The sequence below is a fragment of the Oncorhynchus kisutch genome, linkage group LG20 (assembly GCF_002021735.2).
Source record: "Oncorhynchus kisutch isolate 150728-3 linkage group LG20, Okis_V2, whole genome shotgun sequence".
Lineage (NCBI taxonomy): Eukaryota > Metazoa > Chordata > Actinopteri > Salmoniformes > Salmonidae > Oncorhynchus > Oncorhynchus kisutch.
This window is the reverse complement of record NC_034193.2, coordinates 40,169,036-40,229,983: the sequence shown is the minus strand read 5'-3', so window position 1 is coordinate 40,229,983 and position 60,948 is coordinate 40,169,036. Positions and strand designations below refer to the sequence as shown.

At 43.6% G+C, this 60,948-nt stretch overlaps 2 protein-coding genes, 1 long non-coding RNA gene and 1 pseudogene across 5 annotated transcripts; 3 read left to right on the top strand and 1 right to left on the bottom strand.

Moving 5' to 3' along the window:
• Window positions 1-521: 521 nt before the first annotated feature.
• LOC109865266 (uncharacterized) lies at window positions 522-1,210 on the bottom strand (annotated as a pseudogene).
• Window positions 1,211-2,922: 1,712 nt separating this feature from the next.
• Window positions 2,923-19,212, top strand: LOC109865849 (COMM domain-containing protein 1). The gene is made up of 3 exons (XM_020454321.2): window positions 2,923-3,151; window positions 3,937-4,224; window positions 17,642-19,212. The coding sequence occupies exons 1-3, from the start codon at window positions 2,978-2,980 to the stop codon at window positions 17,747-17,749; spliced, it is 570 nt and encodes a 189-aa protein (XP_020309910.1). The 5' UTR covers window positions 2,923-2,977; the 3' UTR covers window positions 17,750-19,212.
• A 3,470-nt stretch (window positions 19,213-22,682) lies between these two features.
• LOC109865921 (N-acetyllactosaminide beta-1,3-N-acetylglucosaminyltransferase 2-like) lies at window positions 22,683-37,120 on the top strand. 3 transcript variants are annotated; one of them, XM_020454430.2, is made up of 3 exons: window positions 22,683-22,813; window positions 33,391-33,529; window positions 34,417-37,120. In XM_020454430.2, exon 3 carries the CDS (start codon window positions 34,441-34,443, stop codon window positions 35,644-35,646), a length of 1,206 nt encoding a protein of 401 aa, XP_020310019.1. In that variant the 5' UTR covers window positions 22,683-22,813; window positions 33,391-33,529; window positions 34,417-34,440; the 3' UTR covers window positions 35,647-37,120. The 3 variants fall into 3 exon arrangements, with proteins under 3 accessions (XP_020310019.1, XP_020310020.1, XP_031655551.1); XM_020454431.2 differs by lacking the exon at window positions 22,683-22,813 and adding an exon at window positions 22,832-23,096; XM_031799691.1 differs by lacking the exon at window positions 22,683-22,813 and having other exon boundaries at window positions 32,658-33,529.
• Window positions 37,121-37,756: 636 nt separating this feature from the next.
• On the top strand, window positions 37,757-39,323 carry LOC116355506 (uncharacterized). Its single transcript, XR_004204533.1, has 2 exons — window positions 37,757-37,838; window positions 38,009-39,323. It is a non-coding gene; the product is annotated as an uncharacterized LOC116355506 (long non-coding RNA).
• The last annotated feature ends 21,625 nt before the right edge of the window (window positions 39,324-60,948 follow it).

The following is a 60,948-nucleotide window of genomic DNA, read 5'->3' as shown; positions in this document are numbered from 1 at the left end:
CCCTGTTCCAAACCAGGTATAAGTTCTGTATTCTGTTCCAAACCAGGAACAGGTTCTGTATTCTGTTCCAAACCTGTTCCAAACCAGGAACAGGTTCTGTATTCTGTTCCAAACCAGGTAACTGGGCTGTGTTGTAGTTTTCTTTAGACTAGAAGTATAGAGGTTGATTATAATCTATAAGAAATCTACACATATTAAAAAGTCATTGTATGTTGAAATAAATCCTTTTAAATAAAACAATTACTTTATTCTAAATAATTGTTTAAAAAGTTACTTAGGGTTAAGGGTCACTGCTGTAGCTACAGTGTAACAATAATGAGTAATTACAATAGTATTGCACAGTAAACTTACTTACAGGAGCACCGCAATAAATGATGTCCATGGTTATTTTCCCAATTCATCCTGTAAGAGGAAGTAGCACAACTCTTTTGACTCTTTGGCCCAGTCTACAGAATGACACAGCATCGCCTCTCCGGCTGAGGCTTATGGGAGTCTCTGTTCTCAGGGATACTGACAGAAACATGACTCTGTGTCCACATGTTTCCTTTGCTCTTACGAGGCATTGAGTCATGTGGCATGTCAATCACAGACTCCCTTGATGGTGTTGGCCTGGGACTCTTGATGTTGATGGCCCCTTGATGTTGACCCGGTCAGGTTGGCTGATAGCTGGTTGATAAACGGTGGTGTGGCTTCGAGCTGGAGTTTCTTGCCGCTTGACTGCTTTGACAAACATAATCGGTCTGGGCACCAGGTACCCAGCTTGCCTTAGCAGCTCCCCCAGCTCCAGATTACGGATGAGCCTGACCAAATCCCTAATGATTCGATAGGTCTTCTGGCGATCAAAGGTCCTCACATCCTCATGTTGGGTCGGGGTGAAGGCTGATGATGATACGGTCCATACTGCTGTCATCATGGTGTCCTTCGTAGTTCTGCGTAACGTATGATAGCAAGTCATCTGCCCCTGGGGTATTCAGGTTGCCCATCTCATAGTACGGAAAGTTCTGGTTGGGAAGCAGTTGCCAACAGTAACCGTCACACTCGAGGCGGTTATCGGAGTGATGGAAGCCGAACTTCTTCCTTTTGGGGTTGTACGGCGCCAGCAGGTCACCATTGTTGTCGAATTTGACGTAGTTATGGAGAACCAGTGGAGCAGGTAAAGCCCATGCCTGGGCCAAGGCCTACCAGAGCCAGACGAGTTGAGGTGTCCCATTACATTTAATGTTTTAACGTTAGCCATCCATACACCTGAAAATATTGGAAGGATGAGAGAGAGGAAGGATGCGAGAGAGGAAGGAGGAGAGAGAGGAAAGAGGAGAGGAAAACAAAATGTTAACCCTACTACTACATGACATGCCTGTATAACACAATATAGCTACACTACATGACCAAAAGGTATGCGGATACCTGCTCGTTGAACATCTCATAACAAAATCATGGGTATTAAATATGGAGTAGGTCCCCCTTTGCTGCTATAAGAGCCTCCACACTCTAGGTTTGTGTGCGGCTGATTGGCCATGGGAACCCATTTCATGAAGCTCCTAACGAACAGTTATTGTGCTGATGTTACTTCCAGAGGCAGTTTGGAACTCGTAGTGAGTGTTGCAACTGAGGACAGGCAATTTTTTCGCTCTTCAGCACTCGGCGGTCCCATTCTGTGAGCTTCACTTCTCAGCTGAGCCGTTGTTGGTCCAAGGCATTTCCACTTCACAATAACAGCACTTACAGTTGACAGGGGCAGCTCTAGCAGGGCAGAAAATGAACGTACTGACTTGTTGGAAAGGTGACATCGTTGATAGTCAGTGAGCTCTTCAATATGGCCATTCTACTGGCAATGTTTGTCTATGGAGAATGCATGCTGTGTTTATACACCTGTCAGCAACGGGTTTGGCTGAAATAGCCGAATCAACTCATTTGAAGGGGTGTCCTATACTTTTGTATGCATTTCTATGTGAAAGTTCCACAACGTTGTCCACTACCTGATTGAGTGGACTGAAGCCAGATACCTGTTTCCTGATCCTGTCACAACCTATAACAACCCAATACAAACTAACCACTCTACCATCCTAATTTTCTGAGCCACAAACTCAACCTATTCTAACCTCATTCTGCATGTAATGCTGCTCTCAAACTTCATAGTAGTTTATGATCGGAGTTGAAGAAATTGAGGTCAGTAGCTTGTGAACCTTTGTTTATTCAAACACTCAAAAGTATTTTTTCAATTATTATTAGCTGATACATTAATTCACAAACTATAAAATAGGTGTTTGACGTTACAGATGCGATGTCAAATTGTAAAAACAGCCTGCGGTAACTGTTACTATGTTGCCATGAACACACACGCGCACGCACGTGCGCTCTCTCTTCCGCTCTCTCTCTCTCTCTCACACACACACTCATACATACTAGATAGGGTTCTTGTTGTACCTATTCTGTGTCCTTCTAGTGAGTGTTTTACGGGTATCATTCTATAATTAAGTACAGTAATTAGGACTAACCTAATGCAATTGTCTTAAACCTCATTTATACCGTAAGTACACAATGCAAGACTGTACTTAGCTACATAAAATGTAGCAAACACGTGCAGTGACGCCATTTGTAACTTGACGCTACTATGTTTTTCATTATCTCATTTCAAGACTCACCACTGTATTATTGATGTTAATAAATAAACATTAAAGACTGATTTTGAGACTGTTCAACAATTAACATACTTGTCATGTTCTATTTAGTTTGTCAAAGGTTCCTAAAGTCCAAAAAGAAATACTGTTTTCAACTATGCTATATTTTGGGTATTAATTATATAAGACTACTTTTTTGAATCAACCTCACGTCGCTTTCAACGATGATTGGTGTGTGTGTATGGGTTTTCGAGGATATGTAGGCCAATCAGCGATTTATGTGCGTGAGTATGGTGAGAAAAACAACCAATGAGCGGGTATACATATGACAGGAGTCACGTGACCCGTGGGGCTGAAACATGGCGGATGTCGAAACAACCAAATCTTTGAACGGTTTGCTGAATGGAATAGCACAAATAGTGTATTATAATAATGCTGAAATAACAGAGGAACTTTTGAAAAATGAACTTTATCCAGACTTAACGCAGGAGGAGTTTTGCGCGATGCATGAAAAGATGAAAGGTCTTTTAAAGGTACTGTCAACTTTGCATTTGGACATCATTCCCACCTGATTCATCTTGTGTTGATTGAGAAACGTAACCAGCTACATTATTATGGGGTTAGGCAATAGGTAACAAATAGTTACATGTTTCAAATGCTCAACCTCGTCCTGCAGCCCATATGTTCGAACCCTGTTTCTCTATTGTCTTTAATTGTCTGTGTCTATAAAATCTTACCAAAACAAAGCTTTCAGCTCAATCAGTTAATTTAATTTGTACACGTGGCATTGTAAATAAATTGCTAGCATATGGTGTGTGGATTCATTCATGTTGACAACTTCATTCATGTTGAGAACGGTGGTTTTCAATGATAGATCAGTTTGTCTTCCCTACAGGCTGAGATTTACATGTCACTAGATGGCAGCACTAGAACACCTGTGTAAACACATGTCAACTTCCCTTTGTCCTTTTTATTTTATTATTATTATTATTTTTATAACCTATGTAACTAGGCAAGTCAGTTAAGAACATTCTTATTTACAATGACGGCCTACCAAAAATGTAGAAGGCCTCCTGCCGGGACAGGGGCTGGGATAATAAATTAAACAGGACAAAACGGCAAGAGACAACACTACATAAAGAGACCTAAGACGACAACATCACGGCAAGGCAGCAACACCGCATGGTAGCAACTTGATGTGGAGATGACATTGTGTCTAAATTTCTGTCTTGACCAGGCCAAGATAATACAACAAGAAAAACTTCAACCTCTTTGTTAGACTAACAAATCTCTGCTTGTTTTCTTCTCCCCTTCTCAGTCCATTGCCGCTGCAAACATGGACCAGGCCCAGCTGGAAGCCTTCCTGACTGCCCAGACCAGGAAGCAGGGCACGGGGAGTGTGAGCGCCGAGCAGGCGGCCGCCCTCTCCCGGTTCTGGAAGAGCCATCGGGCCCGGGTGAGGGAGAGCCTGCTGGGCCAGAGCCGCTGGGAGCCCGGCCTGAAGGGCCTCACCTGGAGGGTGGACCTCCAGACCTCAGCCAGCAGAGGGGGTGCCGCCAACATTCCCGTGGCCCTGGTGGAGCTGGAACTGGGCAGGGCTGGAGAGGTGAGAGGGGAGTTGGGGTGATGGGAGAGGAAAAGGCCCATTCTCTAAAATACCAGTCACACTGACTGTACAAGCACATTACATGGCTGCCTGCAATTAGACTAATATTATATGTTTTTATTCCCAAATTGTGCTTTCAGACATAGTAAATTATGCAAATCAACAGGCTTTCTGCTCTGGACTTGTTCCATAATGTGCCCCAGGTGGGTGGAATTTGCACATTTTGATTTTAAACCATCTAATTAGTCCTAAAGTTAAATCTCCACCCACCCGGGCCACCGGGTTGAACCTCTAAGAAATCTAATGTGAATATAATGCAAGACTATGCAAGCTATGAGGAAGCTGAAGAGCACATGTCATTCAGAACACATCAGTGGCTTTGTTCTCACCTTCCTCTTTCCTGCTTTAGCAGTATATTTATTGCATTGTCACAGTTCCACATTTTTGTGTCTGATGTAGCAGCACTACATACACTAGTCTGCCTTTAACCTGTTAGTCCTCAGACCTAATACATACAGTTGAAGTTGGAAGTTCAGCACATTTAAACTCAGTTTTCACATTTCCTGACCTTTAATCCTAGTAAACATTCCCTGTCTTAGGTCAATTAGGATCACCACTTTATTTTAAGAATGTGAAATGTCAGAATAATAGTAGAGAATGATTTATTTCAGCTTTAATTTCTTTCATCACATTCCCAGTGGGTCAGAAGTTTACATACACTCAATTAGTATTTGGTAGCATTGCCTTGGGTGAATTTTGGCCCATTCCTCCTGACAGAGCTGGTGTAACTGAGTCAGGTTTCTAGGCCTCCTTGCTCGCATATGCTTTTTCAGTTCTGCCCACAAATTTCCTATGGGATTGAGGTCAGGGCTTTGTGGTGGCCACTCCAATACATTGACTTTGTTGTCCTTAAGCCATTTTGCCACAACTTTGGAAGTATGCTTGGGGTCATTGTCCATTTGGAAGATCCATTTGTGACCAAGCTTTAACGTCCTGACTGATGTCTTGATGTTGCTTCAATATATCCACATTTTCCTCCCTCGTGATGCCATCTATTTTGTGAAGTACACCAGTCCCTCCTGCAGCAAAGCACCCCCTCAACATGATGCTGCCACCCCCGTGCTTCACATTTGGGACGGTGTTCTTCAGCTTGCAAGCCTCCCCCTTTTTCCTCCAAACATAACGATGGTCATTATGGCCAAACGGTTGTATTTTTGTTTCATTAGAACTGAGGACATTTCTCCAAAATGTATGATCTTTGTCACAATGTTCAGTTGCAAACCGTAGTCTGGCTTTTTTTATGGAGTTTTGGAGCAGTGGCTTCTTCCTTGCTCAGCGGCCTTTCAGGTTATGTCGATATAGGACTTGTTTTACTGTGGATATAGATACTTTTGTACCTGCTTCCTCCAGCATCTTCACAAGGTCCTTTGCTGTTGTTCTGGGATTGATTTCCATAGACCGAACGCGTCTCCTTCCTGAACGGTATGACGGCTGCGTGTTCCCATGGTGTTTATACTCGTGTACTATTGTTTGTACAGATGAACGTGGTACCTTCAGGCATTCGGAAATTGTGGAGATCAACAACAAAAATTCTGAGGTCTTGGCTAAATTATTTTGATTTTCTCATGAGTTCAAGCAGAGGCAGTAGGCCTTGAAATACATCCACAGGTACACCTCCAATTGACTCAAATTATGTCAATTAGCCTATCAGAAGCTTCTAAAGCCATGATATAATTTTCTGGAATTTTTTCCAAGCTGTTTAAGACACAGTCAACTTAGTGTATGTAAACTTCTGACCCACTGGAATTTTAATACAGTGAAATAATCTGTCTGCAAACAATTGTTGGAAAAGTTAATTGTGTCATGCACAAGGTAGATGTCCTAACCGACTTGCCAAAACTATAGTTTGTTAACAAGAAATTTGAGGAGTGGTTGAAAAACAAGTTTTAATGGCTCCAACCTAAGTGTATGTAAACTTCTGACTTCAACTGTATCTATAAGCTATATGCCAAATGTTGATTGGCTTTGGTCATAGATCAGAAGGAAAAATATTTTCCCTTGTTTGGTTTGTCAAACTGCTATGGACGCCACCGCCCAGATGTACACATGGATATTCCTTGCATGTCTGAGAGGGGGAAAAATATTTTGAAGGGTATGGCACCCTATTCCCTATAGGGCATTACTTTTGGCCAGAGGGAATAGGGTGCCATTTGGGATGCACTACTAGTCAACTGACAGACCCCAGCTGAAGCCACCACCACGGAGGTTACAGGTCTGGGATCAGCTTGCCCCACTCCTGTCCTCATCTTAATCACCAACTGCCAAAACACCAACCTGACTCTATTCCAGCTATTGGACGACGTCTTATCTGCATGACTGAGCTACATCCATCCTATGGTTGGTTAGTTTGTCCCGCTAATGCTTCTTTTGCCTTGACTCTCTAGAGCAGGGCTGCCCAACCCTCTTCCTGGAGATCTGGAGGTTTTCAGTCCAACCCCAATTAAGCATATCTGATTCAGCTAGTTAAGGTCTTGTTGAGCAGCTAATTAGTATAATCAGGTGTGTTAAATTAGGGTTGGACTCCAGGAAGAGGGTTGGGCAACCCTGGTCTAGAGTCAACTGCTTAAAAAGGCTATATAGAACTTTTGCTTCGGAGGGTGCTCTAGAACCAAAAGGGGTCCGGCAGAAATATTGCCCAGAAATAACCTAATTTAACAGGAAAATGTATATGAACCATACAGAATACAATCCCGACAACATTTCAAATGGCTTCCTGTTCCTTTTGCATGTCTCATCTTCTAATAGACGGGAGTGGCCCACTTTCATTCAACACTGAATCGGTAGCTCCCTGTAGACTTGAGCTAAAATGGAGCACAGCTTCCACTCCCGCTTATTTAAATAAACTTGGTATAGCCTAATAATGGGCTGGGTGGTGTCTGCTTCAGCTTTTATCTGGGGTCAAAAAATATCTAATCTGACCCAATCACTTTCTTGCTGTATCCACAGCCATTGTTCCTTTTCATTGGGTACTAAAGCAGATTCACTGCTGATTTATGAAGACATCATTTGTACTAGGATGAATAGAAGTGGTCTATTGACATTTTGATTTGGCAGTGGGAGAGACTATTTTCCGCTTGCGAGAACTTTAACTAAGAATTCCCATGTGTGTACTTCTTACAATAACGTGATAAATCAATAACCTCACTTTGTAATCTAGTAGCACAGTTGTAACATTTACAACATGCAAACTAGAGGCCAACAGACAATTGGTAGTCTGTGTGGAGTAAGATTAGCAAGGTCACATGCAATGTTTCTACAGGTTAGTCGCCCCTCATCTATAAATCAAACAGTTGCGCAAGTCTGAATTATGCAGAACAGGTTTTCTGATGAGGCCAATTGGGTTCTGTAACAGTTTGTAATTGAGTCAGTAATCGAAAGATTGCTGGATCGAATCCTCGAGCTGACTGTCGTTCTGCCCCAGAGCAAAGCAGTTTAACCCACTGTTCCCCGGGCACCTCTCCGATTCAGAGGGGTTGGGTTAATGCGGAAGACCCATTCAGTTGTACAACTGACTAGGTATCCCCCTTCTTATAATTTGCCCAGTGATTGTGGTTAAAACCTCCTCTATCCTACCCACACATACTATTCTAAGTAACTGACTGTTTATCAGGTGCTGTGGAATAGTAAACCAATTCTGTTGATTTTAGGGAAGTCCCCTGATGTCGTTGTTCAATGGATCTATTTACTTAGCTGAGAGAAGTTACGTAAATTGCACCACTGATGGCTGTGCTCTACCCTTTTGAGCATGACCACAGTACATGCTGTACATTCTATTGAATTCTCAGAGCTCCAGAACTAAACCGGCTGTATGTGGGTAATGTATGAGGTTGTGGTTTCCACATCTGTACATTTCATATAGCACATGTTCCTGTTCTGTAGGCACGAAACGTTATGAAATATTTCAAAATGGAGGTGCTACAGGATCTTGTCCAATAAGAACACTTTTGTTTTTCCCGTTGTAAAACATTTTGTCCTACTGAACACCATTAACTAAGCCCATCCAGGCGTTGGTCTTTTTTCATCTGGATGACAGCCTAAGCCTTAGTGCATTACATTTGGCAGACAGTGTTTTGCACCAGTGATCTGTGGAGTTGAGGAGCTCTCAGTTGACGTTTGATTTACAAGACAAGCTTGGATCGTTTGTCTCTGTCGTTAGGCTTTGCCTTTACCCACAGCGACCCAACCCAATCTCCATTATCTTGTGAAGTCAAAGACATAATGCACTAACAATATCAGGCAGAAAGAATGTTGATTGAATCCCTATGACCAAATTGTTTTTGAACTAAGTGTCAAAAGGGAAGGTTTGTTCTGTGTGTGTGATGATTTCAAGAGTTAGGAAAGTGAAGAAATATGATAGGTATGAGGCATTCCAATTCCTGCCTATAGATGAGAGCTGGCATGTAACATTAGGCATCTTTAATTGGAGGGTGGAGAGTCAAAAGACATGGAAAGAAGAGGATGATAGTGTAATAAGCAATCTCCCTGTCTTTACCTACATGTCAATCATTGGAAAACATAGAAGGCATGACCAATTCTTCTCTCCACACAGGTGATTTCTCAGAGGATTGCACAGTGAAATCTTAAGTAAACCCAGGCCCTGCATGTCCCCAGGCACCCTCATTTGTTGACTTCTGTGATCGAAAAAGCCTTGGTTTCATGCATGTCAACATCAGAAGCCTCCTCCCTAAGTTTGTCTTACTCACTGCTTTAGCACACTCTGCTAACCCTGATGTCCTTGCTGTGTCTGAATCCTGGCTCAGGAAGGCCACCAAAAATTCTGAGATTTCCATACCCAACTATAACATCTTCCGTCAAGATAGAACTGCCAAAGGGGGAGGAGTTAGCCTGCAAAGTAATGTCATACTTTCCAGGTCCATACCCAAACAGTTCGAACTACTAATTTTGAAAATTACTCTCTCCAGAAATAAGTCTCTCACGGTTGCCGCCTGCTACCGACCCCCCTCAGCTCCCAGCTGTGCCCTGGACACCATTTGTGAATTGATCGCCCCCCATCTAGCTTCAGAGTTTGTTCTGTTAGGTGACCTAAACTGGGATATGCTTAACACCCCGCCAGTCCTACAATCTAAGCTAGATGCCCTCAATCTCACACAAATCATCAAGGAACCCACCAGGTACAACCCTAACTCTGTAAACAAGGGCACCCTCATAGACGTCATCCTGACCAACTGGCCCTCCAAATACACCTCCGCTGTCTTCAACCAGGATCTCAGCGATCACTGCCTCATTGCCTGTATCCGCTACGGAGCCGCAGTCAAACGACCACCCCTCATCACTGTCAAACGCTCCCTAAAACACTTCTGTGAGCAGGCCTTTCTAATCGACCTGGCCCGGGTATCCTGGAAGGACATTGACCTCATCCCGTCAGTTGAGGATGCCTGGTCATTCTTTAAAAGTAACTTCCTCACCATTTTAGATAAGCATGCTCCGTTCAAAAAATGCAGAACTAAGAACAGATACAGCCCTTGGTTCACCCCAGACCTGACTGCCCTCGACCAGCACAAAAACATCCTGTGGCGGACTGCAATAGCATCGAATAGTCCCCGTGATATGCAACTGTTCAGGGAAGTCCGGAACCAATACACGCAGTCAGTCAGGAAAGCTAAGGCCAGCTTCTTCAGGCAGAAGTTTGCATCCTGTAGCTCCAACTCCAAAAAGTTCTGGGACACTGAAGTCCATGGAGAACAAGAGCACCTCCTCCCAGCTGCCCACTGCACTGAGGCTAGGTAACACGGTCACCACTGATAAATCCATGATTATCGAAAACTTCAATAAGCATTTCTCAACGGCTGGCCATGCCTTCCGCCTGGCTACTTCAACCTCGGCCAACAGCTCCGCCCCCCCCGCAGCTCCTCGCCCAAGCCTCTCCAGGTTCTCCTTTACCCAAATCCAGATAGTAGATGTTCTGAAAGAGCTGCAAAACCTGGACCCGTACAAATCAGCTGGGCTTGACAATCTGGACCCTCTATTTCTGAAACTATCTGCCACCATTGTCGCAACCCCTATTACCAGCCTGTTCAACCTCTCTTTCATCTCGTCTGAGATCCCCAAGGATTGGAAAGCTGCCGCAGTCATCCCCCTCTTCAAAGGGGGAGACACCCTGGACCCAAACTGTTACAGACCTATATCCATCCTGCCCTGCCTATCTAAGGTCTTCGAAAGCCAAGTCAACAAACAGGTCACTGACCATCTCGAATCCCACCGTACCTTCTCCGCTGTGCAATCTGGTTTCCGAGCCGGTCATGGGTGCACCTCAGCCACACTCAAGGTACTAAACGATATCATAACCGCCATCGATAAAAGACAGTACTGTGCAGCCGTCTTCATCGACCTCGCCAAGGCTTTCGACTCTGTCAATCACCATATTCTTATCGGCAGACTCAGTAGCCTCGGTTTTTCGGATGACTGCCTTGCCTGGTTCACCAATTACTTTGCAGACAGAGTTCAGTGTGTCAAATCGGAGGGCATGCTGTCCGGTCCTCTGGCAGTCTCTATGGGGGTGCCACAGGGTTCAATTCTCGGGCCGACTCTTTTCTCTGTGTATATCAATGATGTTGCTCTTGCTGCGGGCGATTCCCTGATCCACCTCTACGCAGACGACACCATTCTATATACTTTCGGCCCGTCTTTGGACACTGTGCTATCTAACCTCCAAACAAGCTTCAATGCCATACAACACTCCTTCCGTGGCCTCCAACTGCTCTTAAACGCTAGTAAAACCAAATGCATGCTTTTCAACCGGTCGCTGCCTGCACCTGCATGCCCGACTAGCATCACCACCCTGGATGGTTCCGACCTAGAATATGTGGACGTCTATAAGTACCTAGGTGTCTGGCTAGACTGCAAACTCTCCTTCCAGACTCATATCAAACATCTCCAATCGAAAATCAAATCAAGAGTCTGCTTTCTATTCCGCAACAAAGCCTCCTTCACTCACGCCGCCAAGCTTACCCTAGTAAAACTGACTATCCTACCGATCCTCGACTTCGGCGATGTCATCTACAAAATGGCTTCCAACACTACTCAGCAAACTGGATGCAGTCTATCACAGTGCCATCCGTTTTGTCACTAAAGCACCTTATACCACCCACCACTGCGACTTGTATGCTCTAGTCGGCTGGCCCTCGCTACATATTCGTCGCCAGACCCACTGGCTCCAGGTCATCTACAAGTCTATGCTAGGTAAAGCTCCGCCTTATCTCAGCTCACTGGTCACGATGGCAACACCCATCCGTAGCACGCGCTCCAGCAGGTGTATCTCACTGATCATCCCTAAAGCCAACACCTCATTTGGCCGCCTTTCGTTCCAGTACTCTGCTGCCTGTGACTGGAACGAATTGCAAAAATCGCTCAAGTTGGAGACTTATCTCCCTCACCAACTTTAAACATCTGCTATCTGAGCAGCTAACCGATCACTGCAGCTGTACATCGTCTATTGGTAAATAGCCCACCCTTTTCACCTACCTCATCCCCATACTGTTTTTATTTATTTACTTTTCTGCTCTTCTGCACACCAATATCTCTACCTGTACATGACCATCTGATCATTTATCACTCCAGTGTTAATCTGCAAAATTGTAATTATTTGCCTACCTCATGCCTTTTGCACACATTGTATATAGACCCCCCCTTTGTTTTCTACTGTGTTATTGACTTGTTAATTGTTTACTCCATGTGTAACTCTTTGTTGTATGCTCACACTGCTATGCTTTATCTTGGCCAGGTCGCAGTTGCAAATGAGAACTTGTTCTCAACTAGCCTACCTGGTTAAATAAAGGTGAAATAAAAAAATAAAAAAAATAACATTTTTTTTCTGCTCGTCTTCTCTCACAACAAACAGAAGAATGATGGATCTCGATAACAGTAATGGGAGCACACTTGTATTCCCAGGGTATCCAGCCTGGTCTCATAGACTAGCCGTAGCATATTAAATGTAAATCCGTCCCACTCAAATTAGTATGATATTTTACGTTTGGTATGGTTACATAAGACCGATGGTTCCATAAGAATCTCATCATGACCAATTTGAGCTAATTAGCAACTTTAACTACTTGCTACTTTGCAACTACTTAGCATGTTAGCTAACACTTCCCCTAACCCTACCCTTAAGTTTAACAGTTAGGTTAAAGGGTTAACCCTAACCACTAGCCTAGTTAACGTGAGCAAATGTTAGCCACCTTGCTAGAATTCGTAACATATCATACGTTTTGCAAAGTCTTAACATATTGTACGTTTACAAATTTGTAACATTGTACTTTTTGCAAATTCGTAACATAATACGAATTGTAATTTGTAACATATCATACGAAATGGGTGTTGGACACACACAAATGAATATGTACCATACAAAACATATCATACCAATTGGGAGTGTATCGGATTTACATACAGAATAATAAGAAATGCTCTGAGACCAGGTTTGGGTATCATATCTCACGATAAGCCTCGGCTCCGTTTTGGCCAGCGCTCTCGTTATCTCATGTCTTGTTATTGTTTTTCCAGTAAACAAATACATTAGCGTGCCGCGCGATCCTGGGCGTGACCCTTTGAGTGCATTAAATTAGTTCTCTAATATATGATGACAGATCCGGTAGACTCATAGGTGCCTCCAATACGGAAGAAACGAATGGGTGTAGCAACAGTGAGGCAGCATTCTAACGCTGTGTGCATCCCAAATGGCCCTGTATTCCCTACATAGTGCACTACTTTTGATCAGCGCATATAGCCCTCAAAAATAGTTAACTTTTTTAAGGAATAGATTGCCTAACTTGAGACACAGCCAAACTTGAGAAACTACTGTATTCAGACGTAAGGAGTGGTTGGTGGTTATTGGCTATGCACACACTGGTTGACCTGTAGTTGACCTGTAGTGTTTCTAAAATGCAGTTTGTATTCAGTGTCTTCTGAATCCTTTTGTATTACAAATGTTAGTCGCCTGTCAGTGTTTAGCAAACCATTGTCTCGGTTAATTGTGCCAGGTATGCTGTGTAGGCCTATATAGCATATTCTGTTTATTGTGCTGTTAAGTTTGTAGGCGCAACATAAACGCATGCATACTATTAATGCTCTCTCAGAACTTCAACACTTTTTTAGAGTGCATCGATGGTTTGCAATGTAGTTCATTCTCAATGCTTTTTCCCTCCACACATGGCTAGCATAAGAGCACATACTTAACCAAACAGGATAAACACTTGTATCATTCAACATACAGTATCAGGAATGTCTTCACTAGTAACCAAACAGGACCTACCTGAACTATTCCAATTAGAAATGCTTGTTCTGAACACGATGGCGCTAGAGGGGAGGCCTGCCGTCTTATCGGCTAGTTTTTTTTGTAGTTTTTTTTGCCTTGTTCGTAACTTGTTTTGTACATAATGTTGCTACTACTGTCTCTTGTGACCGAAAGAGCTTCTGGACATCAGAACTGCGATTGTTCACCTCAAACTGAACAAAGAGTTCTTCAACGAGTCGGACGGATGGATATACTACTACAGACACCCAACCAGACCCAGATCCCCGTGATTTGCTGGAGAAGGAAACAGAGATTTAGTGGAAAAAGACCCGGTTGCCTTGTGAGGATCAGGTGATGAGAGGCTAATCTGACCTTGCCTTCCGTCCTGCTAGCTAATGTTCAATCACTGGAAAATAAATGGGACAAGCTGAAAGCACATATATCCTACCAACGGGACATTAACTGTAATATCTTAAGTTTCACAGAGTCGTGGCTGAACGACGATATTAAGAACATACAGCTGGCGGGTTATACACTCCATCGGCAGGACAGAACAGCATCCTCTGGTAAGACATGGGGCGCGGACCTATGCATATATGTGAACAACAGCTGGTGCACAATATCTAAGGAAGTCTCGAGGTTTTGCTCGCCTGAGGTAGAATATCTCATGATAAGCTGTAGACCACACTATCTACCTAGAGTTTCTGTATTTTTTTGTATCTGTCGACATTGGATACATTTTGTATCTATACCGTCATTAGCAAACAGGAAAACGCTCATCCAGAGGCGGCGCTCCTAGTGGCCAGGGACTTTAATGCAGGTTAACTTAAATCTGTTTTGTCTCATTTCTACTAGCATGGTAAATGTACAACCAGAGGGGAAACAATTCTAGACCACCTTTACTCCACACATGGAAGCATAGAAAGCTCTCTCTCGCCCTCCATTTGGCAAATCTGAACATAATTATTATAATTACTGTCTATAAAAAAGTGGTCTGATGAAGCATCATGTTGTGGGGGTGCTTTGCTGCAGGAGGGACTGGTGCACTTCACAAAATAGATGGCATCATGAGGTAGGAAAATTATGTGGATATATTGAAGCAACTTCTCAAGACATCAGTTAAAGTTTGAAGTTAAAGCTTGGTCGCAAATGGGTCTTCCAAATGGACAATGACCCCAAGCATGCTTCCAAAGTTGTGGCAAAATGGCTGAAGGACAACAAAGTCAATGTATTGGAGTGCCCATCACACAGCCCTGACCTCATTTGTGGGCAGAACTGAAAGTGTGTGCGAGCAAGGAGGCCTAGAAACTAGACTCAGTTACACCAGCTCTATCAGGAGGAATGGGCCAAAATTCACCCAACTTATTGTGGGAAGCGGAAGGCTACCTGAACCGTTTGACCCAAGTTAAACAATTTTAAAGGCAATGTTACCAAATACTAATTGAGTGTATGTAAACTTCTGACCCACTGGGAATGTGATGAAATAAATAAATGCTGAAATAAATCACTCTACTATTATTTCACATTCTTCAAATAAAGTAGTGATCCTAACTGACCTAAGACATGGAATTTTTACTAGGATTAAATGTCAGGAATTGTGAAACTGAGTTTAAATGTATTTGGCTAAGGTGTATGTAAACTTCCGACTTCAACTGTACATATTACCTCGACTCATGTGCCCCCGCACACAGACATTGACTCTGTACCGGTACTCCCTGTATATATCCCCTCTGTTATTTACTGCTGCTCTTTAATTATTTGTTATTCTTTTAGTTTTTTAAATTTATTTTCTTAAATCTGCATTGTTGGTTAAGGGCTTGTAAGTAAGCATTTCATTAAGATCTACACCTGTTGTATTTGGCGCATGTGACGAATACAATTTGATTTGAAAACATTTGCTACGTTGTACACTAATGAATATACACCCCTAGTTACCTGTGTTTTGCCATGTCCAGCCGAACGGGCATGTGGCACTGTGTGGATGTGGGTCACTGTGGGGTCAAGCCCATTGAACGTCATAGGTGATCAGTTGCCGGTGCAACTGGTGTCAGCAGTCGCTCCAGTGCCATGTCCCTCAGATCTGTGACAGTCTGCCGCTCCCTTGGTACTGAGAATGAGGCCAGCAGAGCATCACGCCCTTGAAGACAAGATACCACTTAGTTGAAGTCTACTATGCTGTTGTATTAGGAGTTATACATAAATTCAGTTGCTGTCGCTATGGTGAATCTACTTTTCCACGTGAGAGTAGAGGAAGATTAGGATTGAGGTGTGCCTCATATGGTACTTAGTTGACAATTTAGTAGGCTAAACACTAAATGTAATGGTATTGAGGCTAACGAGTTGGATGGACAGCTTCAAGAGGGTCCTCTCTCTCGCCAACCGAAATGAACACTGAATCGTCCCGGGCAACAGACACGCTTCAAACCCTGTACTTCAATCAAACAAATGACGGTGGAAAGAAATAGGGCAGCGGTAGCCTGTAACCAGGCAACTGTTCTTTAAGAGCAGTGATGGGGCCCTTGTGTAGTGATGTCCACTCTCGGGAACAATCAGACTAACAAAGACATGGTCAGATGGAGGGTCTTGTGTCCTATTGTGGCCACCCAGGGACGTTCATAAATTTTTCAGTGGCATGTAATAAAGATGCTACACATCATAGAAATGGATGAGTAGATGGGCCAATCACACGATCTGCACACGGTCTGTGTACACTGCTACTCATTTGAAAATATACTCTGACTCAAATATCCCAAAATGTTTTGCATGTCAGCAACCAACTTTTCAAGATGTAGAACTTTCAAAATACTGAAATACAGCTGGTGTGACGCAAGTTATATATTTTGAAAACTTGATTACTGACATATAAACTATTTTGGGACTATATCAATAGTGGATTAATGAAAAATACCAAAATCTAGTTTGGGGTGGAGTTTTCCTTTTAAGGGCAGGTGCTATAGTTGCTCTCCTGGCTTAACTTCACTGTTCTGGGACCAGCTTCCATTATCTAGTCCTAACTGTGACCATTATGAGTTAACCTGATGTTATGTGGCGTCATGTTTAAGACTCAAAGGTAGCTCTTCAAGGGGTATGGATGTCCTTGGACAGTCAACTGTTTATTTTTTTAAGATGTCTCTTTTTCCCTCATTTGTCCTTTGTGCCTGTCGTCATCTCTCTTTGATGGCACTCTGGTTAAAGGTCACATTCTCACTAGTGATATTGGAGGCTATTTTTTTTTTAAATGCCTCCGAGGGTAAGAGGGAATGAAAGTGTTAGTTAAGGGACCCTGTTATAAGTGGGGGAAACTCATGGCTGTGCTACAGGCACAGTGTCGCTATATTTAGGCCAACTGTTGCCTTTTTATTTGTCAGAAAGTGACGCTTCCTGTACATCTAGGTCATCGCGCTCACCGCTTAACAGTCTTCTGAAATCTTCTTCCACTGTATTAGTTTCTTGGAAACGCGCTAAAAATACATTTCTTGAATAAGCATAATTTTATAAACCTTTTTATAAAAAAATATTTTAAATGTAGAAGCATTTATAATGTTTATTTCGATTAGTCCTTTTTAGTTTGTTGTCCATTTGAAAGAGAAAGAACAAGTGTTTGGTCCTAACTGAATGTGTCTGGACCACATCCTGGTCCTAGGCTCCTCAACTTTCTGACCCCGTTTTCACACACACACCTCTTCCTGTAGCACAAAGTGTTGAATAAGCTTTCAAAAGGTTCAATGGAAGTCACAAACTGACTTAGATCTCAGGTCCCATCTTTAGCACCACTGCATAACAGTCTAGTTCTTACAGCTCTTTGATGTCATTCAGTGGATGTTTATATAGGAGTTTCCTAATCTGACCTTTGCTCCCACTTTGTCTGAGAGCCCGGACCTTAAAATAGGACTTGATGTGAACTTCTCCCTCTGCTGTAAAGTTGAAAGGTTCCTATTATCACAATGTTTCTGATGTCCCGTCATTTGAGCTACATCCCTCAACCAATCATCCATGAAGTATGCTCTACTGCCTGTTGTCTTGTTCTTAGTATACTGTCCCTATTTTGCCTTTCCCTTCTCCTTCCCCCATCCCTTTCACACTTCTCCGTTCTTGTTTTCCTTCCAGGACTCAGACTTTGTGTGTCTGGAGTTTGACGAGGCGAAGGTGAACCAGGTGTTGAAGAAGATGGCTGAGATCCAGGAGAGCATCAACACCATTGTACACCGCAGCTAGGGTCTAAATGTGTGTGTGAGTGATAGAAAGAGAGGAACGTCCCCATTCTGTTAAAAAACGTTTTTTTCTTTTTTTTTTTTCTTGTCATTTCCCTTCATTCTATGACTTGGACAGAAAACATTAGCCTGCCACATCAGACAGGACAAATATGCCTTATAGATGTATCTTTAAACTTTTATTTACTGTACACACTAGCTAGTTAATTTCTTAGGATTTACTATCTGTTTAATCTGACATTGGCTTTATTTACTCCAAAGGGGATATTGTTCTATCACTGCTAGAGGAGAAAACATGCTTTTTTTTGTGGCCCGGGAAGGAAGACTTCTTTTCACATACAGAACCTACACTACTGTTATGCTTGATTTTACGATTAGTGCAATGTCCATTTTGTACGTACCCTTTGCCATTCCAGACAATGACACGTTGATATTTTCAGTTTAAGCCTAGTAAACTTAACATCCCCTTGCTTAATGTTGGGCAGACAACTTGTACAATATTGTTGTTCCCAAATGAGCTGCTTCTTTCCACACTATTACTGTCAACATCATGAATTTCCTTCTGGGGGAAATGTGCTTCACAGCTCCTTGAAACATTCTGACTGCCTGACCTGGTCTAGACTTTCAACACTGGGCACAGGCCAGGGGTGTAGGATATTGGGTGAGGTGAGACATTCACAACATTGCAAATAGAACTGACACAGTCTTGCCTGTCATGTGGAAGAGAAAATTATCTGTTCTACGTACAACATATTCTGAGTTATTTTGCATGGTTGCACCATCCTGGACAGGCCCACGTGCTGGCCCAATGGCTTTACATATTCTTCTTTTTTTGTCTCATTTATTTTGGGTTGATTTGAAAGACTTGATTTGTTGAAAAGTAAAAAATTATGGAAATGTATCTGGTCCTTCGAACTGTCAGTGATCATGAAAGAGAAAAAAACATTTATTCATCCATAGTAATGTCAAATTAATTTGTACCGTGAAGGTTAGAGCTGGGAATATAAAACGATCAATACCGAACCAACCATTTTTATCTAGGACATTTGACTGATATTGACGATAAGTAGCCTTTACTAGAGGAATGTGTAGTTTGAAAAAATTAATTAAGTCTGCTAAAATGCGTTATTTCTAACTGGATAATTGATAGCTGCAACATTCAAGGTAGTTTTAAGGGTAATACAAAAGAAGTAACTGGTGCACATTCATGTTATCAATTTATCGTTCAGTTGGTCGTTACTGTGATAATTCAGTCAATTTATGGATTTTTGTCCATATCGCCCAGCTCTAATGAAGGTTCATGTCATCTTGTTACCCCCATCTGCAGAATGGGATATCAACCCACCGTAACAGGCTACCAAGCTAAACACTTTGGACCAGGTATAATTGAAAAAAAACGAACAAAATGTATCAACGCCTGCTTTCCGTTTTGTCTTTGTAATGTAATAAAACAGAGTTTAAAGGACCTCATCACCTCTTTCTGCGTCGTCCGCATTCCAAGAACCATAGGTCCTCGAATCTTCCTGCTCAAAGTCTGGACGGAAGCCATAGTGTTACTGTTTGACAACCAAGCCGACTTGCACCGACTGGCATTGTTGCCTCTGAAATGAGGAGTGGAGGAGGGGTGGCTGGCTTCCTGACGACAGGGGGGGAAGAGAATGACACTCGGGGCTTTGATAAGGTGGGGGAAGTTGATTCATACACACCCTTTGCGTACCACCACCATTGGTGGGTCTGAGAGGACTGATACACCCTCGTATACAAGGACACATTCTTGTGTGTCCGCATCACACCCTCCTTGTAAAGTGATAGGAGGAAGATTTCAGGCCTTATCTAGGTATCGTTAATGTGGTTGTGTGACATGATTGTGGTCACACGGGGCAGTGATGAGACCAACAGGTCGGGAAGATTTGGTGGGTTACTCATCTGCCGTGAGCTGAGCTGACCTGTAGGCCCTGTAACCCACTAGTCTTCTAGTGTACACCCTCTCACCGTCCACTAAGTGACCAAAGTCAGCTCTGCAATCCAGTCGTCGTCAACTACGTCATCCAGGCACTGCCAACTACGTGACCCGAAGAGAGACCCAGCACTCTAGCCAAACATCTCCGCCTGGAGGTGTCAGCCTTACATGGAACCTGGAGGTCCCATTTTACAATTGCAGTAAACTGGATGTGGATTAGACAACAGACAGCTACAGCTGTCATACTATAACATCTAGATCTCAAAGGCATTATTGTAATGTAACACCAGCATGTGTACCGTTGAGTCACATGGACACACAAGTCACCAGAGTTCAAGATGGAATTTTTAGTAACAATTTAATCAGGAGTGGGCTTTGGTTAAGGACTAGCACAGGGGCGTGGGATGGTTTAGGCTTGAAAGTGCTCACTGACGAAAGCAGCTGTAGACTCCCTGCTTACATCCCTGGTTGCCTCCCAAATTACATCATATTTCCTATATAGTGCACTACATTTGGGCCCATAGGGCTCTGGTCAAAAGTTGTGCACTGTGTAGGGAATAGGGTGCTAATTGGGACTCAGAGCCAGAGACATTCAATTAGCAGTTATAAATAAATCAGACTGAGTTCTAGTTGTAATTATGGCATCGGCCCATGTTTACGACAGGCGATAAAGAAATTGACTTTCCAGCTAACCCAATTATACCAGCCTGTAGTCATTCTTTTGTGTTTGAGTCTGCCTTGTATTTAGAGAAAAGCAGCAAGGGTTCTGCCTCCCATGCACGTTCCTCGTCTTTCATCGTGTTAGTGCATGTTAGATGGGGTCCACTGCATTAGCAGATAAAGTGGAGGAGACCATGGTAACAGTGGTTCTGTTGTGGTTACTCAGAGCTCACCAATCTCATATGGCTTTCACTCTGTCCAACTCCTATTAGTAAACTAAATGTTACAGCGTGAAATCTTATGCGTTTGGGTCTTTTTGGCACCTGAACAACATGGATAACACACACTTCTCAATCCAGCAGGAACCTAAGCACTAATGATTTCCTTGGACAGGCCCAGGAGTGGACAAGATGATGCATTTTCAATTTGACATGATCTCCTGAGAGATAATTTGGCACGAATACTTAAGGCCCCGTACTATTGCTAAATACGGTCATTTGAGTGCTAAATAGCACACACTACCAGTTATGAACGAGCATGACAACTGTGCTACAGAGTCCTGCCAAATACAGGTGGGGTGGTGACACAAAGTTGAATCTAGTTAATATGTAAATAAGCAAGTGTGTGTGTTGCAACCAGAGTTGACTATTGGACTGGGAAATTAGGAACTTTGAGAGGCTTGAAATGGATTTAATTGCATTGTCACTTCCTTTTTAGAGAGTCTTAATGGTGTTGGGTTGACTGGAGAACACGGGGCTTTTGCCATTCTCAAGTAAAGGAAAAGCTCACAACACTACTTCCCCGAAGGAGGAAACGGCCAGAGTGACACTGCTGAGAAAGTAATGTCAAAGAGGACGTACTATAAGATTACTGTAAAGAGGAAGTTGAAGCATGTGAGGCAGAGATGGTGTACCAGAAACAGCTGTAGTCTTGAATCACCGGCCGAAACCTCTGCATAAGAGGATTTACTTTCTACAACATTTCATCCAACATTACATCCTACTATATTTCACTGAAATCTTCAGCCAATTTTGTTTAGTCATTCATTTGAAAACTGTCTTGCTGTATAGAGCCTTGCATTTTGTACATGAAAGCCTATCACGTACAGTATACAAAACATTAGGAACACCTGCTCTATACATGATAGACTGACCAGTTGAATACAGGTGAAAGCTATGATCCCTTATTGATGTCACTTGTTAAATCCACTTCAATCAGTGTAGATGAAGGGAGGGAGACAGATTAAAGAAGGATGTGTAAGCCTTGAGACATAGATTTTGCATGTGTGTCATTCAGAAGGTGACTGGTCAAGACGAAAGATTGAAGTGCCTTTGAACAGGTTATGGTAGTAGGTTCCAGGCGCACCAGTTTGTGTCAAGAACTGCAATGCTGCTGGGTTTTTACATGCTCAACAGTTTCCTGTCTGTATGGTCCATCCCCCAAAGGGCTTCCAGCCAACATGACACAACAGTGGGAAGCATTGGAGTCATTATGGGCCAGCATCCCTGTGGAACACTTTCAATACCTTTGTAGAGTCCATGCCCCAGCAAATTGATGCTGTTCTGAGGGCAAAGGGTGGTGCAACTCCAGATTAGGAAGGTGTTCTTAATGTTTTGTATACAGTGTATATACTCTCTATCTACCCATAAAGATACAAACAACACATTTAATTATGGAGTCCACATATGAACTTGGAACCGCAAGCTCATAAAATAGATGGTAATCACAGTGGAGCTTTTGGTTCTGTAAAGGCAAGACAGAAACGCAGGTTGACATTTATTGTCATGAATCTTGCCCTGGAGGCAGAACTGAGCGATTTACGCTAACTGCGCCAGCTGCAAAGTAACACATTGGCCTAGTGGGGTCGCCAATTATTATTTTTAGTGTTATAGGTGTGGTTAAGCTTAGAGTTAGTTTTAAAATCCAATTATATTACTTTGTGGCTGTGCGAGCTATAGCGATCACTCTGTAGAGCTGCCTCCATGGCAAGATTCATGACAATAATATACAACCTGCGACAGAAACACTGTAATAACTGAGTTGACTTGGGGGAGGGTGACATGAGGATGTGAGTTAGTCATTGTCGGTGATCCTCATTAACAAACAACATTAACTGAAACAATATTTGAAGCCATGTATACTATGCATTCAACTGAATTCACGCATTTCATTCTGTCTCTGTCTACTTGTATAGCGAGGGAAATGAAAGTGCTCTACTTTGGTTTTACAATATGAGAAATCTAAATGACATGCTCTCCCAACATATTCAGTAAAGTACACAAAAAAAGGAAACACGCTGCCCCTAGTTACTATCAAAGGGTACGTCACATAATTCAAGGAGGAGTCGTGCCCCTCAAACGTTACGCTAAGAATAAAATACGAATATTATTATTTCTCCCACTGATCTGAACGCAGGCTGGAATTGTCCTCTTCCTGAAAATGCGGAGGGTGAGTAGAAGTCGAGATCAGAGAGGAACAGACCCCGAACGTTACTAAGGCGTGTTCTTTCTCTCTCATTTTGGCAAGTCCTGGACTTTCACTTTACACAGGACTTCTACTGTGATCTATGAAATATTAAACTAACATGGATTGCTTATAGTGAGCATAGGCGCCTCACTCTAAAGTTATGTTTCTTGTAACTTTTTGCGGAAAAGGAGTATATTCATATAGACTCGTTTTGTAGGCTGTTGGCCAAAATGTGGCTCCTTGGATTGGAAACTTTGCTATTCAGGTAAAGTACAGCAACCAGGTTTAGAGAATACATGCTGTTTAACCGTATTGGTTAGCATATTATAACTTAGAAGACCATTAATTGCGTTTGAGTCCTGCTACTATAGCAAACATTATATTAGATTCTAATATTGCAACGCCACCATAGCTACGTATGCCAGATAGAAGCAAAATTAATAACGTTGATATGTTTTTCTATCAGTTTTGCTCCTATAAATACGAGTATTTGATCAATGTTAGATTATATAATGAATCATCATTGTTTCTAGGGGAAAGATGACTTAGTTAATCACCTGTAATGAACATAGGAACTGTTGATAATTACTTCATAATGGGTCGTTCAATGTCATTTCATCAAGCCATGACATCCGCCATCTCATATTGTTCAGAAATTGTTTCTGTAGTTAGAAACCGATAGGATTAGCATTCTTGCAACATTATTTTGTTGAAATATAGTTTGATCTCTGAGAAACCAAGCTAATTAATTGCGACCAAATGGGCCCTTTTCATATAATGTTCTATAAATATAGTGACTTACATACGAAAATAATTTAGTATTTGAAACAGTGGCCAACAACACAAGTATTCCCTTTGCTATGTCCACCTGTCGTAAATTCAATTGATTGGACATGATTCAGAAAGGCAGACACCTGTGTAGATAACGTCCAATAGTGCATGTCAGAGGAAAAACCAAGTCATGAGGTTGAAGGAATTGTCGGTAGAGCTCTGAGTCAGAATTGTGTCGAGGCACAGATCTGGGGAAGGGTACCGAAAAATGTCGGCAGCATTGAAGGTCCCAAAGAACACAGTGGCCTCCATCATTCTTAAATGGAAGAAGTTTGGAACCACCAAGACTCTTCTTAGAGCTGGCTGCCCGGACAAACTGAGCAATTGGGGGACAAGGTCCTTGGTCAGGGAGGTGACCAAGAACCCGATGGTCACTCCGACAAAGCTCCAAAGTTCCTCTGTAGAGATGGAAGAACCTTCCAGAAAGACAACCATATCTGCAGCACTCCACCAATCGGGCCTTTATGGTAGAGTGGGTAGATTTTTATTTGATTTATTTCACCTTTATTTAACCAGGTAGACTAGTTGAGAACAAGTTCTCATTTACAACTGCAACCTGACCAAGATAAAGCAAAGCAGTGCGAAACAAACAACAACACAGAGTTACACATGGAATAAACAAACATACAGTCAATAACACAATAGAAAAAAGTCTATATACAGTGTGTGCAAATGAGGTAAGATAAGGGAGGTAAGGCAATAAATAGGCCATAGTGGTGAAATAATTACAATTTAGCAATTAAACAGCGGAGTGATAGATGTGCAGAAGATTAATGTGCAAGTAGAGGTACTGGAGCAAAAATAAAAAATAAAAAACAGTGTGGGGATGAGGTAGTTGGAAGGGCTATTTACAGATGGGCTATGTGCACTGATCTGTGAGCTGCTCTGACAGCTGGTGCTTAAAGTTAGTGAGGGAGATATGAGTCTCCAGCTTCAGTGATGTTTGCAATTAGTTCCAGTCATTGGAAGCAGAGAACTGGAAGGAAAGATGGCCAAAGTAGGAATTGGCTTTGGGGGTGACCAGTGAAATATACCTGCTGGAGTGTGTGCTACGTGTGGGTACTGCTATGGTGACCAGTGACCTGAGATAAGGTGGGGCTTTACCTAGCCAAGACTTATAGATGACCTGGAGCCAGTGGGTTTGATGACAAATATGAAGCGAGGGCCAGGTAACGAGAGCATACAGGTCACAGTGGTGGGCAGTATATGGGGCTTTGGTGACAAAACGGATGGCACTGTGATAGACTGCATCCAATTTGCTGAGTAGAGTGTTGGAGGCTATTTTGTAAATGACATCGCTGAAGTCAAGGATCGGCAGGATAGTCCGTTTTACGAGGGTATGTTTGGCAGCATGAGTGATGGATGCTTTGTTGCGAAATAGGAAGCTGATTCTAGATTTAATTTTGGATTGGAGATGCTTAATGTGAGTCTGGAAGACGAGTTTACAGTCTAACCAGACAACTAGGTATTTGTAGTTGTCCACATTTTCTAAGTCAGAACCGTCCAGAGTAGTGATGCTGGATGGGCGGGCAGGTGTGGGCAGCGAACGGTTGAAGAGCATGCATTTAGTTTTACTTGCATTTAAGAGCAGTTGGAGGCTACGGAAGGAGAGTTGAATGGCATTGAAGCTCGTCTGGAGGTTAGTTAACACAGTGTCAAAAGAAGGGCCAGAAGTATACAGAATGGTGCTCGCCTGCATAGAGGTGGATCAGAGAATCACCAGCAGCAAGAGCGACATCATTGATGTATACAGAAGAAAGAGTCGGCCCGAGAATTTAACCCTGTAGCACCCCCATAGAGACTGCCAGAGTTTCGGACAACAGGCCCTCCGATTTGACACACTGAACTCTGTCTGAGAAGTTGTTGGTGAACCAGGCCAGGCAGTCATTTGAGAAACCAAGGCTATTGAGTCTGCCGATTGTGGTGATTGACAGAGTCGAAAGCCTTGGCCAGGTCAATGAATACAGCTGCATGGTATTGTCTGTTATCGATGGCGGTTATGATATCGTTTAGGACCTTGAGCGTGGCTGAGGTGCACCCATGACCAGCTCGGAAACCAGATTGCATAGTGGAGAAGGTACGGTGGGATTCGAAATGGTCGGTGATCTGTTTGTTAACTTGGCTTTCGAAGACCTTAGAAAGGCAGGGTAGGATAGATATAGGTCTGTATCAGTTTGGGTCTAGAGTGTCTCCCTCTTTGAAGAGTGGGATGACCGCGGCAGCTTTCCAATCTTTGGGGATCTCAGATGATACGAAAGAGAGGTTGAACAGACTAGTAATATGGGTTGCAACAATTTCGGCAGATCATTTTAGTAAGAGAGGGTCCAGATTGTCTAGCCCGGCTGATTTGTAGGGGTCCAGATTTTGCAGCTCTTTCAAAACATCAGCTATCTTGGTTTGGGTGAAGGAGAAATGGGGAAGGCTTGGGCAAGTAGCAGTGGGGTTGCAGCGCTGTTGACTGGGGTAGGGGTTGAAATTCTCAATTATCGTGGATTTATCGGTGGTGACAGTGTTTCCTAGCCTCAGTGCAGTGAGCAGCTGGGAGGAGGTGCTCTTATTCTCCATGGACTTTACAGTGTCCCAGAACATTTGGGAGTTTGTGCTACAGGATGCAAATTTCTGTTTGAAAAAGCTAGCCTATGCTTTCCTAACTTCCCTGAAAAGTTGCATATCACGGGGGCTATTCTATACTAAGGAAGTACGCCACAGGTGAACCAAGGGCTATATCTGTTCCTGGTTCTACATTCTTTTGAACGGGGCATGCTTATTTAAGATGGTGAGGAAAGCACTTCTAAAGAATAACCAGGCATCCTCTACTGACGGGATAAGGTCAATATCCTTCCAGGATACCCCGGCCAGGTCGATTAGAAAGGCCTGCTCGCTAAAGTGTTTTAGGGAGTGTTTGACAGTGATGAGGGGTGGTCGTTTGACCGCAGACCCATTACGGACGCAGGCAATGAGGCAGTGATCGCTGAGATCCTGGTTGTAGACAGCAGAGGTGTATTTGGAGGGTAGGTTGGTTAGTATGATATCTATGAGGGTGCCTGTGTTTACGGATTTGGGGTTTACCTGGTAGGCTCATTGATAATTTGTGTGAGATTGAGGGCATCAAGCCTAGATTGTAGGATGGCCAGGGTGTTAAGCATGTCCCAGTTTAGGTCACCTAACAGCACGAGCTCTGAAGATAAATGGGGGGCAATCAATTCACATATGGTGTCCAGGACTCAGCTAGGGGCAGAAGGTGATCTATAGCAAGTGGCAATAGTGAGAGACTTGTTTCTGGAAAGGAAGATTTTTAAAAGTAGAATCTCAAATTGTTTGGGCACAGACCTGTATACCAAGACGGATGTCTGCAGGCTATCTCTGCAGTAGATTGCAACTCCGCCCCCTTTGGCAGTTCTATCTTGTCGGAAAATGTTATAGTTAGGGATAAAAACTTCAGGGTTTTTGGTGGCCTTCCTAAGCCAGGATTCAGACACAGCTAGGACATCCGGGTTGGCAGAGTATGCTAAAGCAGTGAATAAAACAAACTGTGGGAGGAGGCGTCTAATGTTAACATGCATGAAACCAAGGCTTTTACGGTTACAAAAGTCAACAAATGAGAGTGCCTAGGGAATGGTAGTGGAGCGAGGCACTGCAGGGCCTGGATTAACCTCTACATCACCAGAGGAACAGAGGAGGAGTAGGATAAGGGTACGGCTAGAGGCTATAAGAACTGGTCGTCTAGTACGTTCGGAACAGAGAGTAAAAGGAGCAGGTTTCTGGGCACGTTAGAATAGATTCAAGGCATAATGTACAGACAAAGGTATGGTAGGATGTGAATACAGTGGAGGTAAACTTAGGCATTGAGTGACGATGAGAGAGGTATTGTCTCTCATTTAAACCAGGTGAGGTCACTGCATGTGTGGGAGGTGGAACAAAAGGGTTAGCTAAGGCTTATTGAGCAGGGCTGGAGGCTCTATAGTGAAATAAGACAATCACTAACCAAAACAGCAATGGACAAGGCATATTGACATTAGGGAGAGGCATGCGTAGCCGAGTGATCATATGGTCCAGTTAGTCGCTAGGCGGGCTGGAGACACGGCGATTCAGACAGCTAGCGGGCCTGGGCAAGCAGGCTAGCAGAAGGGCCTTAGAGGGACGTCGCGACGGAAGAAGTCTGTTGTAGCCCCCTCGTGCGGTTACGTTGGTAGACCAGTCGTGATGGATCAGCAGTGCTCCGTGTAGAAAAGGGTCCAGGCCAATTGGCTAAATAGGTATAGTAGCCCAAGAAATTGGCTGATGGACCCCTTCAGCTAACAGTCCGATATGCTCTAGACAGCTAGCCGGGCCGCGGCTAGCAGATGGGCATTCAGGGGACGTCACGACGGAGGAGCCTGTTGAAAAACACCCTCGGGCGGATTACGTCGGTAGTCCAGTCGTGATGAATCGGCGGGGCTCCGTATTGGCAGTAAAAGGGGTCCAGGCCAATTGGCAAAATAGGTGTTGTAGTCCAAGGAGTGGCTGATGGACCTCTTCAGCTAGCCGGGAGATGGGCCTAGCATAGGCTAGCTCCAGGCTAATTGGTGCTTACTACGGGACAGAGACGTTAGCCAGGAGTAGCCACTCAGATAGCAGCTAGCTAGCTGCGATGATCCAGGTGAAAAGGTTCAGAGCTTGCGGTAGGAATCCGGAGATATGGGGAAGAAGAAGTCCAATATGCTCTGGGTTGAATCGCGCTATGCAGACTGGCAGGAGTTGTCCGGGCTAAAGGTTAGCTGATGACCGCTAGCAGTGGCTAGCTGACTACTAGCTAGTACTTTCTGTTGGGGGTTCCGGTTCTAAAGTAAAGAAAATAGCAGATCCATACCACATTGGGTGAGGCGGGTTGCAGGAGAGTATGTTGAAGTTGAGGTTAAGAAAAATGTTTAAAAATATATGCGAAGAAAAAATATATATACACGGGACACGACAAGACGAAGACAAAGATGCCTGACTGCTATGCCATCTTGGATTTTTTGAGAGATGGGAGCCACTCAGTAAAAGGCACATGACAGCCCGCTTAGAGTTTTCCAAAAGGCACCTAAAAGCATGGTGGTGGCAGGATCATGCTGTGGGGATGGTTTTCAGCGGCAAGGACTGGGAGACTAGTCAGGATTAAGGGAAAGATAAATGGAGCAAAGTACAGAGAGCTCCTTGATGAAAACCTACTCCAGAGTGCTCAGGACCTCAGACTGGCGCGAAGGTTCACCTTCCAACAGGACAACGACCCTAAGCACACAGCCAAGACAACGCAGGAGTGGCTTTGGGATAAGTTTCTGAATGTCCTTGAGTGGCACAGCCAGAGCCCAGACTTGAACCCGATGATCGAACATCTCTGGAGAGACTTGAAAATCTCTATGCAGCAACGCTCCAAATTCAACTTGACAGAGCTTGAGAGGATGTGCAGAGAAGAATGGGAGAAACTCCCCAAATACAAGTGTGCCAAGCTTGTAGCATCATACCTAAGAAGACTCGAGGCTGTAATCACTGCAAAAATGTGCTTCAACAAAGTACTGAGTAAAGGGTCTGAATACTTATGTAAATGTGTATTTTTTCAGTTTTACCATTTTTATGAATTTGCAGAAAATATATAATTATGGGGTATTGTGTGTAGATTGATGAGAGAAAAAAAATGATTTAATCAATTTTAGAATAAGGCTGTAATGTAACAAAATTTGGAAAAAGTCAAGGGGTCTGAATACTTTCCAAATGCATTGTAGATGAAGGGGAAGAGACAGGTTAAAGAAGGATTTTTAAGCCTTGAGACAATTGAGATGTGGATTGTGTATGTGTGCCATTCAGAGGGTGAATGGGTCAGACAAAATATTTAAATGGCATTTGCTAGTAAGTGCCAGGTGCACAGGTTTGTGTCAAGAACTGCAACCTTGCTGGATTTTTCACGTTCAACAGTTTCCTGTGTGTATCAAAAATGGTCCAACTTGCTAAGGACATCTAGCCAACTTGAATCAACTGTGGGAAGCATTGGAGTCAATATGGGCAAGCGTCCCTGTGGAATGCTTTCAACACCTTGTAGAGCTTTATTGAGGGCAAAAGGGGATGCAACTCATTATTAGGAAGGTGTTCTTAATGTTTTATACACTCAGTGTGACAAGTATAGTCTACAAGGGGCTCAGTCTGTGTTTTCATTGAGTACCTGATTGCTAGCAGTTGCTCATCTAATAGCATAGCATGCATTATGAGGAAGGGGAGAGAGAGGCAGTCATTTCTGGATATATGGAACACTAGGTAGAACCATTGATTGAAACAGTTATTTGGGACCTAATGGGATTCCAAAGGGAAATTCACCATAGAAACCAAATGGTTACGAAGTGATACTGTCAAAATCCTTTTGTCTGTTGCATAGTCTTCACTGACAGGGTAAGTAATGGTTCAGAGGGAGACGCTTGGACATGTGCTGGGGAGGCCAAAAACACACACTGTACACTCCAACTGTACACTACATCCCTCTCAAACGTGCTGCTCCATATGTAGGCCTATGACTAGTCTCTTTTCACAGATGCTGTGAAAAGAGACTAGCCTATTAGTAATGCAATGTTTTCCTTGGTATTTGATGAGGGAGCATTGAGAGGCACTCTATTCTCCATTATCTCCATTTATGACACTCCAGAGCCAACCAAAGAGGCTCCTTGTAGGCGTCTTCAACCAGACTAGAGCGCCGTAGTAACCATGAAAATCTACATCATTCACATGTCTATATTTCTCCCGTCATAGTTAACAGTTAGCGTGCTCATTCAATTGTCACTTTTACATCAGTGGCTTACATCACTAGAGGTCCATAGTAACCTTTGAAATCTATTCACATGTCCCCTACATATTTATTTGGACAGTGAAGCTAAACTTAAAATGTGGCTCTATAATTCCAGCATTTTTGGATTTGAAATCAAATGTTCTACATGAGGCGAGAGTAGAGAACATCACCTTTTATTTGAGGTTATTTTCATATCGGTTTTACAGTTTTAGAAATTAAAGCACTTTATGTATCTAGTCCCCCCATTTGAATGTATCATTAGTATTTGGACAAATTCACTTCTAGTGTATTTCATTTAGTCAAAAGTTTAGTATTTGGTCCCCTATTCATAATATGTAATGACTACATGAAGCTTGTGACTCTACAAACTTGCTAATGGTAAGAGTTAGCATGTTTTGGGGGCATGACCTTTGTGCATCTGTAACTTTCTCATTATTATTCATTATGATCCGTAATCATGGTAGCATCCACATTAATGCAGAAGTGTTCAGAAATTCATTCATTTCTACCGGTCACAACATCATCTGAAACACAACAACAACAACCAAAAAAACGGAAAATACATCCAACAAGTTTGTAGAGTCACAAGCTTGATGTAGTCATTGTGTGCTAGGATTTTGATTTGATTTATTAGGATCCCAACTAGCCGATGCCAATGGCGACAGCTAGTCTTACAGGGGTCCGACAAATAACGAAGAAGACATTACAGACAAAAGACATTACAATTTGCATACATTCAAAAACATTAACATGTCGTGTGTGTGTGTGTGTGTGTGTGTGTGTGTGTGTGTGTGTGTATCTATCAGTTCCACATACTGTACATGGCAGTACATGCACACAACAAGTAGGTCACATTGGGGAGAGACGTTGTGCTGTGAGGTGTTGCTTTATTTGTTTTTTTGAAACCAGGTTTGCTGTTCACTTGCACTATATGAGATGGAAGGAAGTTCCTTGCACTCATGGTTCTGTATAATACTACATGTTTCCTTGTATTTGTTCTGGACCTGAGGACTGTGAAAAGACCCCTGGTGGCATGTGTGGTGGGGTAAGTGTGTTTGTCAGTGCTGTGTGTAAGTTGACTATGGAAACAATTTGGAATTTCCAACACGTTAATTTTATATTGGTCCAAAATACTAACCTTTTGACTAAATGTAATACATTATAAGTGAATTTGTCGAAATACTTGACACCTTAAAATGTGCGGACTAGATACATAAAGGTCATTTATTTCTAAACAATATAAGAGATATGTATGAAAATATCCCCACAAATAAAAGGTGACATTCTGTACTCTTGCCTCATATAAAACATTCAATCTCAAATCCAAAGTGCTAGAGTATAGAGCCACATCAAAATGTTTTGCTTCACTGTCCAAATAAATACTTGGATGAGTGTATGTATTTCAAACCTAATGTCCTTCAAGTTAACACTTCTCACTTTCTTATCAGTGGCTGGCCTGTTAAGTCCTGTTGATATCACACTGTTGAGTCACCTGTGCTTCAGTAAACACGCTTTTCTGATGTTTAATTATGGGGGCCTCCTCTCAAATAGTAAAAATAAAGGTTACATTTAAAAAAATAAATACAAATAAAGATGTTTACGTCTCTGTCTGTGTGGCCTCTCCAGCATGTTCCCAAGTGCCTCCCTCAACCATTACTTCAAGTTTAATGACTGACCATATGAAGTAAACTAATGATAGACTATGTAACTATTTAGTGGACTATGATGTGGTTGTTTATTTTATGTTACATAGTATTTACTTCATCAGTTTACTTCATTGAGTCCAATATTACTACTTAATGACATATATATATACAGTGGGGCAAAAAAGTATTTAGTCAGCCACCAATTGTGCAAGTTCTCCAACTTAAAAAGATGAGAGAGGCCTGTAATTTTCATCATAGGTACACTTCACCTATGACAGACAAAATGAGAAAAAAAATCCAGAAAATCACATTGTAGGATTTTTTATGAATTTATTTGCAAATTATGGTAGAAAATAAATATTTTGTCACCTACAAACAAGCAAGATTTCTGGCTCTCACAGACCTGTAACTTCTTCTTTAAGAGGCTCCTCTGTCCTCCACTCATTACCTGTATTAATGGCACCTGTTTGAACTTGTTATCAGTATAAAAGACACCTGTCCACAACCTCAAACAGTCACACTCCAAACTCCACTATGGCCAAGTCCAAAGAGCTGACAAAGGACACCAGAAACAAAATTGTAGACCTGCACCAGGCAAGAAGACTGAATCTGCAATAGGTAAGCAGCTTGGAATAGGGTACCATTTGGGACGCACTCTATTCTGCCACTGCAAGTGAGTGGGGGGGTAATTTTCGTGACTCGGCATTCAAAGCTCAACTTGTCTGGTTAGATTTGACAGCTTGTGAGTATCATGCTGCTGCTGAACACACACACACAGCAGAGCAATATTTTGAATTACTGTAGCCTAGCTCTCTGTCTAGTTTTGTAAATAAGAGGTGCAATGCCAATCAGCAACCGTCATTTGCTAAAAGGCTAAGATTCTTCCGTCTACTTTCACAAGTAAGAAACTCTGAGGTCAAAGGTACAGGATTCCATTGCTTTCAGTAGATGATCTACAGTGACGGTTCGAGTAGACAATCTACAGCAAACAGAAATAGTGACATCCAGATAGTCGTTGACTACAACAATACCTCTAGTAACTACAACAACACCTCTGTTGTAACCGGGTTCTTTGGAGGGATTTGTAGTTCTTTGTCTGTGTGTTTATTTTCTTGGAGGGATAGGGTAGGGCTTAGCTACAGTAGGGAGCGTATAAGCATGTCTAATTGCACTTTGGTTTGCGCAAGCCCTTTTTATAACCCCTTGAGAAAAAGCCTGCCCTTCCGGGAGAAAAACCGCAGTGTTGTTGACATGCTGTGTGCTTGTGTCTTTTTGTTGTTGTTTGTTTCCAGGTGGCTGCTGCAGGAACACCAGTCCTGTTTCAGTTCCCCTTTCTAGAACCTTCTCCCATGCAGGAGACCCACATGGGCTAAGAAGGTCTGGGCCGGGACCACAGCAACAGCCTGACCAGTCATTTCCTGCTAGTCACAGGTAATATGCTAGATATCATTTGATAATAGCGTTAGGAACTAAAAGTGATTACAATGGGGTTGGCTCAGCGGGTTGGATCATGGTGATTGAAACACAGAGCTGTATTTTTTTGGTTTTAATTGTATTTATTTAACCTTTTATTTAACTCGGCAAGTTAGTTAAGAGCAAATTCTTATTTACAATGAAGGCCTGTATGTTCACCCTCACTTCCAAATTGGAAATATATGAGGATACCGTACATGTGTTGAATTAAAGCCATTACCATTGTTATCATTTCTATGATTAAATCACGACATGTTCTGCTTCTATCCAAAGCTCTGTTTGTCTAATTTTACACTCTGTTACCATTGACACAATCATAGAGATCCCTTTACATGCCAGTGCCCTGAGGCTCACGAAAGCTCTCAGTGACATGAATAATGCACGTGGAAATGTGTGGCTCTTTTTGTGTGGCGAGGCCAGTTTAGCCTGAGATGACACTGACACACTGACACCTGTAATTGGTGTCATGGGGAGAGCTCCTCGAATTGGGACCGCATGATGATGCTCGTCTGGGCATTGCAGAAAGAGAGGGAGGAAGCAAAAGAAATAAAGGGTTAAAGAAAAATGTGCACAAGCTCATTCCTCAGGGATTAGGGGATGAAAAGCGGGCTGGTATGCGGCTGCTGCTGGGTCCGGCTTGGACACGAACAACGCACTGGCCAAGAAGGCCCGCTAACCTGCTTTACCTTCAAACATTTCTCCTTGAGTCTGCTGCCTCAAAACTTTAGGCCGTTAGCCGTGACCCACGACTACCTTTCACTATGTTTCTGAATGGTTCGTTGTAAGTCTGTAACTTCTGGTTTTGGTCTCTTATTTCCTGTTTGTCTCTACCACTTCCTGTCCAGGTCCAGAGACTGCAGAGAGCCAAGATGCACGGCGGTCGGAAGAAAACCAGGGTGCTGTGTGTGATGATGATACTCAATGTCTTCGTCTTCATCCTTGTGGGTGTGTCTCGGAACCTGGGCCAGGATAAGGGGGACCAGCGGAAGCCACGCATTCCCTCCAAGAGGTTCTGGAAGAAGCAGATGACCAGCGAGATCTTCTGGAATAAGGAGCAGCAGAGGCTGGACTATATCTACAACCCCATCCTCATGTTGGGTTTGACCAATGACTCTCTCCTGGAGCTACCTGATTGGCTCAACGACACCAAGTCCCCGGACCCCTGCCAACCGGACTACAGCGTCACCACCCAGGTGAAGGACTACAACTCCCTGCCACCCCGCTTCCAGGACTTCCTGCAGCACATGCGCTGCCGCTCGTATCCGATGATCATGGACCAGCCACACGTATGCAAGAGCAAACCCTACCTCCTATTGGCCGTCAAGTCCCTGGCGCCCCACTTCGACCGGCGGCAGGCCATCCGGGAGTCGTGGGGGCGGGTGGGCGTTCTGGCCAATCGGACTGTAGCCACGGTCTTCCTCCTTGGAAATGCCGTGGCAGTCGACCACTTCCCCAACTTGTCTGGGATGCTCAGCCACGAGGCCAGACTTTACGGGGACCTCCTCCAGTGGGACTACAGAGACTCCTTCTTCAACCTCACCCTCAAAGAGGTGCTCTTCCTGGACTGGTTCAGCCAGCGTTGCCCCGACGCCCGCTTTGTCTTCAAGGGGGATGATGATGTCTTCGTCAACACCTGGAGGATCTTAGACTTCCTCCACAATCTCCCAGAGATCAGGGCCAGGGATCTGTTCATAGGGGATGTAATCACCAACGCCGGCCCGCACCGGGACCGGAAGCTCAAGTACTTCATCCCAGAGAGTGTGTTCGTGGGGCCATACCCGCCCTATGCCGGCGGAGGAGGGTTCCTGTACTCTGGGGAACTGGCACTGCAGTTGCACAACATCTCCCAGCAGGTGGCGCTGTATCCTATTGATGATGTCTACACAGGGATGTGTCTCCAGAAGCTGGGCTTGGTCCCGGAGAAGCACAAGGGCTTCAGGACGTTTGACATTGAGGAGAAATACAGGGGCAACCCGTGCACGTATAAGAGCTTAATGCTCGTGCACAGCAGGACGCCGCAGGAGATGATCAAAATCTGGGCCTGGCTCAGCGATCCAGAATTGGACTGTCAGTGAGACATCTACATGCATCCCACATTACACCCTATTCCCTACATAGTGCACTATTTCTGACCAGAGACCTATGGGCCCTGGTCAAAAGTAGTGTACTATATAGGGAATAGGGTGCCGTTTGGGATGCATCCAATGGGTCTTTGAGCATTTTTTTGATGTGTTCTAAGTGCTTTCTTTTGGTTTTTGTGGAATTCGCAAAATCCTCGAGGTTCGGTAGCAATGCTGGGTTCACGTGCTAGTTGGAACTTGCTAATTAGTTGTAGTTCTACACGTGCCGTGTTCAACCAGTTAGCAAGTTGAACATTTTTGAGTTTCCTAGTTCCGACTAGCACGTCACAAGTCAATGTGTTCCAGCTTCAATAGAATCAGCTGATATATCTCTAGCATTCCAAAGTGTTTTTTTACATGAGCAACCATTCATGTACACTCTTCAAGACTGTGTTTGGCAAATGTAGTATCATTAATATAAATGTACTAGTACTGTATGTACTTTTCAAGCACTATTGCACGAGAGGTCCTTCATTTGCAAGAAATGTAATTTGCCACAATAACAGTCATATGTGAAAATCACCTACGATTGGGAGGGGGATCCATATCTCTTTTAATAGTAACAAGACAGTTCTTGACACAAACGGGTGCACCTGGCACTTACTACCAAACCCTGTTCAAAGGCACTTCAATATTTTGTCTTGCCCTTTCACCCCCTGAATGGGACACAAACAATCCATGTCTCAATTATCTCAAGGCTTAAAAATCTACACTGATTGATGTGGATTTAACAAGTGACAATCAATAAGGCATCATAGCTTTCTCCTGGTCATTCTTTGTCATGGAACGAGCAGGCATCCTTAATGTTTTGTACACTCAGTGTGTGTAAAATATATATATATGTTTTACCACACTTATCGAGCTCCTCTTCTCCGTTTCATAAACAAAACAAAAACAATAACAAATGTGCCTGGGGCGACCAGTGGCTCTATTTCACCTTATGCGGATCTCAGCTTTAAAGTATTTGTTTGTATTAATAAAACAAAATTGCACATTTGGTGAATAAATATTTGTTGAATAATCCAGAATTTTAAGGTGTTAGTAGTCCTGTGACCCAGTGTTTTTTTGTAGTGAGATGTTATGTGCAGATCTCTTCCTGTATACTCACAACAGTGGAGGCTGCTGAGGGGAGGACAGCTTAACAATAATGACTGGAATGGAGTGAATGGGATGGCATCAAACCATGTGTTTGTATTTGATACCATTCCACTGGTTCAACTCCGGCCATTACCAGGAGCCCGTCCTCCCCAATTAAGGTGTCACCAACCTCCTGTGACTCACAAGCTATAATGGAATCAACTGGGTCTGTACTTCCAACTCTATTTTATGCCCTATGTCTGTTTTCTTTTTATGTTTTCAGAAATGTGATGGATACCTGGAGTATTTCAATTTTTTATGACCGTGAATAAAAAAATATTCAAACATCAAACCTTGGAATCACTCTCGTTCTTCAAAGTTGGTCTGAATCATGAAGGTACTAAAGGTATCTATATCTGTTCACTACTGTATACAAAACATAACATCTTTAGAATAAACATCTTTACCATTGGATAATTAATACATTGATGGAAGTGTCTTTCTTGTCAAATATATTTGTATTTATAAAGTACTTGGTAAGATAAAGGTATAACATATAATATATGTGTTGAACCTGAGAAGTTGAGCTGCAGAAGACAAGTGAACTTACCAACAGTGTAGCAGTGACACCTAGTGGATACAACCCATATAGACCAGAAGCACACGAATATCAAGGCGTGCTAATTAGCAATATATTTCACCTGTTTACGTCCACTTTTGGCAGAAACGGAAAGAAACACCGCATGAAAAAATGGACAATAGCTGGGACAGTGTGGGAAGTGGACCTGCTTGCCAAATACTGGAAAAAGTAAACACAGCGTGACACTAAAATGCCACGAAATCATTCAAAGTTACTAGTTGTACGTGCACTACTAGCCTATGGTTTATTTACTGCGAACTGCCCTGAGTAAATTGATGACTGTCTTCCTTCTATAAGCATTTCCCCTACATTTAGCTCGAGATTGTAGGTACATTTTTATCATGTTGACTATAACATTATTGGTTTAATGCTACCTCAACGTTTTTATTGCGTCCTTAGGTAAATAGGAATGACGTTAAAAACCCTCCGGGTAAGACAAATATTTATTATGTAGCCTTTCGGCCCTGTACTATACTCTTTGTTGAATTCTTTCAAAATGGTGTGTATGTGTGTGAGGATCTGCATGCGTGTGTCTTGTTTAGGCCTATAACGCTGACAACATTGGATTGTCCTCCACACTCTCTGTCCACCTCTTCTCAGATGACCACCGTGGTAATGAGGGCAATGCCTTGCTGCGGAGCTGCCACCAGGTGATGCGCGGCGAGTTCTTCTCCCCAGACTACCTGTGCTCCAACCCACCGCTCTGGTGTAACTGGACCATCCAGGTAGACCCTGGTAAACGTGTGCACCTCCATCTAGAGGACTTCACCCAGTCAGACGCATGCAGCGGAAAGCTGGACCAGATCCACCTGGACGAGCCCCTGGGGGTCACAGGATCCTGGAGAAGTGTTGGCGTGAGGCCAAGTACAGGTCCCTCTCCAACATCCTCCATGTGGTTCAGCTGATCAGAGGCAAACCCAGTCCGCCCCACAGTGGCTTCTATGGGTGTTACGAGGCGTTCGTACCGCCAGTCACGTACAATGCTTATGGTGATACCACCAAAGAAGACAGGAAGTTGATGACTGAACCAAAAGCGACAGAACTGGAACCCTTTCCCTCTCTGAGAAGTTTCACCAAGTTTCTCCCCATGAAGGGGGGTGACCCTACAGAGGCCATTTTACTGGAGCGCCCCCACCCCGCCAGCTCAGACCAACTGATGGTGTTTGACTATTTCGACCAACTCACTTCCTCCTCTGCATCCAATGAGCTTCCATCATGGGAAGCAGAGGAGCCAATGGTCCTTCAAGTTTTATCCTTTTCAGAGAGAGGAAGAAGATTGGAAGAGAGGAATCTCCGAGGGGACTGAATTAGATGAGTCGCTTGACAAAGGAAGACTGGGAGGTGGGTAACTTGAGTGGCGATGTGGTGGACAATGAATCCCATCTGCCTTTGACTCCCACTCCCCCCTTGGTCTTCACTCATCAGGGTACATCATGGTCAGGGAGGGGTGCCACACAGACCCACACAGCACACCCTGGAAGTGACCCCTCACACCAGCCCCCTGTCTTGAATCCCAAACCCTCGCCACGCACTTCATCTGCTATGCGAAGGAACGTGGATGCCCAAACTACAAATGCCATCCCTCCTACCGAGTCTAACATTGTGTCACACACAACAGATGTGGATGACCACAGTGAGGAGTCTGGCAATAAAGAATTTCTAAAAATGGCCATGGGTGAGTCTACAGCATCCAGTGCCACTCATACACCCACTGAGACCAAGGATCCCTTTGACCATCTCCCAGACATGGTTGAACCGTTCTTCGACAGCAGACAATATAGTAGGTAGTCAGCAATTTCATTTGCATCCTTTGTCTGTTTTATGAAAACTGTCTTGCAATGTTGACTTTGCAGAGAAAGTCAGAAATCATACCGAAGTACCACACTTACCAGAAGGTGAGTTATTTTTTTAATTTTTTTTATTTTTTTAAAAATATAGTTCAAAGGTTATAACAAAGTTGCAAGTCACTGGCCTTAGTACAATAGTTATAGAGCTGTGAATGAGTAGGAGTAAATAGGAATACTTTCTGTATTTCTCAGACCACCTATTTGAGGTGGCTGTTGAAGTCAACTTCCTCGTGGCACCAGAGGAGAATTGGGACCATTTTGTGAGATCACTGTTGATCTCAGTGAAGTCTCTGGTGAGTTATCTCATGAACATTAGAGCCCCACAGTGGAGGTGTCATAATACCCATAAAACCTAGCAGTCTAACAAGGAAATGGTTCCAATTAGTTTTTCCACCGTTTATTTTTCCCATAGGGGATTTTAGAAACACTTCAAATAAGGGCTGCGTTTCGTGTTCCTACCCTGGCGTGACGTGTTGTTTTTTGGGGGGGATAATACATGCGTATACAGTGCCTTCGGAAAGTATTCAGACCCCTTGACTTTTTCCACATTTTGATAAATTACAGCCTTATTCTAAAATGTTATGTTTTTATCTCATCAATCTACAGACGATACCGCATAATGACTTTCCAAATCATGTCCAATCAATTGAATGTACCACAAGTGGACTCCAATCTATTTGTAGAAACACCTCAAGGATGATCAATGGAAACATGATGCACCTGAGCTTAATTTCAAGTCTCATAGCAAAGGGTCTGAATATTATATAAATAAGGCATTTCTGTTGAATTAAAAAACTAGAGAATGTCTAAACTTGTTTTCATTTTGTCATTCTGGGGTATTGTGTGTAGACTGCTGAGGATTTTTATTTATTCAATTTTAGAGTTTGGTTGTAGTATAACAAAATGTGGAAAAAGTCAGGGGATCTGGATATTTTCCGAAGGTATATTGATAAAAGCCACCTTTGTCCTAGAGATTTACACGGTTATCAAAACCGTGACGCCAGGGTTAGCCTAATGTCCACTATGGGGAGAATGAATGGTGGGATAACGAATGGAAACCTTCCCCTGTTTGACAACTAGGCTTTATGGGATTTAGATGGGTATTCTAATAACTTTCTTCATAAATGGATGTCGTCTTACAGTGCCATTAAAGTATTCATACTCCTGGGCTTATTCCACATTTTGTTGTTACAGCCTAAATTGAAAATGGATTTAAATTGAAATTTTTCCTCACCCATCTACACCCAATACCCCATAATGACAAAGTGAAGACATGTTTTTAGAAATGTTTGCTAATTTATTGAAAATGAAATACAAAAATCTCATTGACATAAGTATTCCCACGCCTGAGTCAATACTTTGTAGAATCACCTTCGGCAGCAATTACAGCTATGAGTCTTTCTGGGTAAGTCGAAGAGCTTTCCACACCTGGACTGTGCAACATTTGCCAATTTAAAAAATATATATATTTTCAAAATTCTTCATGCTGTCAAATTGGTTGTTGATCAATACTAGACTACCATTTTCAGGTCTTGCCATAGATTTTCAAGTAGATTTAAAATCAACTGTAACTTTGCCACTCAGGAACATTCCCTGTCTTTTTAGTAAACAATTCCAGTGTAGATTTGGCCTTGTGTTTTAGGTTATTGTCCTGCTGAAAGGTGATTTCCTCTCCCAGTGTCTGGAAAAGACTGACCTGGGTTCTCCTCTTGGATTTAGCTTTTTTTTATCCTGGAAAAACTTCCCTTAATGAATACAAGTGTTCTTTTAACATTATGCAGCCACCACTATGCTTAAATCTGGAGAGTGGTACTGTGTTGTTGAATTTGCTCCAAAAACACAGTGTATTAAGGACAAAAAGTGCTTCTTCAAAATTGCAGTATTACTTTAGTGCCTTGTTGCAAATAGGATGTATGTTTTGGAATCTTTTTTATTCTGTACAGGCTTCCTTTTCACTCTGTCAGTTAGTATTGCAGAGTAACGATACTGAACAAAAATATAAATGCAACATGTAAGGTGTTGGTCCCATGTTTCACAAGCTGAAATAAAAGATCCCAGAAATGTTCCATACAAAAATATTTAATCTCAAATGTTGTGCACAAATTTGTTTACATCCCTGTTAGTGAGCATTTCTCCTTTGCCAAGATAATCCAGCCAACTGACATCTGTGGCGTCTCAAGAAGCCGATTAAAAAGCATGCTCGTTACATAGGTGCACCTTGTGCTGGGGGACAATAAAAGGACACTGATATGTGCAGTTGTCATACAGCACAATGTCACAGGTCTCATGTTTTAAGCCAGAGTGCAATTGGTATGCTGACTGCAGGAATGTCCACCAGAGCTGTTGCCAGGGAATTTAATGTTAATTTCTCTACCATAAGCTTCCTCCAAGTTGTTTTAGAGAATTTGGCAGTACGCCCAACAGGCCTCACAACTGCAGACCATGTCTAACCACGCCAGCTCAGCACCTCCACATCCAGCTTCTTCACCTGCGGGATTGTCTGAGACCAGCCATCTGGACAGCGGATGAAACTGTGGGTTTGTACAACCAAAGTTTCTGACCGTTTATGCAGTTATTTATCTCAGGGAAGCTCAGTTGCGTGCTTGTTTCCTCACCAGGGTATGACCTGACTGACGTTTGGTGTCATAACCGGATTCGGTAGGTAAATGCTAACCTTCAATGGCCACTGACACGCTGAAGAAGTGTGCTCTTCACAGATTAATCTTAGTTTCAACTGTACTGGGCAGATGTCTGACAGCGCATATGGCGTTGTGTGGGTGAGCGGTTTGCTGATGTCAATGTGAACAGAGTGCCCCATTGTGGGGTTATGGTATTGTCAGGCTTAAGCTATGGACAACAAACACAATTGCTTTTTATCAATGGCAATTTGAATGCACCGAGATACCGTGATGAGATTTTGATGCCCATTGTTGTGCCATTCATCCGCCGCCATCGCCTCATGTTTCAGCATGATAATGCACTGCCCCATGTTACAAGTATCTGTACACAATTCCTGGAAGCTGAAAATGCCCCAGGTCTTCCATGACCTGCATACTCACCAGACATGTCACCATTTGAGCATGTTTGGGATGCTCTGGATCGACGTATGATGGCATGTTCCAGTTCCCCTAGCGACTTCGCACAGCCATTTGAAGAGGAGTGGGACACATTCTACAGGCCACAATCAACAGCCTGGTCAACTCTATGTGAAGGAGATGGTGCGCTGCATGAGGCAAATGGTGGTCACCAGATACTGACTGGTTTTCTGATCCACTCCCATACCTTTTCTTTTTAAGATATCTGTGACCAACAGATGCATATCTGTGTTCCCGGGTCATGTTAAATCCATATAGTAGGGCCTAATACATTTATTTAAATTGACTGATTTCCATATGAACTGTAACACAGTAAAATCCTTTGAACTTGTTGCATGTTGCGTTTTATATTTTTGGTCGATGTACAGTGATTCCTCCTCAGTATCCTCCTTTCACAGCCATTAAACTGTTTTAAAGTCACCATTGGCCTCATGGTGAAATCCCCGAGGGGTTTCCTTCCTCTCCAGCAATTGAGTTAGGAAGGACGCCTGTGTCTTTTTAGTGACTGGGTGTATTGATACACCATCCAAAGTGTAATTAGTAACTTCACCATGCTCAAAGCGCAGTGGCAGATGTAGGTTTCAGCGACATGTAAAGCTGCCCGTGTTGGCACCAAAAAAAACAATCGGAATGGTGAAATTTGCGCAATCTGTTTTCGATCTCATTTGCACGTCACGTCAAATGATATGTCACCGTGTGGGACTGTGTCAATTAACCTGGTCAGAGTGGGCGCCCTGATTCTAGTTTGTGAGCTAGGCAGGTTACTTCCTGGGAAGGTCTCCCACTCAGATGGGTGGGGGTAGGTTGACCTCATGTCTTCCCACTGGAAGCCCGAGGGAGCGGGGGAATCTATCAAATAGAGGTGCACTAACTTAGTGCAATAGTGTGATCATCAGGTTCTCTTCTTTATAAGTGTTATTCTATCTGTGTGATAGGATTTGTGCAACTTTAGTTGTGTTAACAATAGGGTAATAGTGTAATTCGATTTTCTTTAATTGTATTTATATATTTTGTTTTTGTCTTTATCTACTTTTGATATTTGAGTCTTATTTTGTATATTTTAATATAGTTTTAAATGTTATGATTATTTGTGATGTTCCAAATGTCAGAATAAAAATTAGTTGGTGCAGAATGTTTTTGGGGGGGGGTTGCCCAGGGTGCCATATACTAGCTAGAACCACCCCTGCAAAGGGATGTATGATTTTTTTATACACTGCTCAAAAAAATAAAGGGAACACTAAAATAACACATCCTAGATCTGAATGAATGAAATATTCTTATTAAATACTCTTTTCTTTACATAGTTGAATGTGCTGACAACAAAATCACACATTATCAATGGAAATCAAATTTATCAACCCATGGAGGTCTGGATTTGGAGTCACACTCAAAATTAAAGTGGAAAACCACACTACAGGCTGATCCAACTTTGATGTAATGTCCTTAAAACAAGTCAAAATGAGGCTCAGTAGTGTGTGTGGCCTCCACGTGCCTTTATGACCTACCTACAACGCCTGGGCATGCTCCTGCTGAGGTGGCGGATGGTCTCCTGAGGGATCTCTTCCCAGACCTGGACTAAAGCATCCGCAAACTCCTGGACAGTCTGTGGTGCAACGTGGCATTGGTGGATGGAGCGAGACATGATGTCCCAGATGTGCTCAATTGGATTTAGGTCGGGCCCTCATACCACCCTCATGGAGTCTGTTTCTGACTGTTTGAGCAGACACATGCACATTTGTGGCCTGCTGGAGGTCATTTTGCAGGGCTCTGGTAGTGCTCCTCCTGCTCCTCCTTGCACAAAGGCGGAGGTAGCGGTCCTGCTGCTGGGTTGTTGCCCTCCTACGGCCTCCTCCACATCTCCTGGTGTACTGGCCTGTCTCCTGGTAGTGCCTCCATGCTCTGGACACTATGCTGACAGACACGGCAAACCTTTTTGCCACAGCTCGCATTGATGTGCCATCCTGGAAGAGCTGCACTACCTGAGCCACTTGTGTGGGTTGTAGACTCCGTCTCATGCTACCACTAGAGTGAAAGCACCGCCAGCATTCAAAAGTGACCAAAACATCAGCCAGGAAGCATAGAAACTGAGAAGTGGTCTGTGGTTACCACCTGCAGAACCACTCCTTTTATTGGGGGTGTCTTGCTAATTGCCTATAATTTCCACCTGTTGTCTATTCCATTTGCACAACAGCATGTGAAATTTATTGTCAATCAGTGTTGCTTCCTAAGTGGACAGTTTGATTTCACAGAAGTGTGATTTGACTTGGAGTTACACTGTGTTGTTTAAGTGTTCCCTTTATTTTTTTGAGCAGTGTATATATATATTTTTTTACCATCTACAGTACGTGCCCTTTGCGAAAAACAAACACATTCCACTTATGGGTTTGTGTGTGTGTGTGTAGGCAGGCCAGTGATGACAATCTCTGTTTAATCCCTTTTACACTAAGGCTGTAACAAATCAATGTGTAAAAAGACTGTATATGGCTTTTGGTCATTATTTACCATGATTGGACTGGTGCATTTGTGATTTGGAACTGCAATTATTTAGTTTTTCAGATTAATGAGCAATTGGAAATTATCCACATACCCAAAACCCTATCCTCCAAAATAATAAAAAGGTAGGTTTGCTACATTTTGTAACCAAGAGCTCCAAATGTCTGTCTTGACTGCAAACAAGTGCTTGTTGTATTTTTACTGCATAAAAAGGGGTTGTTGGTAGAAAATAGTTGATGGATGAAATGCCTTTTTGTTGTTGTTGTATCAACAGGTTGAGTGCAGGAGTACTTTACATCCTCTGGCTGTGTATTGGGGGTGGGCCGGAAGGGGTGAAGGTTCACAGGACCCTGCACCCGGCCCTGCAGGAGCTGTTAGAGGGTGGTTAGCCCCCGGGGCAGCTCAACACAGGGTGTCATCATCTCTGGATCCACCGCTGGTAGGTGTCAAAGTTTCCTCCCCCCAAAAATATACATCTGTAGCTTGTTCTTTTGCACTGTACTCTGCTCTTTACTAATGGCACTAAAGGTTACTGCAGAGGTTTAAAATATATTGTGTTGTATAGATATAGTATAGCCTGCGATTAAGTGTCCTGAATTTCATTGTGTTTGTTTGACTTTAAATAATTGATTTTGAAGGGATTTAGTTTCATATTGAATCACTCCATTACTCAACCTTACTTTTGCACACTGTGTGTGTCTGTCTCAGATGTGAATGAGTGTGTGACCCAGCTGGTGCTGTGTGACGTCAACGCAGAGTGTGTGAACCGCTTTGGTTCCTATGCATGCCGATGCCACTCCGGGTTCGAGGACATGTGGGCTGGGCTCAGGAGGAACCATTTGCGTGGACACCTAGGCCGCTGGTGTGGACCGCCACAATGAGTTGACGATTACGGTAGATCAGCATAGTCCTGAGCAGCAGCACTGTAACACTGGTACCTCGTATAATTATTGTTCTCTGAAGTTTAAGGAAAACACAGTATGACATTGGTTAGTTCAAAATCAGTGGCACTGAAGTTGAGAAGTTAGACCACCACCCTAACATTCCTGATTTTCTTTAGGTAACCCTAACAGAATGTTAAACATAAAGTTGCATGGTTATGAAGGTGACTTTGCACTAAGTCAATTGTGTACATCTAATCCTTGCCTAACCTTTGACCTTAGGCTGTACTTCGGAACAGTCCAGCGGGATGATCAAAGGCACACGTGGTGTGTTTCCTGTTCAGCTTCCTCATCCTGCTGCTCCTCTGTACCGTGGGCGTGCTGTACCACCGCCACCACTGTTCAGCTTCCTCATCCTGCTGCTCCTCTGTACCGTGGGCGTGCTGTACCACCGCCACCACCGGGGGCCTTCCTGGTCCACTGTCGGCGCAGCAGCCTCGAGAGCATCCTCCCTCCTGACTGCAAAAACAGTTCCATCCGCACCAACTCGGAGCTGCCCCCACCCATACGGCGCCCTAAGGAGGGCTGGGCTCGCCCTAAGGACTGCTGCCCCTCGGTGGACCTGCCCTTGCTGCGCTTCAGCCCCCTGCTGCCTCTTGATGGGTACATGGAGCCAGGGGAGGGTGTCAAGCTTTGAAGAGAAGATTACTTTGTGGTTGTCCTGAATGTGCAATGAAAACATTGAGACTCTATTCTGGGCAGGTTGACTTCACTGTTTCATGAGTTCATTCTTTGCCTTTCCTCTCATGATGAAATAACTTATTACTGTAGTATGACATTATCTTTGTGTGTAGTTTGGATATGATGTATTCTTTGGATCATTGTTTCTAGTATATTTCAGTAATTGTCATTTTCCATGATTGGGAAGATTGTCTATGCTCTCCACACAAGGGGATTCATTGCTGTGACAAAGTAGGCTACTTTGTTTCATATGCAGCAGTTGGACTACAGGCATACTGCTGTTTAGCATTAAGGCTCAAAATAAACGTAATTTCTTTACTGGTGAGGGGACCAGGCTACAGAAAGCAGACCAGAATAAATAAATAACCCATGTCGCAGCGCACCTGTGCATTATTACGCCATGTCGTGTTTTTCCCAGAAGGTGGCAGCGGCGTGATAGGAAGTTTCTGGGGGAGAAAAAAAAAACTAAATTTGCGACTGGGTTAAATACAAAGTTTGTTTTCCCTCTGTGGTTCTTAAACATGTTTTCAAAAACAAGGCTATTCTGAAAACGTAAAACGAATACAGGAGCAAAGGCAAGCAAGCCCCCACCGTCGGAGAATAGACGAGGAAACCGTAAGAAGGAGCCATTGTGCCTCTGAAAGATGCTGAAATTCTACACGCCCGCCCACCTAATCTCAGAAATGTTAATCCCCAGTCTCTGTAGGGGGGGGGGGGGGGGGGGGGTAGTGGTAGATTGTATTTTTGTCGTTTTGAAATGGCACGGTGTCGAACTGTACCCTTTCATTTGTTACACTGCCAAAATGCTATGCAAGGAAATTGCATAATGATAAAGGTCGCTGACTGAATTTCATTAGGCTATAGATTTACCTGCTCTGTTCAGAGGCCTAACCAGGTGAACGAGCCAAATTATTCATTTCTCAGAAATGACATAGCATACTGCCTGTAGGGGTATTTAAAATTGTGTAGCTAGGCCTACTAAAATTCCTTGCATGATTCACCAATGTCCAGAGTAAAAAATAAAATAAGCTTACCTTTCACTCAAAAGTGCTTTGATTCTAATTGGAGTGTAAAGCAATGCCACATGCCTGGCTGAGAAGTTTGACATTCTCCTTTACTCATGATATCACTGCCCTAATAAAGACAAACCAATTACTACAATATGGCTGATAAGAGAAAAGTACTCTTTTGAAGGAAACAAATCCCATATGCATTTGAATGGTAGAGAAGCTAACTCGAGTTACGGGTGGGCAGACAGGTCCCTATCTGAATTGTTGCTATTGGATGAGGAGCAGAGTTTGGCATCTTATGCAGGCGGGAAGTACGTTTAACAGGCTAATCTTTGGCCGGCCAGGCGGGGTGGGGAGACCGGGTGGTCCACCTAGTCCAAACCACATTAATAGGCTTACACCACCTAATCCAAGGCAGTGTGCTGTCACATGGGTAGTCTGCTGACCTGACTTCATTTTATTGCAGGGCACTTTGCTCTTGAGACCCTTTTGTGCTCAAACCCGCTCAAACCCTGTGCTCTTTTCAGGGGTAAATGTCCCTTTATAAAATTCCTGGTCCTTCTCCTTCATGTCCGTGCTCAAGGGCTGGACATGAAATGAGACTGTCACTGTGATGTGTAGACTAGACTTACCGCCGCAGTAGTCCTCCAGCCCTGAGGCAGTACAATTTGAACAAACTGCCTCGAGCCGTTCCATCAGAATCTCTGTCTCTTTCTTTAGGGGCTATGATACATCGACAGTTATGCACAGCCTAACAGCTAGCCTAAATATAAACTAGTAGGCTATACATGATAACATTTTGGTTGGAATGGGTGTCAAGCTTGATAATGGATATGGGGGCCTCATCTGAGCCTTTGAGCCAACATATTGTGTGTGTACTTCCTGTGTGTGTTTTAGTGTTGTCTGTGGTGGTCTGGTAGGTGGGGGACAGACAGATCACTCCTCCAGATGTGCTCTCAGCATCTGCTCTTCCACTGCTGCCTCCCTCCCTCGTCCCACGCTGGTCCTCCCCCTGTGAATCAGATGCCAGGGCCCCTGAACCTGGGCCTTCTTTGTTGCTGCTCTGAATGCATCTCATGTCCGCTAGGTAGAATTGGCAAGGACAGCGGGCTCTGGGCAGCGATCCACAGGGCAGTAGGAAGAGGTGACGCCTCCGGCCGCTCACAGTGGGCCCTCTGGCGGAGCCGGGGGTCGAGGAGGTCACCCCTCCCTGTGGTTGGCCTGGCCTGGTCCCCCCCTGCCGTCCACCGAGTCACGCTGAGCTCACCTGTCTGCCAGGCAGCGTCATCTGGCCATAATCCCCCCCCCATCCTCTCCATCCCCCCACCTTTCTCTGCTCCGATGCATTGTAACAGTGGGTGTGAGACTGTTCTGTTAAGAATGGGGGAGTGGCCATCTCGTCTCTATGCGGTGGTTATACTCAGGTATGTATTTTCTGTTGCTTGGCTTTAAGTGGTTCTGACTGCTCTGAGGCGTTCCACGAAATGGTATTAAGAGGTCTCAGATATTACATGCATTCACCCATGAGCTTGACCCTCAGGGGGCACCAACAGAAGGGTTTGTATGATATGACTGTGATGATATCTGCAGTGGTATGTTTTACGGACCTAGACTACGGTATATAGTAGGGGTGCTTCTACACCTGCATTGCTTGCTGTTTGGGGTTTTAGGCTGGGTTTCTGTACAGCACTTGGAGATATCAGCTAATGTAAGAAGGGCTCTATAAATACATTTGATTTGATTTGATTTGATTTGGGTGTACGCTTAATGGAAACACCTGTGTATTGTAGTACTGGTTACGATTTGGGCCAACGCTGCGGTGCTATGTTTCTGTCCGATGCTCACTGGTATCTGTATGGCTGAATGTCAGGGACATTACTCTTAACAATAGCCATGGGAGACCCAAACTGGGAGCCATGTGATTACCTACACTACCATTCTAAAGTTTGGAGTCACTTGTCACAATGTCCTTGTTTTTTAAAGAAAAGCACATTTTTTGTCCATTAAAATAACATCAAATTGTTAAGAAATACAGTGTAGACATTGTTAACGTTGTAAATGACTAGTGTAGCTGGAAACGGCTGATTTTTAATGGAATATCTACATAGGCGTACAGAGGCCCATTATCAGCAACCATCACTCCTGTGTTCCAATGGCATCTTGTGTTAGCTAATCCAAGTTTATCATTTTAAAAGGCTAATTGATCAATAGAAAACCATTGTTAGCACAGCTGAAAACTGTTGTTCTGATTAAAGAAGCACTAAAACTGGTCTTCTTTAGACTAGTTGAGTATCTGGAGCATCAGCATTTGTGGGTTCGATTACAATCTCAAAATGGTCAGAAACAAATAACTTTTTTCTGAAACTCGTCAGTCTATTCTTGTTCTGCGAAATGAAGGCTATTCCATGTGAGCAATTGCCAAGAAACTGAAGATCTCATACAACGCTGTGTACTACTCCCTTCACAGAACAGCACAAACTGTCTCTAACCAGAATAGAAAGAGGAGTGGGAGGCCCCGGTGCACAACTGAGCAAGAGGACTTTAGTACTTTAGAGTGCCTAGTTTGAGACACCTCACAACGGACGCCTCACAAGTCCTCAACTGGCAGCTTCATTAAATAGTACCCGCAAAAAAACAGTCTCAACGTCAACAGTGAAGAGGCGACTCCGGGATGCTGGCATTCTAGGCAATGTTCCTCTGTCCAGGGTCTGTGTTCTTTTGCCCATCTTATTCTTTTATTTTTATTGGCCAGTCTGAGATATGGATTTTTCTTTGCAACTCTGCCTAGAAGGCCAGCGTCCCCGAGTCGCCTCTTCACTGTTGACGTTGAGACTGGTGCTACCTGCCCGAATGCATACTGTCAATTGTAAAGTTTGGTGGAGGAGGTATAATGGTCTGGGGCTGTTTTTCATGGTTCAGGCTAGGCACTTAACGCTACAGCATACAATGACATTATAGACAACTCTGTGCTTCCAACTTTGTGGCAACAGTTTGGGGAAGGCCCTTTCCTGTTTCAGCATGACAATGCCCCTGTGCACAAAGCGAGGTCCATAAAGAAATGGTTTGTCAAGATCGGTGTGAAAGAACTTGACTGGCCTGCACAGAGCCCTGACCTCAACCCCATCGGAAAAAAATGATACTGTTGTGCTCATTAGGTTTTGACGGAGATCAAGTGGACCCCAGTTTCATTCAAAGCATTTTAGCAATCAAGAAAAAACATAATAGTATTTTTGGTGTGTGGTAGTGCAGTGGTTTGTCATTGGCATTCCACATTCGGATGTTTTATTACCATATAGGCCTACTACTGTACAGATTCAATGGGAATAAGATTCTGGTCAACAGATGCAGCACTGTAATGCAGGGATCTGTAAGGCTAATGACACTCTGGTGCAAGTCTAATCCAGAATATGAATCATTAACTGCCAGACAGAGCATACAGTTGTCATAGTAATTATTTCATATTTCATATTTTAAAGCACATTTATGTGTGAAGTGGGATTTCTGTATCTTTATAATTAGACTAAACTTTCCATTTTAAGTTGAAGACTTGGTATTATACCTCCTAGCTAGTGATATTCCATTCAAGGTGTGGTCTTAGTGATTTGGAGGCTCCAGGCAGGGGCCAGTCTGAATGTGCCATGAACACAACCAGTCATGATGTTTTCATCTGATTGTCAAACAAATCACTTCAAAAGGAGGTTACCTTCGAACATTCATCCAAAATAGTTCCAGCCTCCGAACAGTGCACCTGCCAACTTTCCTTCAATTCGCAAGTGACTGAAACTATCTCGCTGGACAAAGCATCTGAGCGAGTGAAACAGCGCCACTGTCATACTATATGTTTTCCATATACAGTATCTGATGCACATATCTGATACTGTCTGGCCAAAAAGAGTTTGACATACCACTCTTTTTAGCCAGACAGCGTCGGATACATGGGATACACATACACGTCCTCTCGATGACGATGGCAGTATTATCTACAGCACCTGTGTTTTTTACTAAAGAAATGGGTTAACATTTCTGTTGAAATGAAATCTTCTTTCCTTCTTTTCCTTTTCTCTGCCCCGCTCTGACCAGCACCTCATTGCTGCAGCTTAATAATAGCAATGAAAGTCACGTTTGCAATCGTATAGCGTGAAACAGTGAATGGGAACTCTGTCGCGGGGGAATAGTCCATTATTATTATTATTATTAATGACACATATTTCTACTATTATGAGAAAAACTTGGATTATATTAATATTGTTATGAAATGTATGTATATTATGTATGGAAATAAATGTATTGATCTATTATTAATTATTATCCAACTGTATGGATTCATTTGCTTTTTTGGGGGGCTTTTTTTGTCGACAATGGGTTCTCATTAACCTGGTTACAGTGGCCAGGAAAACCCTCCCTCCCGACCCCATTTCCTTGATTCCATTGCTTTGCCCAAGTGGACAGGGACCGTTTTTACCCATCACCAAAATTTGGTGTCTCACCATAGCACATCACTGCATTTCCCATGTTACTTATTAAGTCAATGAGCCTGGTTTACAAACAGTAGTGTTCAGGAATCCAGACAGAGACTGATGTGTTTTTGGGGGGGGGGCTGGCTTTGTTTAACTGTTGAGTCATACAGTACTCCTCTGTGAAGGATTTGTTTTACTGTTGAGCCAGATACGGTACTCCTCTGTGAAGGATTTGTTTTACTGTTGAGCCAGATACGGTACTCCTCTGTGAAGGATTTGTTTTACTGTTGAGCCAGATACGGTACTCCTCTGTGAAGGATTTGTTTTACTGTTGAGCCAGATACAGTACTCCTCTGTGAAGGATTTGTTTTACTGTTGAGCCAGATACGGTACTCCTCTGTGAAGGATTTGTTTTACTGTTGAGCCAGATACGGTACTCCTCTGTGAAGGATTTGTTTTACTGTTGAGCCAGATACAGTACTCCTCTGTGAAGGATTTGTTTTACTGTTGAGCCAGATACGGTACTCCTCTGTGAAGGATTTGTTTTACTCTTGAGCCAGATACGGTACTCCTCTGTGAAGGATTTGTTTTACTGTTGAGCCAGATACGGTACTCCTCTGTGAAGGATTTGTTTTACTGTTGAGCCAGATACAGTACTCCTCTGTGAAGGATTTGTTTTACTGTTGAGTCAGATACAGTACTCCTCTGTGAAGGTATTTGTTTTACTGTTGAGCCAGATACGGTACTCCTCTGTGAAGGGTTTGTTTTACTGTTGAGCCAGATACGGTACTCCTCTGTGATGTTGTCTTTTTCAGTCTGGGTGACTCCCTCACAGTGAGTCAGTTAGATGCCATGTACGGACAGGGTTAGATGGAACACTACGTGCCTCTCACCGTCTCTGTCGGGGTCTGACGCCCGTCTTTGTTCTCTGGGCCACAGTGACAGTGGACTTCTGCAGCTCTCTGTTTGTGGTGGAGCCAGTGGTCTGCTCCGTTAGGTGCACAAGGGAGCCACAAAGATGGAGTGACTTTACCCGTCCGGTGTGTCAAGAGACGAGTTAATGAACCTCTGCTTACACTGCAGCTGCAAGCCTCGGCTTGGGTGGTCAACATGTCTGCCTTCTAATGCCCACATTGCTGTTTCATCATGGATTATCATTTAACATAAATATACCATAGTAGGGCAATGTTCAGCCATCTTGTCAAAGCAGAACCTGCCCCCAGCAACAGTTATTTGGGGATTTTGCAGTTGTATTAATTTTGAGCACAGGTATCGATCCCACCATTGCTACTGATCCACAGCCTGTCTAACTTACGACATAGATGCTATAATACATCTCTCTTTCCTTCTCTCTCTGACCTCAGTGAATATACTGCTGAATAGAGGGTCTTACTCTGTTGCGGAGCAGAGCTGGACGGGGACTAATATGACAGGAGGGCTATGTGTGTGTTCCAGAGTACGTCTGCATGTTCTTTGGGAAACGGCCATATTGCCTGTCCTGAGGGAGAGCCGCCGTTGGAGAAAACCGCTGACCTTGCATCTCCTAAACAGGATGAGTCCAGTGATAATCCCATAGGTTTTTATTAACCTGATATGAGTGTTGTGTTGATATTATATCAGAGGCAGGAGGGAGTTTTTTCCCCCTCTTTCTTCTCATGCCACATTGTATTGGAATTGGCCTCTGCAATTTATTTTTCTATTAGCCAAGTCCTCTGAAGTGTGATTGGGCTGTGAGCCAGTGGTAACTGGTCAGGCCGGTGGAGAGTGGACTGGCCGAGCTGATAAGGCTAGAGTCAGTCCAATACTCTACACAGCACAGTGACTCTGGCTACAGATGGACCACTTTTACAACTGTGATTGTATCTAGATATGAGGAACTGGACTGACCCCCCCCCCCCCCCCCCCAAGGGGCGACTTCCTGTTCCAGCTCTCTATAAACGTACAGTACCTCACCTTGGCTGAGCTAGAAATGCATAAACAAAACAGTCTTCATTTTTGCTAAGCTATGATGTGCTGTGTACACACAGCTGATCAACTGATGCCATCAAAAGCATTTGAATTGCTGTAAGTAGGGCAGATGGCCGTGGTGTGTTGTGTCTTCACTAATCCAGGCTGGATATTTACTGGTAACATTTCACAAAATGGCTCCAGGCCATTGACGAGAAGGACGTGACAGAAGGGTTTGGGGGGGGGGGGGGGACTCTAACCAGTGCATCCTCCCCACCACTAACTCTATCCCCTTTAACAGTGATGACCCCCTTCCTCCCTGGCACTTGGACCAGCTGTGGATCAATACAGGGACATCTGTTGGTGTCTCAGCATTTGTGCCCCATGGCTCACCTGCTACTGAACATGCCCTGTAACTGTAACAGTACAGGCATATTGTTCTCGGTAACCACTGTAACTCTGTGTGGTTTATCGTGACAAGTGGACATTGAATCTGGTTCCCAGACCCTGTCATTGAATTGGCTTGATCTTCATTTCCATTTCCAAAATATTCCAGAACCAATTTCAAGCTATGACTTGATATCTCTTGATACGGGAGTTTGTTTGATGTCGCTTTGGATAAAGAGATAAATTAGACAGAAAAACAACAACATATCCTAATCAGTTCTCAGGGGGACTTGAGGACCAGCTTTCAGACTCATTGCCAGAATGAACCAATGACACTGTAGACCAGGGCTGCCCAACCCTCTTCCTGGAGATCTAGTGTCCTGTAGGTTTTCAGTCCAACCCTAACTTATCATATCTGATTCAGCTAGTTAAGGTCTTGTTGAGCAGCTAATTAGCTGCTAATTAATTCTACTAATTAGTAGAATCAGGTGTGTTAAATTAGGGTTGGACTGAAAACCCACAGGATGGTAGATCTCCAGGATGAGGGTTGGGCAGCCCTGCTTGAAGACCTACCAGTATGCGTGAAGCTGCAGCAAGTTGGAATAGTCTATAGGGGGCAGTGCACAGCCTTTTCCTACTACACCCTCTTCTCTCTCTTCCCAGTGCAGGGCTTTAATCATTCTTTGGATACAACAATAGGAGAAACATTTATAGTCATATCCCGTTAATGAAGGAGGTGTCTCGTTGTCCTCTTTCATTTAACACATTGTCACAACCCAGAGCCCTAATCTCGCTCTCTGACGGACAGTTGCATCCTGGGAAAGAGGCGCATGTCTTTGTTTGAGTGAGTCAAATCTGTTAAGCCCTTATTCTTCCGAGGGGTATTTGCATATTCGGAAGTATTCCTTTAGTGACGGGCCAAATCCTCCTTATGTGTGATGCATTTTTTTTGTGTGTGTCATTTGTGAAGTATCTACATGCACTATTAGCGCTGCATAATACCTCTGCATAATACCACTGTATAATCTCAGAGATAAGATGTGTTTTCTAAAGTGTAGCATTACGCCGAGATGAAACACCGCAATTTCAAGCAGACTCAAAGAGGCTCAAATGTCAACGGAAATGTCAAGTGCTTTCGCAACGGCCGAATACCGGAATACCTTTTCTTTATCGCCACCACCACCATTCCTTGGGGGGGGGGCAAATTCCTCGTTAGGCCCGGACTCTGTAATATGTGATAACACCAGCTCACTCTGACACACCTGGCCTCCTCTCCCCCTCTCTCACGCCTCCTCTGATTACAACCAGGGCGGCTTTCCTAATTCCAATGGAGTTTCTCTGGCGCAGCGTTCATTATCTATGCTTTGGCGTTCGGCGTGGCGAGGTGCATGGCACAGTCTGGCGTGCGCTCCACTACGGGTCTGTCTGTGTCCGGGTCAGGCGGTGCAGCCCCTCAGGAGTCCCTTCTGCACATCAGGGCCTGTAACGGCCACGATAACATTGTTTAGTTCAGGTGGTAACCTGGTAACTGATAGAATAGAGTAATGGAGGTATACTACTATGAAGACGTACTACTGCAACCCTACGAGTGAGCCTACCATCTGTCTATGTACCTATACCTATTTATGTACCGTGTGAATGTATATGCAACGTAGACTGTCATTCAGAACCGCACTCTTTTGTAGCCTGTACCACATTCATGAGACGCAACCGTTCCATCGTTCCTTCTCCCTCCTCTGGTTCGTTCCAATGTCATATCAGAGACGGAGTCACTTTGCATCTGTTCTGTGGCTGTGTTTGTCTATTTGTTTTGTTCTTCCCTGCTGTGTATCTTAAGCGTTGATTTCTGCCGGCGAGGGACACATGAAAAGAGCCATGGCACGAACAGAAAACAAGCCCTCAGAGACTGGAAGGATGAAATGAAAACACAAGGAAAGGAAACCAGGCCCAGGAATAAGCTGCGATTAAACCGCAAACAATCAGGCAGGCAGGGACGAGGAGTTGGAGAGAACAAAAACACAACAATGCAAGAAAATAAAACGAGCAAACAGGGAACGCCACGTGTTTATGGAAAGATCTTGGCGAGGACAAATTACACCAACTGCCGATTAACAGAGCGGCATGCTTTGAAGGAAAAAGAGAAGGAAGAATGAGTTTTGTTGGAAATGGGAACTGTTTCTTTGACAAAGAGATGTCATTGGATATCATTGTAGGAAATGGACGCCTCTGTCTGTGAGTGTTATCATGCTGTAGCTGCACCAGAAGACAATACACCAACAATCCTGAACCAGTTTTTTTGCTCTGCATTGCTTTAAAAGCCTGACCTGTAACATTTCAGCAAACCAAATCTTCTTGCATCATCTCAAACAGTCAGCACTCTTTCGGCACTTGGGTCTTATTGGCCTTGAAGCTAATCTCTCTCTCTCTCCACGTCCTACAGTAGAGGGATTGGTCGAAACTGTTCAAGTGGAACAATTGACTTCGCTTCTGAAGTCCTGACACAAGGTCTCTTATGACAGATGATGGCTTTTTAATGGTCTCCATGTGAACGCACTGGACTGGTTCCTGTTAATTAGTACTTTGTCTCTGGTTAGAAATGACCTTTTCTTTTTCCACCCTCCTCTTTTGCACTTTTACTGTCTTTGTCTCTCTCTCCTTGGTCATGCGTGGCTTTGCCCCTATTCCATACGGTATAGTCAGCCATTTTGACATTCTCCATTCCAGCAAGATGGCCCTTTTTGAATCGCTAATGATACCACACTGTTTCGTTCCAAAAATTGGACCATTTGAATTCCTGGCCACTTCATGGCACAACCTAAAACCACAAACCCATCCAAAAAAACACAACCAGCAGTGTCCCCCTGTCATCCCTCTCTCTCTCTCTCTCCCAGGCGCTACCATGGTTTCTCTGGCATGTCTGGAGAGCGGCTGCAGCCATCGCCTCCTCCATTTGGAGAATCAGAGATGACCTTTCCATGAATAAAGTCAAAGAGGATTAAGGCAGAAGAAGCCTGCCCAACGTCGGGCGAGGGGAGCGGCAGATGCAACCTCCTCTGAACGTGGCTAGAGTGTTGATGCCTACGCCGCCTGAAGGCCACGCTTACGAGGGCTGTGTGTGTGTGTGTGTTTAAATGTTGTGCAAAATAGACAGATCCGGCTCTCAGCGGAACGATAGGGGAAAAGAAAACAGTCATTGAACCTGTGTCATCTCAAAAAAATGTGATTTTCAAAATGGCTGCTAATCCCTTATTGAAGATATACATTGAATTATTGCCCCAGTCATTCATCCGTTCCGTTTGAGGTGATAGCATCGCAACCTAATATCCTTATCTGATTTATTTGCCGCTCCTATCTAATCCACAGGTTACAAGATGTACGAACACGGAGTGTATTTCGTTAAGTAAAAGATCTGCCCATCACACACTCTGGATTATAACGGTTGTGCTCAGCCTACCTTTCTTCACAGTCGCAATAGAGCCAGGATGAGAAATGTGTGATCAGCCTTTGATCAGTCTGAACTGAATCTTATTTCTTCATTAGCATTCATGTATTTGGCGGATATTGATCTTTGATATCACACAAACAAATGATAACTGATCCCCTTATATATGTTGATTCTTCCCTACCCATTGTCCTCAAATCGACACCTGCTCTCGTTGCGTTGGTCTGTGTTGTTGGCCACACGTCGCTTTGTACTGTGTGGGATGCGGTGTACCTTAAAGCTCTGTCAAAATTGCTTTTGGATCAGTCTGGATCTCAATGGCAACAGAAACCTTTTGAGGTCCACTATGGCAGTAGATAAAGTGGGAGCCTGTTCCGTTGTATTCATTTCACAGAGTCCTCGTTGCCTTAAACCGAGTCAGAAGCGCAGGAGTCAAAGGTTGATGCTGCTGCTAATCTGTGCAACATTAGGAGAGTAATCCTCAGGGGTTGAAGCTTGACTGTTGAACAGTTCCCCTCTTCCCCTTTTGTCTTTGTGGTAAGTGATCTTGGGAAATTTTTGAGGGATGCCCCTGGTCCAGGTAGCATTAATCATGGGAAAGGAATTGTTCCACTGCTACTACTGAATTGTGGTTGTGGTTTCTTAGTTCTTTGTGTTGTGGTTTCCACTGCTATTGGCTACAGAATTGTGGGTTTTTTAGTTTGACGGATATTGACATCTTTTCACCTCTAAACCACCTCTCTGGACTTGGACTGATAAGAAACGGATGTTCCACAAACCACTTGGAGGAAGGAGTGGGAAGGAAGAATGATAAATATATAGATAAATCCTCCTTTTTCCTCGACCTATACCAGCTAAACCACCCGCTACTCTACAAAGAGAAATTCCCAGGCTTAGGGAATGAAAGAGCCCTTCAACACAGTGGGTTTTGTCTCTCCTTGTGCAAATGGGGAGAAGCAGGGCATGTCAGATTGACATGGCACTTCTTGTCATTCAACATAAGTTTTCAGCTTAATCCCCCTTCTGAATCCACTTCTTGACTTCAGTGTCCGTGGGTTTTATTTCTGCGGTCTTCATATTTCTAAACGTGTTGTTTTCAGTAAACAGAAGTAGTGTTAAGAAGTGGATACAGAAGGAAGCCAGATTTCTGTTCTGTGTGTATCAGTGTACGTGTGTGTGTGTGTGTGTGTGTGTGTGTGTGTGTGTGTGTGTGTGTGTGTGTGTGTGTGTGTGTGTGTGTGTGTGTGTGTGTGTGTGTGTGTGTGTGTGTGTGTGTGTGTGTGTGTGTGTGTGTGTGCGTGCGTGCGTGCGTGCGTGCGTGCGTGCGTGCGTGCGTGCGTGCGTGCGTGTGTGTGCTTACTTACACAGTTCTTGTGTTAGGTGCTTAAAAATCACCCCAATACCCACGCACATCGGTATAGGAACGCTTTACAAAGCCCTGTGTAATCTTCCTTTTCGGTGGGTCCTTAGTTTCATCTGCAGGGGATTACTGTACGGCTTTTTTTGGAATCCGCAAAAGAGGAGGGATGTACAAAATGGCGGAAAAAGGAAAACAAATTGTATTGTAATCTCTCGAGAGAAAAGGACGCTTGAGTGAGGGAGTCCCATGGACCCTCCATCTTTTTTCCCTTCCTGAAAATCCCATAATCCTTCATGTTTGATGTCTCAAAGCTAATGGCGTTTATTAGGACGGCCCAAAAGGCGCTTTGTCCCCGGCATGGTTGCCGTGGAGGTTTTGAATGACATTGCGGAGAGAGAGCGGGTAACTTTAGCTTAATCTGGGCTTATCCGGCCCCGACGCGCACACAGGTGTGTGGCCCTTAAGCCCAGGGGAGGCAGGCCTTCTTCTGCAACCCACCACCAAAGATCAATCCAGCTCCTCAGGCCAGAGACATCCAGAGGAACATACACACCGCACCTTTAACCCAAGAGGCTTTATCCCTCCTCATGAAGTACTCACTATCACATTTTAATTAAATTACAGCCAGTGCTCTTTCTCGATATCTCTTTCTCTCTCTGGTAAAGAAGACCCGGTCTTGTGAGTGAATGGAGAAGGCAGCTACACGGGTTTGGTTGTATCCTCCATAATGGTTTGGTTTCAGGCCTTTCCTTTTACACTTCTTCTTCATGACATTGCAGTGGACAATGACTTTTGCTCTCTTTTACATAAGGCTCCTTAAAGAAATGTCTTTGGCATTGGAGAACGGCAAAGGATCAAACTTGGATGCCGTTGCTGCTATGGACACTGTGTCCGTTTGGAAAATGTAGGCCTATAACATACATCACCGTGTGGCAGAGGAGTGCTGACGCTCTTATTGGATTTGGAAGCCGCTCCTTCAATAAAAATAATGAATTTCCCATAATTCAATAGCAGATATAAAGGCCACCGGCCCAGTGATCCATAAACACTACGATGATAAGGTAATCTTCTCCAGAGGCTGCCACATGCCATATAAGCTTCTGTGATGAGAGTATTAACTAATTAAATACAGAAATGAAATAATAGTGGAATATATTTACAATTCAAATAAATATGGTTTCAAAAATGAATAATATACATTATTTAAGTGCAATGATAAGACATGGAAAGGGTTGTATTCAATGTGTTGGTGTACAATTTCAAGAGAATAATCCTAAATATGGACTCTCAATCTGTAGCTTAAAAAGGATTGTGTCCAATATGTCAATCTTTACCCACCCAAGCATAAAGGTGACTTTACTTTCGGTCATACATTTTCTGTCAAGGATGTAACCTTCAGGGGTCGACTTTCAACCCCCTCCCATGCACACAGTGAAAAGGTGGGATCCAAAGGGAGAGAAACAATCATATCTGTCATAGCAAAGACCATACGTTGCATTTTCTCTTGAAACTCCTGCACACCCTTTCCCCAGTTTGTGGTTCCTCATCTGCCATCAGCGTTGCTATTGAGTTTGCTTCCCATATGGTACAAAATGACAGATTTACTGTATCAGGTCTATTGACTAATTAACTACAATTTAACATCCTCTTCCGCGGTTTCATTTTCCTCAAGGGCGTCCTGTCCACTTAGCCACGGAATGCTCCATATTCAGTACCTTCTATTTAGATAGAAGACAGACGTTGAGAATAATGTCTGAATAACGAAGAACTAGGTTCAATCGGGCTCTGGGAAACTGACCCCCCCCCGTATGATACTTGTTCTATTGGACCTTTCTCTCATGTATCTCCCTGGGCCTCCCCAAGTCACTTTCCCTCACTGA

Coding starts and splice junctions, on each gene's coding strand:
- LOC109865849 (XM_020454321.2), top strand. CDS start 2,978: ATGGCGGATGTCGAAACAACCAAATCTTTGAACGGTTTGCTGAATGGA. Junction 3,152..3,936: donor AGATGAAAGGTCTTTTAAAG/GTACTGTCAACT, acceptor TCCCCTTCTCAG/TCCATTGCCGCTGCAAACAT. Junction 4,225..17,641: donor AACTGGGCAGGGCTGGAGAG/GTGAGAGGGGAG, acceptor TTTTCCTTCCAG/GACTCAGACTTTGTGTGTCT.
- LOC109865921 (XM_020454430.2), top strand. CDS start 34,441: ATGCACGGCGGTCGGAAGAAAACCAGGGTGCTGTGTGTGATGATGATA.